The sequence below is a fragment of the Panthera tigris genome, chromosome B2 (genome assembly GCF_018350195.1).
Source record: "Panthera tigris isolate Pti1 chromosome B2, P.tigris_Pti1_mat1.1, whole genome shotgun sequence".
In the NCBI taxonomy this organism is placed as follows: domain Eukaryota; kingdom Metazoa; phylum Chordata; class Mammalia; order Carnivora; family Felidae; genus Panthera; species Panthera tigris.
In genome coordinates this window covers 14,436,202-14,508,290 of record NC_056664.1, presented here as the reverse complement: position 1 = coordinate 14,508,290, position 72,089 = coordinate 14,436,202, and the positions used below count along the sequence as shown (strand labels likewise).

At 46.1% G+C, this 72,089-nt stretch overlaps 2 long non-coding RNA genes across 2 annotated transcripts; one reads left to right on the top strand and one right to left on the bottom strand.

Annotated features, from left to right (window-relative positions):
* Nucleotides 1-28,532: 28,532 nt before the first annotated feature.
* Nucleotides 28,533-60,527, top strand: LOC122238347. The gene is made up of 3 exons (XR_006217256.1): nt 28,533-28,626; nt 59,721-59,871; nt 60,456-60,527. It is a non-coding gene; the product is annotated as an uncharacterized LOC122238347 (long non-coding RNA).
* LOC122238346 lies at nt 46,872-58,918 on the bottom strand. The gene is made up of 3 exons (XR_006217255.1): nt 58,789-58,918; nt 56,433-56,536; nt 46,872-46,969 (listed from the first exon to the last, which is right to left on the bottom strand). It is a non-coding gene; the product is annotated as an uncharacterized LOC122238346 (long non-coding RNA).
* Nucleotides 60,528-72,089: the final 11,562 nt, after the last annotated feature.

Here is a 72,089-nt window from a genome sequence, read left to right as displayed (position 1 = left end):
TCTGGGGTCAGCAAGCTAGGGCCCCCAAGCCAAATATGGACCATCGTCTGTCTTTATACAGCCTGTGAGTCAGGAATGATTTTTACACTTTTAAACTGTTGGGGAAAATTAAAAGAAGGGTAATATTTTGTGGCACATGAAAATGATATCAAATTCGCATTTGAATGTCCAAAAGTAAAGTTTTATTGGAGCACAGTCATACCGTATTGACTAAGGCTGCTTTTGTGCTAAACAGCCGCAGTAGAGACTATATGGCACGCAAAACAAAAAAGCAAAAAACCAAAACTCCAAACAACAACCACACCCCTACAGTCAGGCTCTTTTCGGAAAAAGTTTGCAGATTCCTGATAAAGTTCATTCTTAAATTCAACCTCGGTCCTCAAATAGATGCCTGAGGTCTTGCTCAAGCGCATGGATTATTTTTAGGGGATTTTCATGTGATCTACTGGCAAAGGAGCCATTAATTTTCATAAACTGGAGATGGTCTACAGGACAAGCATTTGGCCAACCTATTAGAGAAATGCAAATTAAGGCCACGACAAGATACTGTTTCGCACCTACCAACTTGTCAGAAAATTGTAAGCCTGATAATACGATGTGTTGTGAGCATACAGAGCAACGTGCATGCACCCTGCCGGCGGAAATGAAAACTGGCACAACCGCTTTGGAGAGCAGCTCGGCCAATTCCTAGTAAAATGGAAGGTTATGTTTATACGATGACCTGCAATGCCGTCTTCATGTTTAGCCTCTATTTTGAAGGAATTCTAGCAGATACGCAAGAGGAAACCTATAGAAGGAGGTCTATGTCGCCTGGTTTATGTGGTAGTCATTAATGCTGTTGGCCAGATGGTATGGTTTTCCCCCTGCCTCCCAAGGCACATGGTAGGTTGTGTTTTTAGCTCCCCTGTGGCTAGGTGGAACCCTGTAGCTAGTTCTGGCCATTGAGTTTTGAGCAGAGGTGACCCAATCATGGCTGGAACATTTACAAGGCCAGTGTCAGGCTCTTCCAAGTTATGATAACCCATAGGTCAAGGAAGAAACTACAATGAAAACCAGAAAATAATTCAGAGGAAATAATAATGCTGCCTGAAAAAACTTGTCATTATACTACAAATATGTATCATTAGAGTGCCAAATACTACACATTGAAGCTGTGACCTTGCTTAGAAAGAAATTTATAGCTTCAAATGCATATTAGGAGAGAAGAAAAGCTGAAACGTCAGTAAACTTTGAATCTTAGTTTTGATCCCACAGAAGCAGATCCCAAGCCAAAGATTCAAGGACACGCAGTTTATTGGGAATAAACTAGTTTGCTATGACTGCCCTAGCAAAATAGCACAGACGGAATGGGTTAAACAACAGAAATGTATTTCTTCACAGTTCTGGAAGCTGGAAGTTTGAGGTCAAATTGCTGGTGGGACTGCGTTCTCCGAGGCCTCTCTGCTTGGCTTGTAGACGGCCACCTTCTCCCTGTGTCTTCAAGGGGTCTTTCTTGCATGCACACACGCACACACATGTCCTAAAATCTCCCCTTCTTACTAAGGCTCACGCCAGTGACTTCATTTTAACTTAACCACCTCTTTAAAGGCCCTATCCCCAAATACAGTCACATTCTGAGGTGGGCTAGGACTTCAGCATATGGACCGGGGAGGAGTGGGGCACAGTTGAGCCCATAACAGGGAAGTTCTGGGAAAACAAGTAGAAAAACAAATAGAAAGTAAGCAGAGGAAGGAAGGCAGCCAATAAAGGGCATGGTATTAAGGCACCGTAACAACAGGTAACTAGAGCTTGATTGCCAAAGAAAATTCTAGAAAACTATGTAAAATACGTTTCAGAATTACGTTGGCCAAAAGGCAAGGAGCTGGGGTACTTATATTTGGTCTTTAGTTAAGGGTGTCCCCTGCGAGATGTTAGCTTCTGGGGACATCTGTTCCTCCAATGTCCACAGACTAAGTGGGTTCAGGCAGCTTGAGGGTAATGTCCCGATGAAGGATCCAGTGGTGGCCCTTGGAAGTCAGGTTAGCGTGCATGGCAATGGCAAGCGGTTCCATGGCCCACGCCAGCCTCGGCAGGGCCAGCTTAGCAGCCCTCTCCAGAAGTTGCAAAAAGTGCAGCAAACAAAGCCACAGGGAACACAATAATTAAAACAAATTTAAATGTATAAATAGATGAGATCCACAAAACCATAGACTGGTTCATTAAAATACTACTAAAATTTAAAAATTACTGTCCAGACTTGTCAGTTAAAATAGAGAAGAGGCACAGAGAAGAGGCACACATGTTTTAAAAATATCAGGAGTTTATTAATTTTTATTTATTTAATTTTTTTTTCTTCATATGAAATTTATTGTCAAATTGGTTTCCATACAACACCTCACAGCGGTCAGAGTGGCTACAGTGAACAAATCAGGAGGCTATAGATGCTGGCGAGGATGCGGAGAAACGGGAACCCTCTTGCACTGTTGGTGGGAATGCAAACTGGTGCAGCCGCTCTGCAAAACAGTGTGGAGGCTCCTCAAAAAATTACAAATAGACCTACCCTATGACCCAGCAATAGCACTGCTAGGAATTTACCCAAGGGATACAGGAGTGCTGATGCATAGGGCCACTTGTACCCCAATGTTTATAGCAGCACTTTCAACAATCGCCAATTTCTGGAAAGAGCCTAAATGTCCATCAGCTGATGAATGGAAAAAATATCAGGAATTTAAAAATAGGGCATCATTACAGATCCTGCAGACATAAGATTACTGAGAGAAGAAATAGAAATAAAAGAGAGCGATTCTACTCCTTCTGAAAAGAATTGAAAACAGATATTCAAACAAATACACACACTTACACACACACGCACGCGCGTGCAAACACACGTTCATAGCAGCACCATTCACAAAAGCCAAAGGTGGAAACAACCCAAATTTCCAACAAAGGACGAATGGACTAACAAGTGGTAGTATATCCATGGAATGGAATAGTCCTCAGCCATGAAGTACACAGACAAGGAAAAAAAAAATAAGAGACAAACAGAAAAACAGACTCTTAAATACAAGAACAAACTGGTGGTTGCCAGAGGGGAGGTGGGTGGGGGAGGGGTGAAATAGGTAAAGGGGATCAAGAGTACACTTACCTTGATGAGCCCAGAGAAATGTGCAGAAGTGTTCAATCACTACATCACTACATTATGCGTCTGAAACTCATATACACTGTATGTGAGTTACACTTGAATAAAATGGTTTTTTTTAAGGGATGAAGAACATGATGAAGAACATGTGTGAACCTCGAAAACAACGCGGAACGAAAGATGCCAGACACAAAAGACTAGTTTGAGTCCATGTGTGTGAAATACACAACATAGGTTAATCATGGAGACAGAAAGAAGGTTGGTGTTTGCAAGGGTCGGTGGGGTGGGCGGGGTTCGCGAGAATGGTGACTGACTGTTTAATGAGCGCGGGGTTTCCTTTGGGGATGAGAAAAATATTCTGGAACTAGATAAAAATGTAATCGCGCAGCCTTGTGAAGGCACTAAATGCCACTGAATTGTTCACTTTGAAACAGTTAAGTTGGCATTATGTGAATTTTACCTCAATAAAAAAAGAAAGAGAAAGAGAGAGAGGATGAGAAAGGAAGTCAAAATACCCGGCAGTATTTGAATATGGAGTACAGACGTGCTTCAGATCTACAGTTGTCACTCCCTGCCGGTTTTTAATATTTTGATGATCTCATTAAATATTCGCTCTTGTCCCAGAAGGGAGGGATTGCTAATAATATCGTTTTCACAGAGGAAAAAGGAACTGATGGGAAACAGCCTGATCGTTTCTCTGTCTCTGTGTCACTTTGTGTTTTGCAGAGTTGATCCAGAGTTCCTCTCTGGAGAAGAAGGACCAAGAAGCAGAGATAAGGTTACTTTAAGGCTTGGAGTTGTCTCGGCTCAAGGAAATGAGCCAGGGAGGAATGAGGTGCTCTGACGTTCCAAATACAGCCTGTGCTTGGCCACTTGGGAAGATGGATTTGTTGCTAGCAACGAGTACTAGGACGTGTGTGATTTGGCACGTCTCGATCTGTGAAGTAGATGCCACGCAGGCAAGAAATTGATGATGTTATGGGGAGGGGCTGTGCAGGGTGCTAATTGCCATTAGAAGTGCCTGGAGGTGGGGTGGAGAGGAGTGAAGAAACTCTTCCCGTTTAATAGATTTTCAGGATGGGAAAGTCATCTTGCAACCGCCAAGCGTTTGGGAACAATTGTACACAACACAGAAGGCACGCGTCACACGAGGCTGGAGAATCTGGACGCTCCCTGCACACCTTGCAGATCCCTGCACGAAAGACCAGTGGCCTCGTTACTCCTTCTGCTGCCTACTCCGAGCCCGGGAGACACAACAGAAAGCAGGATAGCAAGTACCAATGGCTGTGGGACTTCAAATCACCACCTAGGATTACTTCCATGACCTCTGGAAAAGTAGGCAAAAAGTGTTAGGTGAGATAGGAGCACAGTTAAGACTTAAGCCCGAACTGCAACTCTATGGGCATGTGGTGGAGTGAATTTGTTGGCACACTTCAGAATTTATGCTAGGAGCGGCATCCGTGAAATCTTTGTGGACCGCGTATGATGTTCCCTGCAATTATACCTGGAGAAGTAGATTAATGTTGAGTCTTTTTTTTAAATTTTTTTCATGTTTACTTATTTTTGAGAGAGAGAGAGAGAGAGAGACAGAGCATGAGCTGGGGAAGGGCAGAGAGAGAGAGAGAGAGAGAGAGAGAGAGACAGAATCCGAAGCAGGTTCCCGGCTCTGAGCTGTCAGCACAGAGCCCGACGCGGGGCTTGAATTTACCGACCGTGAGATCATGACCTGAGCTGAAGTCAGACGCTTAACCCACTGAGCCACTCAGGCGCCCCGATGTTGAGTCTTTATTTTAATTTTACCAAGGAGAAAACGATATTGCAAATGTTAAGGTCGAAGTGGAAATTAGCATAGAATCATAGGTCCAAAAGCTGCCAAGACTTTGACTAAGTCCAGAAAAAATAATCAAACTCTTCAAAGGGGAGGGAGCAGAGAAAGAAAGACTAAAATAAAATGAAAACCACAAAGCCTTCGACGCACACTTCATTTCTTAAAACTCTAAAAGTTTTGAATCTCTACTGTCATCTGGTCATCAAGCGGATCCGTGCTTTCTCATGACTTGAACTCCGAATTTAAGGCCTTTCTGTCCCTGTCCTGCCTTAATTCAGACCTGGGCTACTCTTTTCTTTTCTTTTTTCTTTCTCTGTACCTATATATTTTTCAGTGGGGTAAAATACAGGTAACGTAAAATTTACCATTTTAACCATTGTTAGGTGTGCAATTCGATGACATTAAGTATATTAACAAGGTTGTACAACCATCGCTTCTGGGGAGCATGATTCTAGGGGAGCAGAACTTTAAGGGTGAAATTTCTGAATTGGTTCTGGGAATTGACTCTCTCACCTGATTAGAATTTAAAATACCCGAGATTCTAGGGGCACCTGGGTGGCTCAGTTGGTTAAGCGTTGGACTTAGACTTAGGTCATGATCTCATGGTTCGTGGGTTTGAGTCCCATTTCAGGCTCTGTGCCGACAGCTCAGAACCTGGAACCTGCTTCGGGTTCTGTGTCTCCCCCTCTCTCCGCCCCTCCCCTGCTCACACTCTGTCTGTCTTTGCCCTGAAAGCTTCTATGTGTGCCCTCAAGGGGACTCTTATCTCCTGAGATTGCTGAAAATCAAACACGGGATCTCATCCTGTGACTGGCTGAACTATAGGGCCGTGTTGAACTCTACTGTTAAAGTAAGGGCATTTATTGGTAAGGAATGGGATCCTGAAAGTCTAAATGGGAACATGTGGGAAGGCCCTGATGAAGATGAGGACATTGAGTCCCTAAATTCTGATGAGCCTTCTTTGCCAGTGGAAGAGGGCTGTCCATCTCCAGGGGAAGTGGCTTTTTCCAACCTCTCCATCGCCCTGCATCGCCTGAGGAAACTATATTGGCCTTCCCAGAGGTAGTTGCCACACAAGACAATGGTGATTCTCCTCAGGATCCGCCCCTTCCACCACTTTTTGTTTCTAGACCTAGAATGAGACTCAAGGTCCAGCAGGCCCCTAAAGGTGTTGTCCAAGGTGTGACTCATGAGGACGTGTGCTATACTCTAAAGAACGACTTCAGTTTTCCAATTTACAAGACAGAAATCTAGGGCACGTACAAGGTAATGGCTTTTAAAGGTTAGGGAAAATGCTGGAAAGAACGTAAAGCTGGATCAGGCCAAATGTATTGACGTGAGCTCACTAAGCGGAGATCCTGCCGCAATCTAACGTTGTAATGTAATGTTGCAGCTCAGAGAGTTAGAAAGGGCTCTAATCATATGCTTGGTTGGTTGTTTGAAACATGGACCCAAAGGTGGCCCACGGTGAGTAAGTTATAAATGCCAGACCTGCCTTGGTTGGATGTAGAGGAAGGGAAGTTGGGGTGTTAGAGTGGATTTGTCATTTAGGACCTACCTACCCACTCTCGAAGGGTACAAAAGACATACCTTTCACTGTGATTGCGAGAAATAAATGCGCAAGGAGTGTTTCAGAATCCTTGAAAAGCTCTGTGATCCCTCTTCTCTGTAGGTCAGACCTTACCATAAAAATTATAGTCACTGAATTAAAAAAAAGTAAATGGAATGGAATGGAAGTAATTGGATACCGGGGTGGCAGGAACCAAGTGGTGGCACTCAACTGCCAAAAGCAAGGCGGAAATGATTACCATAATGAACAACAAAATCAAAACAGCAATATGAATAGGATGGTCTGACTTAGGCAGACCTATGGCATTAGCTAGTTGATCATGGTGTTTCTAGATGTGAGTTAGATAAGAACCCTACTAAATTATTACTTGATCTAGGTGGAATAATAAGAATTATATCTCATCTTTGTTCCTGGTTCCTGGCACAGAGTTTCTAAAACCCTAGAAACCTGGTAGGTCTTTCCTTCTTCAAAAGGAACCCCTGTGGAGCACACCTGAATTTATGCTAATAGGGTAACAAAGCGTGAGCCCTTAGGCAGCCTCAGGATGGGGCTGATCACTAGAAGGGCCAAGTGATTAGAGGGATGGAACTTTCAGCCCCAGTCGCTGACCCACAGGAAAGGGAGTGAGGTGGGCCAGAGATTAAACTCCATAAAACTTTTGAACTAAAAGATCCAAGGGGCTTCCAGGTTGATGAATGCATCCACGTGCTGAGAGGGTGGCATATCCTAGTCCCACAGGAACAGAAATTCCTGTGCTCAAGACCCATCTGGACCCTATGTACCTTCTTCATCTGGTTGCTCATCTCTATCTTTTGTTATAAATGTAAGTAGAGGTTGACTTGAGCTTTGTGAGCCATTCTAACAAGTGAGGAGAACCGGTGGTGGCAAACATCCCAGGACCTATACAGGCAGACAAATACTGGATTAAGTGAACCAAAGTCTAACGTGAATCATAAAGCAGAGAGTCATGGCCCCCCAGTCAGTTCCCAGAGTTGAGCCCGTTTACAGAATCAGAACCTCTTGAATGAAAGAGAGGCCAGGTCCTTTTGAAAAAGGACCTCACATGTTTATATTGTTCATCTTTCTCTCGACCTTCCCCAAAGTGATCCATGGCCTTTTACCAGGGTAAATGTGCTTTGTAGAAAAGGAAATAATAAGCCATTTTGGGGACACCGGCTCTGAACTAACACTCGCTCCAAGAGACCCAAAATGTCACTAGGGTCTACCGGTCAGAGTAGGGACCTATGGAGGTCAGGTGATCGATGGGATTTTAAGTCAGGCATGTCTCACAGTGGCCCCAGTGTGAATCCATCCAGTGGTTATTTTCCCCAGTTCCAAAATGCATAATTGGAATAGACATATGCAGCAGCTTGGTTCTTGGCCCTGTGGAGTGAGGGCTATCATGATGGAAAAGGTCAAGTTGAAAACATAGAAATGCCTCTACCTCAGTAAAGCAATACTGTGTTCCTGGAGGAATTACAGAGCTGAGTGCCACCCTTAAGCACTTAAAAGATGCAGGAGTGGTGATTCCCGGCATATTCCATTCACCTTGCCTATTTGACCTGAACAGAAGACCAATGAACCTTGAAAACTGATGGTGGGTTCTCATAAGCTTGACCAATTCCAGCTGATATCTAATGTGGTCTCTTTTAGACCTCACCTGGTCCCTGGTACACAGCTATTAATCTGGCAAGTGGACTTTTTATCCACGCCTCTTAATAGGGACTACCAGAAGCAGTTTGCTTTCCACTGACAAGGCTAGCAATGCATCTTCACTGTCCCGCCTCAGGGGGGGTACCAACTTTCTTGCCCTATATCATTAGTTGTTTCACAGGGATCTTGACCGCCTTTCCCTTCCACGAGATACCACGCTGGTTCATTACATGGATGGCACTGAGCCGATTGAAACTTTTGAGCATGAAGCAGCAACTACTCTAGACATTTTTGTGTCAGAAGTGGGAAATAAGTCTGACAAAAATGCGGTGAATCTTTACGTCAGTGGCATTGCTAGGGGCTCAGTATTGTGGGACATGTTGCAATATCACTTCCAAGGTGAAGATTCAATTGTTGCATCTGGCCTCCCCTACAACCGACAAAAAGGCACACCGCCTTGGGGTTCCTTGGATTTTGGAGGCAACGTATGTCTCATTTGGGTGTGTTACTCTGACCTGTTTAGAAAGTGATCCAAAAAGCCACTAGCACTGAGTGGGGCCCAGAATAGGAGAAGGTTCTGCAGCACATCTGATTGCTGTGCGAGCTGCCTTGCCACATGGCCATATGATCCAGTAAATTCAATGATGCCTCAAGTGTCAGTGGCAGATAAAAATGCTGTTTGGAGCTTTTGGCAGGCTCCTAGAAGGGAATCACAGTGCAGACTATTAGGATTTTAGGGCAAAGCCCTGCCAGCCTCTGCAGATAACTACTCTCCTTTTGAGAAACAGCGCTTAGCCTCTACTGGGCCTTAATGGAGAGTGAACAAGTTGCCATGTGAACTGAGCTGCCCATCATGAACCAGGTGCTATCTGACTCACCAAGCCATAAACTTGGATATGTACAGAAGCATTCTGTCATCGAATGGATATTTGATTAGGCCCAAGCAGGTCCTTAAAGCACAAGGAATTTACACGAAGAAGTGGCCAAAAAATACCCATGGTCCCCATTCCCGCTACACTGTCTTTTATCTCCTGGGGGAAGAGAAGACGGGGAGCCTGGTTAGCAGGCTGTTTCGCATGATATGCAGGCATCATGAGAAAGTGGATAGCCAAAGCACTATAGACCCTTTATGGGACATCCCTGAAGGGCAATGGGAAAAAGAAATCTTCCCACTGGGCAGAATTTTGAGCGGTGCTCCTAGCTATTCATTTGCTTGGAAGAAAAATGACCAAATGTGCAATTATATGATCATATACCAATCCACGGGCTGTGGCCAATAGTTTGGCTGGATGGTCGGGGACTTGCAAGGAACGTGATAAAAAAAAAATGGTGATGAGAAAACTTGGGGAAGAGGTATGTGGATAGACCTGTCTGAATGGGCAAGAAACTCGAAGCTATTTGTGTCCTACATAAATGCTTCCCTAAGGGTGACCTCAACAGAGGAGGATTTTAAAGGTGAGTGGGTAAGATATCCCATTCTGTGGATCAAAGTTGGCCTCTTTCTCCAGTTACCACCGTCTTCATCATGATAGGCTCATGAAGAAAGTAGTCATGATGGCAGGGATGGAGGTTCTCCCTGGGCTCAGAAACATGGCCTTTCACTCACTAAGACTTCCCTGGCTACAGCCACTGCTGAGCGCCTAATCTGCCGATAGCAGAGAGCACCATGGAGTCCCCAGTATGGCACAAGTACCGGTGGGGGCCAGCCAATCAACTGGGAGCAGGTTGATTACATTGAACCACTTCTATCATGGAAAGGGCAGCATTTGTTCTTACTAGAAGAGACACTCAGGTACAGATTTGCCTTCCCTGTATGTAGTGCGTCTGCCAAAACTACCATCCAGGGATGTACAGAATGCCTTACCCACTGTCATGATATTCCACATACCATTGTTTCTGATCAAGGAAATCACCTCACAGCAAATGAAGTACGACAGTGGGCCCATGCTGATGGAATTCATTAGTCTCACCATGTTCTCCATCATCCTGAAGCAATTGGTTTGAGAGAGTGGTGTAATGGCATCTTGAAGACTAGGTTTCAGCACCGTGTAACACCTCGCAGGCCTGGGGCCAAGTTCTCGAGAAGGCAGTGTGTGCTCTGAATCGGTGTCTAACGTATGATGATGTTTCTCCCAGAGTCAGGATTTATGGGCACAGGAATCAAAGACTGGAATTGGAGATGGCACCACTAACTATTACCCTTTGTGCCCAGCTAGTAAAATGTTTGCTTACTGTTCTCTCGACCTTAAGCTCTGTTGGCCTAACGGTCTTAGCTCCAAAGGGAGGAATGCTTCCACCAGAAGACACACCGGATGCTACTGAATCAGAAGTTAAGAGTACCGCCTGGCCCATCGGCACTTCCTGCCTCTGAAGCAAAAGACAAAGAAGGAAATTACTGTTGGCTGGGGCAACTGATCTTGAGTACTAAGGGGAAATTGGATGACGACTCCATGATAGAGATCAGTTAGCATATGTCTGGAACACAAGAAGTCCCTTAGGGAGTCTCTTACTATTATCATGGCCTATGATGAAGGTCAATGAAAAACTACAACAACCCAATCCAAGCAGAACCTCTAACGGCCCATATTTGTGAAGGACGGTTATACTCCACCAGGTAAAGAACCACAACCAGCTGAGGTACTTGCAAAAGGCCAAGAGAATTAGAATGGATGGTGGAAGAAGATCGTTATATATGCCAACTATGACCACATGACAGTTACACAAACTAAGTAAAGGTAACAGATTCAGGGGACAGAAACCTGGATCCATAAGGACATTTCTGAGTGGGTGACTCAACCCGCTTCGCAGTCTGCCCTACCTCTGGACCACTTACAAAGTGAAAGAAATAACCTTATTGCTTAGGTCGAAATTTTCTTATACGTAAAGCCAAAATCACCCAAAATGATACGGTGTGTGGGAGTGTGCAAAATCGTTGTTATTATGAGGACCTCAAATGCCAGGCCATGAACTAATTTCAGAAGTAGAAGTGAGGGGCGCCTGGGTGGCTCAGTCAGTGAAGTGTCTGACTCTTGATTTCGGCTCAGGTCGTGATCTCGCGGTTCGTGAGTTTGAGCCCCATGTAGGGATCTGTGCCGATAGCATAGAGCCTGCTTGAGGTTCTCTCTCTCCCTCTCTCTGCCCCTCCCCTGCTCACTCTCTCTCTCTCTCTCAAAATAAATAAATAAAACTCAAAAAAGAAATAGAAGTGAAAGACAGCCTTATATTATCACAACCCCTCAAATACCTCCCTTACCGGCCAGACTTCGGAAATTCCTTTACTAGGAGACAAAAATTTTTTTCCGTAATTGAATATCAACCTACTGATGGACAGTGGAAAATTGCTGTAGAAAAAAAAAATACCTCAGAAACTGATCAGCGTACAAAGTAATAAAGCATACAGATTCAAACCAGATGCATTTTGCACTACCAAATTAATTTTAAAAGATTCTGACACTCAACCCAGCCTAACACAGCCGGGCTGTGCAAAAATTTTTGAAAGCAAGAAAAATTTATCAACTTCTTTGATAAGTATCTTAGTTTTCTCTGGCTGCTATAAAAAAAGATCATTAGGCTGACTTAAGCAATCGACATTTATTTCTCATAGTTCTGGAGTTCTGGAGGCTGGAAGTCTGAGATCAGAGTGCTGACAGATTTGGTTCCTGGTGAAAGCTCTCTTTCTGGCTTATAGATGGCCACTGTCTGCTGTGTCCTCACATGGCTTTTCCTGGGTACTTGCACATGAAGAGAGTGAGAGCTCTGTCTTCTTCTTATAAAGGCATGAATCTCATCATAAGGAATTCCCTCATGACCCATCTACACCTAATTACTTCTTACAGGCTCCACCCCTAAATGCCATCACACTGGGGATTGAGGGTTCAACACATGAACTTGGGGGGATGGACACAAACATTCAGCTCATAATGATATGCAATGCTAAATATTTTTCTTGAAAGCCACAGACACGCTCATACCTCTTTGTCAATGTCCTTCAGTCAATGACCACCAGGGGCACACGACATACCTGTAATTGACAAAACTGGGTTTAATGCCCTTGGGGAGCCATGGGAAAGCTCAGTAAGAGTCTCAGATAGGACTTAGGATAGGATTTGGGCTTGTGTCGGGTGTTTTGGGTGAGATTTTAGAGAAGTGGAGCCTTGCTCTGGCTGGAATGCTGTCAGGAAATGAAGGTAATTCGAGAACGAATCTTACCGAGGAGAAAAGAGTAGGGTGAGGCTAAAGCTAAAATTGGTAAAGAAGCAGCGGTCACTCACAGTAGCCAGGAGAGAAAGAGGTCTGGTTATTGTTGTGGTTTGGACAAGGTTCATGTTTTATCTGGGTAGAGACACGGTTACAGAATGGTCCTGTGTTTGTCTTGATCATCATGGCCTCCTGGTGGCCTGGTTTCACGTTTTCTGTGAAGTTGTTTAAGTTCAACAAAGACTTACGAATGCTGGACCAGTTCCCGGATGTCGAGGGCTGCTGTTCGTTTTCTTTCGTTTCAGCCCGAACACGTTGTGTATCAGTCAGCTCGTGCCGCCGTAACAAAGTACCGTAGACTGGCTGGCTTAAACCGCGGGAATTTATGTCTCACCATTCTGGGGGCTGGGAGTTCAAGATGAAGGGCCCACCAGGACTGATTTCTGGTGAGACTTCTTTTCCTTAACTTGCAGAGAGCCACCTTCTTGCTGTGTCCTGACAAGGCCTTTCTTCTGTGCATGGAGAGCAAGAACAAGAGAGAGCCCTCTGGCGTCTCTTCCTCTTCTTGTAAGGACACCGATCTTAATCAGTTTAAGGCTTCCCCCTTATGATTTTATTTAACCTTAAGTATCTCCTTCAGGGCCCCATCTCCAAATACAGTCACGAAGGGGGTTAGGGCTTCAACGTACAAATTTTGGGAGGACATAATTCAGTTCATAACACGGTCCCTCAGAGGCCAAGATCAATAGAGAGATCTTTCACAGAAGGTCAAAGTAACGGACGTCTTCTGGAGGTTCTACCTTCACCAGTAGAACGTAGGACTAGCAAGTATCTAACGAAGCAAGGTAAAGAGGAGGCAGGTGATGTCTCAGAGGACAAAAGGGCCCAGCACTGGCTTGGATGTTGTTAGGGTGACGGGCCAACTGGCAACCGCTTTTAATTATTAATTTTTTCATGTTTCTATAACACTGCTTTTGCTGCAGTTAAGATACAAATACCTATGGTAGAGTTGATGACTAGGTTTAAACTCTTTCCCCCCACGGAGTAAGTGAAAGCTAGCGAGTGCTTGTCTGCACGCTTCGCTGCGCCGATGGGTAGATACGACAATCAGGAAGGAAGACCAGCAAAGCGGGACACCCCTGGAGCAGGGCGTTCGGGAAAAGTCCAAGGAAGGGCAGCTAGGGCCAAAGTGGATCATCTACCACCTTCCTGATGTGCCTGTCATCAGTCCCACTGCATCATCAGCCCATAACGACCCAAATCGCTTTCAGGCTGTGCCTGCAGAACTGATCCAGGCTCTTGTGTGTGGCTGCAACCTCCCACCCTCTCCCGACCCCCAGCAGATGAGGAGGAAGGACAACGGAAAGAATAATCCACAATCCCAAACCCCACTGCCTTCCCCTCTCCTCAGCTGAAATTCTAACTCCCACAAAACTACATTATGACGTCATTATACGTATAAGGTGATAGACGAGAGATTCTTTTTAGTCCCTTTTGGTTGTTCTTGTTTAGGTTTTTGTTGGTTTGTTTGTTTTACCTGAAAGAACGGCCCCCAACATAAGGAACAGGTGGGGTAGAGACCTTCACTTGCATTGGGGATCTTGACAAAGCGCTCCGGAGCCCGAAGCATGTGGACCACGCTTAGTCTGGGGAGGAGATGACACACTGTAACCTTCGTTCCCCAAGTCGAGTCCCAGGCTACTCTCGGGACCAAACCTATTTTTAGGATAAAGGCTCTACTCTCTCAGAACAACTGGTTTCCACTCAGCTTTTTTTAAAAAAAATTTTTTTTAATGTTTGTTTATTGTTGAGAGAGAGAGAAAGAGTGCAAGCAGGGGAGAGGCAGAGAGAGAGGGAGGCACAGAATCCGAAGCAGGCTCCAGGCCAGGAACTATCAGCACAGAGCCCAACGTGGGGCTCGAACTCACAAACCGCGAGATCGTGACGTGAGCCAAAGTCGGACGCCCATCCATCTGAACCACCCAGGCTCCCCTCCACTCATCTTTATTGGGTGCCCCAAGTGCCTCCCCACGAGCACAGCCCCGCCCCGCCCCCTCTCTGCCACTCGGGGGGCCCCTGGAGGTTAAATGAGTCCAGTTTGAAGTGAAAAACCTGTGGTTTCACATGGGGCAAACCTCATAAAGCATTTCTTTCTCCAGATGCGTGTTCACACCAGCGGCCTCGAATGCCCTCTCTGGCCAGTGTGTGGTTGATCTATCTCATGAAATGGATCTCTCTTCTTGATCTGATTTGGCCGCCCCCATGCCGCCTGCCTCCCCCCACCCCCCCACCGCCCCCGCCTTGGGTCCGCTTAAACCTTTCAGCCCGTTTGTTAACTTGAGTGACATTGAAAAAAAAAAAATCGCCACCCCGTTTACAGGGAGTCATGCAACCCACGATCTGGGCATCATTCATTTAATTGGGATGGCTTGGTTGCCTCCCAGATGTTCCCTTTCAGCAGATACCATTGTGTTTTAAAACTTTGGATAATTATAGCTCTGTAAAGCTAGAGTACAAGATTTGTTGGCTCAAGCCCGCTCCCGGCTCCTTATGTAATAGCTTCATTGTTTACTAATCGCCCTATTCACAGAGCGAAGGGATCCGTGTCAGCCAAGACATCTATTCAAAGCACTTCCCCCGTGCTGGATAAACAGTAGCTGAAGCAGTCTACCCGGAGAACCAAAACACTCACGGGAGACTTGGCCACAAGTCGGACCGAGCTGCTTTCCCTTTCTCAAACGGAGCCGTGCTTCAGAAATTGCTTCACCTTTTCTTTAGCGACAAATCAGCCTCCAGGCAGAGTCTCCCCCCGGGCTGGTGACAATCCCTGCTCAATGCGGGGAGCCCCTGAACCCTGAACGGCGTGCTCTGCGGCCCGGAAATAAAACGCGGGAGCTGGGATGAGACGCAGGGCACCAGGGACGGCACAGTGCAGGAAGCTTCTGTGGAAGATCTTCACGGGGGTGGGGGTGTCTGTACCTTGAGGGGGCCCAGGGAACGTCCAGCCCTGTTTCCTTCGTTCTGCTTCACACCTGCTGATGCGGGAGAAAGTGCCCTCCCCCAGATTGTCTCCTTCTGTGCTAATGTTTCTGAGACTCCCTGGGAGATCTTCTTGGAGGGTAATGATCTTGAGCCACGTGTAACCGGCTTCCTCTAAAATCCACATCAGACCTAAGAGCCCAGTGCTGCCAGCCTCCCCGGCAAGCCACCCTCCCGGCCCACGCCGATCTCCTATCTCCGCAGCTGTCTTCAGAGTCCTGGTCCTGCAGGCCCCAGGGGGCCAGAGAGGATCCTGGCGGGGGGGGGCAGGGGAGAATGAGAGGAAAAACAGAGGGAGATTTTTTAAAGTAATAACAAATAATGATACAGAGACCTGGAAGGAGCAGAAATGCTGTAAGCCACCCTCCAGAAATGGCACGCTCAGGATTGATTACTAGAAACATTTCCATCTACCTACCTATGTGTATGTATGTACACACACACACACACACACACACGTATATACATAAATGTAATTTCTATAGTATACCTTTTATATAAATGTATGTATATATGTGCGTGTCTGTATTAACGGCATCGTGGTTTTGTCATAAAGATCATGTTATTTTATTTTTTTAATGTTTATTTTTGAGAGGGAGCGTGAGTGGGGGAGGGGCAGAGAGAGAGAGGGACCCAGAGGATCCGAAGCAGGCTCTGTGCTGACAGGAGAGAACTCGACGTGGGGCTCGAACTCATGAATCACAAGATCATGACCTGAGCCGAAGTCGGACGCTTCACGGACTGAACCACCCGGGCGCCCTGCATAAAGATTATTTTAAAGCGCAAATATTTGAAATCTTATCTGAGCTTCCCTCATGTGACGACACCAGAGCCTTCGGAAAAATACAGCTGCCACCAAGCCCCCTGTGAAATGGCAGGGGCTTCCCGATGTCTGGGAAGAAGACAGAATGCCCGTTCCCATTAGCTTCCAGAAAAACCCTACAGAACCTTCCCAATGAAACCTTCCCTGCTTTCCCAATGAAACCCTAACCCCCCCCTCCCCCGACACACACACTTTTTATTAGGTTGGTATATAAACCTTTACCTATAAGTATTCGGTGAGTGACTCATTTCTGAGAACTCCCACATGCACAAGTAAACAAATCTCGTCTTTTCTCCTGTCCGTCTGTCCGTTGCCGGTTAATTTGCAGGGCCTGACCATCGAAACCTAAGTGGGCAGAGGAATAGTTTCCTCCCAACAGTTTACATATACAAACATGTACATATATATACGTACACACACTCAAATATATCTATACAAATTAATAGTGTATATATGTGTGTTTATACATATGTATGTGTTTACATGTACACACACACACGCACAGAGTTCTATATTTTGACAACTGACGGTTCCTGCAGCCCCTCTCAGATCTGAAGATACTCCGGCTACTTGTCCCACAAGGGCCCTTTGTCACCCCACCCTGACCCACACAATGGCACATGCACCACTTGAAGCGCATCTCCCCCCCCACCCCTGCCAAGGGCAGGCGTCAGCTGTGGCCCCGCCTCCTCCCCCTCCGGTCACTCACAGCCCCAGCCCCAGCTGAGGTCCTTGGCCCTCAGGACACCGGAGTCACGGAGTCTCCTATTGGGAGTCACGGAGTCTCCTACTGTCGCAGGATGAAGTGCGCGGGCGGGGGGGGAGGGATCTTCCTCTTTCTATCCTCTGTGTGATTTTCTGTTGGCGACTTTTTAAAAAAAACATTCAAGCTTGTGCTCTGTTGTCTTCCAGGGCTTTAAATGGGACATGGTACAGTCTTCTCTTTAAACCCTGCCTTCTTTGTCCCCCTGGGCGCACACCTGCACCGATGTGGCCCGGCTGGAGACCCTTCCTCCATTCAGGTCCCACCAGCACCAGCGGGGACCTGGTCTGTGGTCCTCGGAGCTGTTTCCCCAGAACATAGATACTGCCTGGCACTTGGCCCAGTTCACAGTCTCGTATCCGTAATTCTAAAATCCAAAAAGGCTTTGAAAACAGATTTTTTATAACCGCTTTGGCGGTAAAATGTGAAGTGATAGAAAGCCCCGCGTATCCCACTTAGTGTGAATATTCATATATTTTGCTGATACAGGACTGGAAATATTAGCGTGCTTGATTCACCTCCGACCCCTCTGGGGTGTTACATAATATTTGTTTTAGGCACCCTATTTTCCTCTAAACTCTGAAACACTGAATTCTGAAACACATCTGACCGCAGGGGCTTCAGATCTGTGATTGTGGCTTAGGCACGTTTCAGTAAATGAATGCTGAATGAGTGTCTGAATCGCTTCTTCCTCCCACACCTGGGCTTTGTTCCGGGTCAAGTTTCGAGCTCTTAGCTCCTTCCGCTGCGGCAGGGACTGCCCCCAGCCTCATGCAAACAGGTTTTTCGTTGGGTCTACACAGGGTCAGCATGCTCCGTGGGCAATGGTCCCACCGCTGGACCAGGGCTGGGCCCTGACCACACGTGGGAGTTTCATCACACAGTGACCGTCCTTAGCATCGTATTAAGAAATAAATAGACAGGCAGACAAAATAGTTTCAGATCTGAGAAGGTGTTTAGGTCTGGTCAGTTAGCTGGGGCCGGGGGGCGGGTGGTCAACGCGGGCATTTAATCTTGCTAGAGGTCGCTAACACTTCAATGTAGACGCTGATTGACGCTCCAGTCATACCAGGTCAGCTTCAGATGGAGGTTCTAGAATCCCTTTGTTATTATCTTAATCTCCCTCCTCTTTCCCTTCTCTGCCGACTGCCCAAGATCCTGGCTGTATTCTGGTGTCCCAAGTGGACTCGGTTGGGTTCATCAAGCCTTTTTCAAGGCCTTGACCTGCGTCTGTACTTGTATGTAGGATTTCAACACCTTCCGAAAGGCCCTCGAATCGATGACGTCAGGGCCCACAAAACACAGATGCTCTCCTGGAAGCCGAAGGCCATTCCTGGCCCCAGCTGGGCCACACTCTTGTTTTGCACATTCTTCATGGTGGGGCATCTATACAGCAGACCATTGTCATGTGAGTGACGATGGCTTCTCACCCCATAACTTGAAATAATCAAGTATTTCACGCTAACATACTCCCTCCCTTCCAGGAGTCACAGGCCTGAGGAAGTTAAGTGACTTGAAGGAAAGTCTGTGCATCGCTGAGTTGGGCTTTTTTTTTTTTTTTTTTTTTTTTTTTTTGCTTTCATTTACAGGTAAGAAAGATGTTGCATAAAGGGCTTAATAAGTCTTTACCTAAGATCAGAGACCCAGTCAGAATTCGAACCTAGGTCCTTAACTACCCAACTGGTGCTTCTCACATTATTCGTTATTCTTAATTCATTGGAGACAGTCATTGGAAGAAATAAACTGGGTTTTACTTTTCTTTCTTTCTTTCTTTCTTTCTTTTCTTTCTTTCTTTCTTTTCTTTCTTTCTATCCTTTTCTTTCCTTCCTTCTTTTTCTTTCTTTTTTTCTCTTTCTTTCCTTTTCTTTCTTTCCTTCTTTCTTTCTTTTCTTTCCTTCCTTCTTTCTTTCTTTTCTTTCTCTCCTTCTTTCTTTCTTTTCTTTCTTTCTTTCTTTCTTTCTTTCCTTTTCTTTCCTTCTTTCTTTCTTTCCTTTTCTTTCTTTCTTTCTTTCTTTCTTTCTTTCTTTCTTTCTTTCCTTTTCTTTCCTTCTTTCTTTCCTTCCTTTCTTTCTTTCTTTCTTTCTTTCTTTCTTTCTTTCTTTCTCTCACAATCTTCACACCCAACGTGGGCTTAAACTTACAACCTCGAGATCAATAGTAGCGAGCTCTACTGACGGAACCCGCCAGGTGCCTCCTGGGTTTTACTTTTCAGAGCCAGTTAACGTAAAAAGCACCCAGGTCTTAGGGAGTGACCTGGACCCAATATTGCCAGCATTTTCAACAAAGACAGAGATAACTTTTACTTCTTTTACACTAATGTATGTCTCAGTAGGAACGTGATCTCTGCATGGGGGATGCTAATACGCTTAAGGCACTTGACGATTGTGGGCTTCACTTTTGGCTACCCTGGTGTTTAACCAATGTTTGAAGGGTGCTGCCCTGTGGTTGGAGCCAGAACAGTCCCAGGGTGGCTGCGTCTGGCACGTGTTCATAGTGGCGCTGGTGTCAGGGGCAGGGGATCTAGGGGAGCCAAAGACATGAGGGCTGAGGGGCAGGACCGCCTTGTCACCCTACGTGACCTAGGAGTGTCCAGCAAGGTGGGCTTCCAGGTGACGATCCAGCGGTGTGTGTGGCGCAGAGGTGGCAAGGAATGACACTATTTATCTGGTAGGGCTGTTGTAGCAAAATGCTGCAAACGGGTGACTTAACAGAAGTGTATTGGCTCACCATTCTGGAGCACAGAAGCCTGAAATCGAGGCGTCAGAAGGGCCATGCTTTCTCTGAAGGCTCTAGAGAAGAATGGCCCATGAATGTCTCCTAGCTTCTAGTAGTTTCTTGGCTCGTGATGGTATGCCCCAGTTTTCACATGGTGCTCCCCTGTGTGTGTGTCTGTCCAAATTACTCCTTTTTATAAGAACTTAAGTCATATTGAATTAGGGGGCCACTTTCCTCCGGTATGAATTCATCTTAACTAATGATATTTCCAAACACAGTCACATTCTGAGGCTAGGGTTTCAACACATAAATGGGGTGTGCGTTTGCGGGGGAGGAGGGACGCATTTCAACTCATAACAGTCCACCCTCTTGCACCCCTCCCAAATTAACGTCCTTCTCTCATGCAAAATATATTCACCCCGTCCCAACAGCCCCCGAAATCTGAAGCTCTTCTAGCAGCAACTTTAAGTCCTAGATCCCATCCAAGTAAGGCAAGGGGGAGACTTGGAACATGATTCACCCGGGGGGGGGGGGGGGCAAAAATTCTTTTCCATCTGTGAACCTATAAAAGCAGACAAGTCATCTGCTCCAAAATATAATGGTGGTGCAGCAGGCCTAGGCTAGACATTCCCATTCTAAAAGGGAAAAATTGGAAGGAAAAAAAAAAAAAAAGGTGTCATGGGTCCTTAGCAAGTCTGAAACCTAGCAGAGTAAAATCCATTAAATCTTAAAGCTTGAGAATAATCCTTTTTGGCCCCGTGCTCTGTTCCCTGAGCCCATCCACGTGACGGACGGTAATCTGCTTCACTCAAAGTCTACTGATTTAAATGTTAATCGAACAAATGCCTGCACGGCAATGGCCGGGCTGATGTTTGACCAAAAAAACAGGGCACCACAGCCTAACCGAGTTGACACATGCAATTAGCCATCACAGACAATTTTTGGGCAAATACGATAATGTGTCCATGATAGGGAAAGTCAGGAAGTGGCAATAAGAAAAGAAGGCAGAGATGGGACACCGGGGTGGCTCAGTCTGTTAAGCGTCCAACTTCAGCTCACATCATGACCTTGCGGCTTGTAAGTTCGAGCCCCATGTGGGGCTCTGTGCTGACAGCTCGGAGCCTGGAGCCTGCTTGGGATTCTGTGTCTCCTTCTCTCTCTGCCCCTCCCCCACTCACGCTCTGTCTCTCTCTCTCTCTCAAAAATGAATAAACGTTAAAAAAATTTTTTTTAATAAATAAATAAACATTAAAGAAAATTTATGTATAGGGGGTGAATCATTGGAATCTACTCCTGAAATCATTATTGCACTATATGCTAACTTGGATGTAAATTAAAAAATAAAAATAAAAAATAAACACTGCTATCCAAAGTAAATAAATACATACAAACATATTTAAAAAAAAAAAAGAGAAGGCAGAGAAATCTTCTTGGCTGTTTGTCCTGGGCAATGCCCCAGTGGGGCAGGACTCGGAGAAGCCATCATTTAAGGATGATATAAAGAGTAGCTGTGGGGCCCCTGGGTGTTCAGTCAGTTGAGTGTCTGACTTCCGCTCAGGCCATGATCTCACCGTTCATGAGTTCCGGCCCCGCGTTGGGCTCTGCACTGGTGGTGTGGAGCCTGCTTGGGATTCTTTCTCTCTTCCTCTCTCTCTGTCCCTTCCCCACTTGCTCTCTCTCTCTGTCTCTCAAAACTTTAAAAAAAAAAAGTAGTTTAACCTGTCACAGTGGTTTGAACCAGGGGAAAGGACAGAAAGAACGTTGTGTTTTCAGCTATCGTGATGCAAGGGACTTTGCCCTGGCATAAAGGGTGGGAAATGGGGTGACTAGAAAGTCAGGGTGGATGGAATCTGGAGCAGAGATGGGGCCCCTGGGTGGCTGTTGGTGGTGGCCCCAAAAACTCATATGTGGAGCCCTAACCTCCACTACCTTTAGGAGATAATTAGGGTTAGATGAAGTCATGAGGCTGGAGCCCCCATGAATGGATCGGTGCCTTTGTAAGAAAAGGGAGGGACACCGGATCGTCCCCCCCTCTCTCATGTGAGCGGGAAGGCAGCCTGAAACTGAACCTCACCCAGAGACGAGTCTGTCAGCACCCTAATCTTGAACTTCCAGCCTCCAGAACTGTTAGCAATACGTGTGTGTTTAAGCCACCCAGCTTATGGTATTGTGACCCAGCTTACGGTATTGTGACCCAACAGACGCACGCAGAGGAAGACACTTGCGGCCTCCCGACCGTGACTCACCAGAACAACGTTCGACTGTATTGCACTTGCCCGCCTCTCTGTGTCCCCACAAGACTTCGAGTTCCACAAGCTGGTCTTTCGAGAGGATGCCTCCTCTACAGCCAGCACGGGACCTGGTTCCCAGCAGGTGCTCAAGCAAGAGTTATTGAGTGACAACACCACTGACTAACTTGATGAAATTTCAGAGTTTGGGGGGGGGGGGAGAGCCACTTAACTCGGGGGGCTGCAGTGAACCTGTCGCGAAGCTGTGTTTGCCAAATGACAAGATGGAGAGATTCACCCCCAAAGGAAGAACAGGCAAAAGAGCTACCAGCCAGGGATTTAGCCAATCCGGATATAAAGTAAGAGGTCTGAACTGGAATTTAAAGACCACGATTATAAAGATACTAGCTGGGTTTTTACCTAGATCGTGTGGTTGTTTGGGTCAGCTTGGGGAAGGCACACAGCTGAGAAGAGGGAGGCGGTGACATACCCCCAGCCACCCCCTGGAGGCCACAAGAGCCTGGTGGTCACATGAGCCAACGTCAAGATAAAGGACTTCAAGGCGACCAGCCCGCAAATGCCTTTCGGTCCTGAGTCTGTAACCAGAGATCTTAATCTCTACACAGAGTAGATGTTTGCCTCCAGACACGTTCTTTATTCTAAAGGGCAAGGAGGGAGAAGAAGGGGCACATTTTGAGGGGGAGAGAGAAGGTAAGTAAGAGCTTATGCTCCCAAAGAGAAATGCCTTCCCATTGGACGCGGGGAGCAGCGAGGCGCTCCTTTCCATCCTCCTTGGAGCCTTCTGGTTGTCCGTCTGTCTGGGGCCCATCTTGTGTCTGCGCAGGAGGGAGGGAGCTGAAGCGGGCAGCTGGGGTTTATGGTGATATTTCCATGTCAGCCTGTTCGGCACCCACACACTACCCAAAACATATGACATGTGGTATTTCGTTCCCCTGTATTGCTAACTCGCGATCCACATTACCCAGGGCCTTCTTCCTTTGAATGAGGCTTGAGAGAGCACCAGAAGCCAATCGGTGCCTCTAGCTTCCTTCCCATTGACCAGGAGGCAGCTGGAAACCCGGATTGCTGATTTCCTTTTCAAAACTGCGTTCAACTTAGTTGATTGGACCGCCTTGACTCTCCTCTGTGAACTAGCCGGGGCAGGTGAGCTCAGCCAGTGGCTCTTCGGAAGGCATAAACACGCTCCCTGCAGGGACAGGATGGGGCTCTGCCACCCATTGTTTTCCTAAAAAGAGCGTTTTATTTATGATTGTCGCTCAATTAGTCCAGACAGAGGACACAAATGACTTTCCATGGCAATATCCCAACGCTGGGAGTCACTCATGAAATGCCAAAGACCGCTCTAATAGCTGGCTAATAAAATCAAAATGTGCCCTTATTGACCCAAGTCCTCACCCTCTCTTCTGAAATCTCTTCCTAATCTAATGACATACAATATTTTCACTTTCGTAAAAGAACATTAACCTCAGCGATCAACAGTTCTGCTCTCAATGTGGGAGCAAGCGACCAAGTTTCTTCTGAATGTAAACTTTGGAGCCGAGTTTATTTTCTATAAACAAGCCGGCATATTTAGTCCCCTCCAGGTCAAAATATTATTGCCTGCAGGGTTTTTTTTTTTTTTTTCCGACAAACTTTTTTTTTCCCCCTAAAAAAATTGTACAATCTGTCATTTCGCAGACACCCACGGAAAGCCACTCCTAATCACTGGCAGAAGATAAGTTTCTCCCTGTTTATACTAAGTGCTGTGAAAATGCTATTATACGCAAATGTTTCATCGGTTTTGCAAACATATGCTTTCACGCACATGCTCCCGACAGAGGTAGTTGCCTGAAGTGGGAGAAGTCCTTCGAAAAGGACGGAAACGAGAGGCAGTGAGCCTGACAACATTTCCCCGTTTTCAAATCCGTGTTGGAAGCATGGGCGACTGATATTTAGAAATCACAGGCGCCATTGACCACACTAGATTCGCACTCTTGAGTGGAGAGAGATGCCTGCTCTCTGATTCATGCCTCTAATCTACGACCGGAGAGGTTGAGGGTCACAGAGGTGGCGATTGAAGGAAGGTGAGCAACGCCACAAATGGTAAGCCCAGGTGTTCCAGTCACACGCCCGGACTGCTGTGTGATCGAGGCACAGGATCCGAGAATTTGGGTGGTCAGGACCCCTCCTCTTAGTGGGGACCATGAGGGTCTGCTGTAGTTCAGGTGTCGTTGTTTAGCTGTGTGGCAGCCCCGTCCCCCGCGACAATTCCCCTACCCCCGTCCTTACCCCAACGCGCGCATGCACGCACACTTTGGTAATATAACATTTCTAAAGTTTCCATTTGAGTTTAGGGTTGGAAAACATCCAGGCCAAACATGAAATCTCCAATCCGGCATCTGCTGGCTCACGGCCGCTACCAAGCGCCCTCTGCTTTCAGGCCTAGACGGGGAATCGACGATACCTCATGGCTGGAAACGCCAGGTTTGGGCAGGCCTGGTCTCGCCCCCTCTCTGCTCTCTCCTTGGGGGAGCAGAAAGGGGATGATGTTGGCAGGGTGAAAGGAATTCCTCTTTCACCCACGGGCAGAGAAATGGCATTGTCCGGGGCCAAAGGCCAAAGGCAAGGAATCTCCCAAGCGCTTCTAACGGCAGAGGCAGGAGGCTGTGAATGAACTTGGAGTTGGGGGCTCAGGGTTCTCCCTGCCTGAGCAGAGCTTCCTGTTTGTTCCATCGGGCTGGGCTTCCACCATTCCATCAGAAGAATAGGAAGAATTAGGTCATCACCAAAGCAGCAGCACCTGGGGGTCATCAAGTGACCTTATCTTTGGTGCCCAGCAAAATGCCCCTGCCACTTAACTAGCTCTGAGCCTCTGGCATATGTCCTCCTGCCCTCTGTCTTCTGTTTTTTTTTTTTTATGCCCCACGTTTTCCTAATCATTTCTCTTTTTTTAATTTTTTAATTTTTATTTTTTTAATTTATTTTTGAGACAGAGAGAAACAGAGCATGAGCAGGGGAGGGGCAGAGAGAGAGGGAGACACAGAGTCTGAAGCAGGCTCCAGGCTCCGAGCTGTCAGCACAGAGCCCGACGCGGGGCTCGAACTCACAGACCGTGAGATCATGACTTGAGCCGAAGTCGGACGCTTCACCGACTGAGCCACCCAGGCGCCCCTAATCATTTCTATCCTCGCCTTCCCGGGTGGGCGTAGATCACTCTTTGAAAAGCACCCAATGTCCTCCCAATGCAAAAATCCTTATGTGACCCAGTCTCTTCCTTCCATGGAATGATGATACATTCCAAGAAGAGGTAAGAGATGTCCGATGTCTGATAAGTGAGTCAGAAAGTCTACCTCAGTGGGAACACCCGGCGTTAGTTTACTAGAGATATGCTGTTTACTCAGGGGTCATCCGCTGTGTGTATGCCTTTAAGAGGAAATACATTTCTCATCCTGCCAAGTTGGTGTCAGAGTCTCTCAGACTGGTGACAGTTGGTCAGTTTCTTTCCCACCTCCGCCTGCCCGCACAGGGTGAAATACCATCACCACCTAGGAGCTGCCAGCCAGCTAGCTGCCTCGCTGAGTGATGGGCTTCCTTCGTTTCCGCTGGCTAACGTTGCAACGGCATGGCTCTCTGGCTGCTAGAACTTTCCCCAGGAAGCCACACGAGTGACCCTCAACATGCAAGGGCTTTCTGGTGGTATTCACCCTGAAGTTTTAAGCTCTTGCCCTCTCTCCTCGGCTCTGGCCCTCTCTAGCCTCCTGAAACCACAAAGCAGTTAGAGATTCTAATCTCTCAACACAAAGTCACTCTGCCCCCCCCCCCCCCCCCCGATCAGATGTCACCTGAGGTCACAGTGGCTCGTCTGTGGTGGAAAGTTCCAAAGCAGTTACAGCTGCTTTTACGATCTGCCAGTTGACTCGCAGAGAGAGCCCTGAAACCCGACAGGAAGGTGGTTTTCTGAGGCATGTTAAAAATATATTTACATTTGTTTATACACGACTGATTATTTTTAGTCTGAGGAAGAGGCTTCACAAGGATCTGGAGGCTCCAGTGTGGCATGGCTCAAGTAGCAGGATTTGCACCTGCACAAAACCAGTCGTTGGGTGCTCTGCTTCCGGTCATTGCCTCACCTTTTATTCCCTGCCAGTCTCCCGAAGCGACAGGAAGGAGTAAAACTGGTCCCAGATCGGCCTTTCCATCTTATTTCTCTGTTCCCCTCCAGGCCGGCAGGTCACGCTCGAGAGGCCAACAGCTGAGCTTCAGGCTTCAAGAAGCTCGTTCTTGCCTCTTCCCGACAAGAACCGTGGCTTCAGAAGTCTGCCCACCATGCTGAGCTCCAGCGGGCTGGCTGGACATCTATAATCCAGATGATTCCTACATTGTTGTAGGAACTCCAGACTGAGGGACGGCCAAGGTTGAGAAAGATATGCTGGTTCTTTGGTATTGGGCTTTATCCATTTCCTTTCAGATGTGGGAAATAGAAGAGAACACAGAGATGGGTGTTGCTGCCCTCCAGCTCATGCAGCATCACCCCACCCCGAACACACACACATGTCTCCATGTGGTCATGTGGGGGACGTGTGAACCAGAACAAGTTAAGACAAGATGAAGGACACAACCCCAGGGGACCCTTGGCTGGCAGTAACTCCGGGATCAGTGGCAGAGTGTGGAGCACTCACAAATCATCAGTGACCATCTAGATCCTTCAGTACCCGTGCCACCATGGATTGCTTCAGTAGAGTTTCTCTTACAGATAATTGTGTCTACTCTGGATACCCCTGACTGCAAGTGGTGGCCTGCCAGCTCAGGGCTTTCAAGTCCAGACAAGACACAGCAATGTAGTCAGTGCTCGGCCCATACCCCTTGGGAACCCTTTATCATTTTCTTGCACACCAGCTCCAGGTGTGCCGAACAGCTCCTGCGTCTCTGCTGGAAGGTTCCCCTCAAGGTCCTGAAACTACTTTGCCTGCTGATAGGCAGCAATGATGAGAATTTGCATCTTCCCCGGGATGTCAGCCGTTAACCAGTGGATGACCGATGCGAGTGGAGTGTAAATATCCAGCTCCCCTGGTGTCTACTCAGGACCACAGCTTGGGGCACCGGAAAGCTCTGGAGAGAATGTAAGTCACCCCTCACCGCTTCCAGTCCTGGGGCTTTTCATGATGTTGTACTCTTACCTGGCTGGCATCCTTCCTTTCTTTGGCCCTTTCCCAAACCCCCTGCTGATTTTTCCTGGGAACATTCCTTAAATGAATCCCTCAGGGTCTGCTTCCAGGGAATCTAACCTAAGACACGAGACAAGGCACAAGAGGCAACGTTTGCTCTGAGACTCCAAATCAACCCAGCTTCCCCTCAGCTCAGATGGCTTCTTGTCCCTTTAAAGTCCAGTCTTCCTGGGCTGTCTCATTAAGACGCTTGGAGTGAAAGAATCTATCATCCTGCTGCACTAGTTTAACGGGCGACTGTTTTCCCACTCCACAGAATCTTCTGGAAGATCGCAACTCAAAGTCAGCACTAGGGCCCCAGGGGAAGTTCTGCTTCCTCAGTCTTAATTTCTAGTAACGTGGGCCCTGGCCAAAACTTGCAACCACACAACTACCTTGTGTTTCCCCCTCCCTCCAGCCCAGCAAAGAAATCAAAGCCAATGCGGGCCTTGTATGGCGTTTGCCAACTCTGGAAAACTTTTCAAAAATACTTTTAGTCCCTTTCTTATTATCTCCCCAGAGTCTAATAATTCCTGGAAGGAGAACTGTAGATTCATTGACACTTGGGAAGTCCAGCAGAAAATCAATCCTGTAGCTCAAGGAAGCTGTATGGAAACCCCACGGCTTGCCTACTGGGAGCTGTCAGCTCTGTTCTCTCTCTCAGCCCTGTGAGCCCTGGAATTAACTCTTACCGTTCCGCAGAGCAGACAGCGGGGGGGACCACCCCCGCGGAGAGGGCCGCAAATGGTGCCAATTAGGAGGACTACAGTCCCCCGATCTTGTTCTTCCTGCCTTTTATAAAAACCCCAAGAGTGCCTCATCGAGGAGAGGCATCGACATTTGCTTCAGTGTGATGTGTACCCCGGGAAACTTCCCACACCCCCCACCAAGTCTCCAAGCAGAGTTTGGGTCTGTCGTGATCGCGGTCTCTCTTGGCCCAACCATGGGCAAATTCTCCAGATCCAAGCTTGGCTGGGAAGCCTACAGGCAAATACTCTGAAGTCTTATGGGTTATCCCATCTCAGGGCACGGAACCTGTGGGGTGGGGGTGGGGGGGCACGAGAAACAGGAAGTGTCAAGAAAGCTCTCCAAATCCCAGTTGGTGCACTTGATTTTCGCTGGCAAGACCTGAGAGTCTTGTAATGGTGGACTGGGGGAGGTGGGCATGGCTGTCCGTGCAAAGATCTGTTCCCAGGGAGGATGCTTCCGGAATCTGTCAAGGGAAGCAAAGGCTCCACAGGACTGAGAGAGGTGGAGAGAGGGGGGTGGGAGAGGGCCCCAAACAGCAACAAAATTTGCCTTGTGTCTGTAGTAAATCATTCAGGGTGCACCGGGTGTGCCCTTCAGGGCCTGGCCTTTCCCCTCCACCCACAGCTCTGAGGAAGGCCCGGCGAGGCACATCCGTGCTCCACAGAAGTGTTCGTGCTGCGGGGAGGGATGGTCTCGAATCCCAACCTCAGCAAAACCCCTGAGGACTCTGCCAACCAGGTATGGCAAACAATGAAACGTGTGTTTCCTCTTCTCTTTCCTTTCTTGCCGATCGGAGTGAGTGAAATCTATGCTTGCTATGGCGTTTTAATTACTTTTTGATTAAAAAAAAAAAGGGAAGGGAGTTAAAATGAAAGCCTGCTACATAAAAGCAAAGCAATTTCTGGAAGGTCATGAACTGGCTGCTGGCAAGAGTGTCCAGGAGTCAGGAACAATGTACTTGCTGTGTCAGGAGCGAACCGGCAAAGCAAATCCAGGCCGGAGAGGGCATCTCGGCCCAGCTCAGGGTTGGGCTTGATTCTGGATTCACACAGACCTCCCTGAAAGCGATCGAGGGGGCTGAGCAGTGTGAGCCACGGCCCCCTGATGGTCCAAAGCGTGTTCTCCGATCTTGAGGCCCCAGCGCTCGCAGGGTGGCTCCCAGTGGGAAAAATGGCGGGTGGGCGGAAGTTGACTTAGCTCTCATCCACCTGTCACCTAGCACTGCGCTTGGCATGCCGTAGGTGCTCAGTGTGTGCTTGCCGGTGGAAAGGAAATTGATCAAAGCGGTCCTGTTGTCCGTAACTTTTCCTTGATTATTAATTTTTGTGATCGTCCGGGTTAACCAAGGTGCTAGGTACTGTACCTAGACCGTCTTGTGTCTCACTCACGCCATCTCTGTAAAAGAAACACGATCTTGTTTATTCTATAGTTGAGGAAACGGAATCTAAGAGAGACGGAATCGTTTGTGCACGATCAAGCATTGTGCACGCTGCTTTTGAGCCTGGATCTGTCTGCTCCCAAAGCCTGTGCTTTTTCTGTTAAGCTACACTCCAGGTGACGTGTCTGAAACCTCCTCAGCTTGCCATCCTGCCCGCATTCTCTCAACCACCAAAGCTTATGAAAACATGGCGCTGAAGTCAGCTTCCCGTGAACGCTGACAGATGAGTAATTGTACGTCTGCCAAAGAACGTTCTCAGCACCAATAATGGTGCTAGCTACTATGGAATACTTCAGAGGAAATAAATTTAGGAGTTCTTAGTTAGGCACCTCCTAAGATCTCCAGGGTTAGAAACACGAAGGAGGTAGAATAATTATTCTTCTACTCTGATTGGGGAGATCAAAATTCTCTTTATTTACCTCAGTTAAATGAAAGCTCCAGAACTCAGGAGTAGCCTTCTTGCATACACGAAGCTATTTCTGGATTTACTATCTTGTCCCGTTGGTCCATTTTTCTAGCCTGTGACCAATGCCACCCTGTTCAAATTGGTGCATTTTTATAGTGAGTCATGACATCCTCCCACTTTGTTTGTCTTCAAAATTGTCTCTACTATTCTTGAAACTTTGCATCTCCCTGTGCATTTTATAATCAATTTGACAATTTCCTCCAAACAACTTCCTGGGACAACTTGGATTGGTATTGCGTTGTCTCTACAGGTCAGTTTGGAGAGATTTTATTTATTTACCGTGATGAGCCTTCCAATTCATGAACGTGGTATATTATTAAACTTATTTAGGTCTTCTTTAATTTCTTTTAGCAATCTGTAGGTTTTCTGACTGAGATCTTGAATCTATCTGATAGGTGGCTTTCTAGGTGTTTTGGAGGCTAGTACAAATTTATGTCAGTACTGGCTTTTATGTTAAAAAAGAGAAAGAGAGAGAGAGAGAACGAACACCTGACTAGTCAGTCACTAAATACCATGCCCTCATGAAAATATTGTGGAAACCTAAAATGATATTCCACGTCTCAAGAAATAAAAAGATTTGCTTGGGAAAGGAAAATGCAAGGCTGACCCCCAGAATCACATGTAGCACGTGTATAAATGTATTCACTTCAGTGTCTCTTCTATGGGTTTTGAACGTCCACTGGTATTGACTCATGGGCTATGTGCTCTTAAGACTACATGCCAGCGTGAAAATAATGTTAGTCGAGCATCAAACCTTCTGAATCCTAAGCCTGATTCTTCACAAACTAGTTGGGAAACTTCAGGCAAGGTCCTACTTAAGCTCCCCGGACCTCAGTTTGTGTACCCCTAAAAAGTGAGTTGACTCTAACATTCTCTGACTTACGAGTGAGGAAGGGGAACCCTTTGGGTACTGGTGGCCGCAAAGACGCTGGGGACTCTGAATGTCAAGAGATTTCTTAAGGAAAGTTATCTTCCCACCGGTTTGTGAAGGTTTGGAATGCCTTTGATAGAGACAAAGCTTTTCCAAGAAATATCTCTGAGGGAGGAGGACTCTCCCCTGCCCCCGTCCCAAGGTAAAACAAGCAGATGCCTAACGAACGCAGAAGAAACCACAGGATCTGGGCACTGGCTCCTGAAAGGAAGTGGATTCCAAACAGAGGTAGAGAAGAATCAGGGGAAAAGCCCCAAGGCAGATGCGTAACGAAGCTGGTAGTGCCTGTGTGGGAACTTCCCTTTGAATCATGGGTTTCTCACGAGAGATGGATGAGGGTTCTGCTTTAGAAATCTTTAGAGAGAAAGTTACACTCAATGGACAAGGAAGGGCTGCCATTTTTCTTAGAGCCTAAGAGCGATGAAGACAAATGGGCAGAGCAGCCATGGCTGTTTGTCAACATTCACGTTCCTCTTTACTTAGGAAAATGTTGCTGCCAGGGTAGAGCTGACCCGTCAGAGACTCTATTTCTAGCACCCCGTTAGGTCTGGGTTGGACCAATAGAATATGCAGAGAAATAGTACTTGTCACTCAGAGCCGAGGTAATTAAGGGAAAGGGTTGGCTTCTCCACCCTTGCTTTCTCTTTCCATGGCGAGATACTCCCACTTCCTATGAGATAACAAAGCCACAAGATGCAAGGCAACTGGGTCCTTTAGTTATCTCCTGGAGCAAAATTGTGTTCCCCCGTCTCCCCTCCTCCAGGAATACCTGCCCTGCTGGCCTATTCTGCGGGTGAGAAACGGACTTCTGCGGTGCTACATGACCGAAGCTTGGGTGTATTTGTCACGGTCGCTGGTGTTGCCCCAACTCACGCAGTCAGTTTCTTAAATAATTCTCAGTCTGGACAGAAAGGACTAAAGAACATAATTACGTTACTGCCATTTCGTTTGAGAAAAGGTGAATGACAGAGAAGCGTGACTGGAAAGAAGTGTCCTCCAACTTTCTCGAGTCGTTGGAGAATATTCACAATCAGCGTAAAAGCGGGACAATAACGTCAGTGCACGATATCTGCGCCCAATAGATTTCCACTCCCCCGATTTGCATTTTAATTTTCGCGATTTGGCTCCCTGCGCGTTCTTATGGGGGATTCAACCTTTAGCAACCGATAAGCCTTCCTTCTTGTCCCCCACCCCCCCACATGCACATCCTCACTGCCTTTTCCTTCTCACAAAGCTCACGTTGGGCAAAAGGGTTTTCATCAACCACACGTTTTAATGAATTGAGGGCCGTTTTTGGCAAATGCGAGAAGGCCAATGATTCTGAGACACTGCACGTCCTCTGCGGAACTAAAAAATTCAGCTCTGTTTTTCTTTTGACAGCAGAGAAACTCGTTATGATCGCACCCCCGCATCGTGCCTCTCCTTACCCCTTTGCGTGGCAGCCTGGCAGGCTGGCTTCCGCCCCGCGGAAGAGGAGAGTTGAGGGGCTGGACAGCAGGGAGATTTTAGAGAGTTTCAAACAAGAAAAGGGCCGGAGAAGGCAGTTTTCAGCCTTCTTATCTTACCGCTGAGTTTGTCGTAGGTGGTTCAGATTGCCCGGTCATACAACGAGCCACTGGCTTCCAGAAAACTGAGCTGTGTTCCACGTTTTACAGTTCATGTCCCATGGAATTGCAAGCACACGACCTTCTTGCATCATCGCATCAGCCGCATGGCAGTGATGGAACCACCTTAGATGAAGGGACATCCCAGTGCTAAGAAGAGTGCCCGGTCTTAGGGTCTACCCCTCACCCCCAAATCCACGTCCTCAAGTCTCCCCAGTGTTTTCTTCGTTCTGTGGGGTGGCACCCCCTATGCGTGAGACACCTGCCCAGGGTCTGGAGTTACCTAGACAGAAGACATGACCTTGGAGCTCAAGGAGCACGCAGTTCCCCGAGGGCCCATACGTGAATGCACGATTCTAATCCTCTACAGAGGAGGCTCCGCGAATCTTCGGCTCCTGGCGCACAGTCGCGTCCCCAGCGACGCTTGCTTTTCCGGGGGAGGGGACAGCAGGGGACAGAGCAGCAGCCGCCAATCGCGAAAGCAAGCGAGGAGGCGCCAACAGCTTTCCTTCCCAACTGAGGAACATCGTACCCAACCTCCCTCCCGCCCACCATCACCACCTGTGGGGTTTGGAACCGAGAAAGGCTTTGGAAACCGAAGATCATGTGTTAATAGGATGTTAAAGCAAAACCACCCTCACCACCCGCCACCAAGGGGTAGTTTGTGTAAATGCGTTATTCGCGAGCCCGGCGCTTCGTTTCAGGACTCCCGGCGCCTGGCACTTCGCTGGCTTTCAGAGCGTCGCTTTATCCAGCGAGTTCCGAGTCGGCTTTTGGCAGGGGACTCAGAGCAGACGGATCCAACCTTCTCTCTGCCTCTCTCGTGTTGCCAAAACAGAAGAGTCTTGGGTTTATGAGAAACTCGTGTGAATCCTCCTTCCAGGGAATGTAACCTGAAAATTAGAATTGGAAACAGTAAGGAAGTAGAGGGAGCCTGGCAATCAGGAGACCTGGGATCTGGTCTTGAACGTACTGCTTATTCATTGCAACACGCTTGGGCAAGTCCATTTACCTCTAGGCGTTCGTCTTGTCATTTTTGATGCAGATTCGTTCTTTTATTTCATTTTATTTTATTTTATTTTATTTTATTTCAATTTCATTTTATTTTATTTTATTTCAATTTCATTTTATTTCAATTTTATTTTATTTCAAGTTTATTTCATTTTATTTCCATTTTATTTTATTTTATTTTAATTTTATTTCAATTTTATTTTATTTTATTTTAATTTCATTTAATTTCATTTTATTTCAATTTTATTTTATTTTATTTCCATTTTATTTTATTTCCATTTTATTTCATTTTATTTCCATTTTATTTTATTTTATTTCAATTTTATTTTATTTCAATTTTATTTTATTTCAATTTCATTTTATTTCATTTTATTTCAATTTCATTTTATTTTATTTCAATTTTATTTTATTTTATTTCAATTTTTTTTAACGTTTATTTATTTTTGAGACAGAGAGAGACAGAGCATGAACAGGGGAGGAGCAGAGAGAGAAGGAGACACAGAATCTGAAACAGGCTCCAGGCTCTGAGCTGTCAGCACAGAGCCCGACGCGGGGCTCAAACTCACGGACCGTGAGATCATGACCTGAGCCGAAGTCGGACGCTTCACCGACCAAGCCACCCAGGCGCCCCATCAATTTTATTTTATTATATTTTATTGTATTGTGTTTTATTTTATTGTATTTTATTGTACTGTGTTTTATTTTATTGTATTTTATTTTTTTCTCGCCCTACTTGGTTTTTCCATCTTTGAAATAAGAAGAGTGAACGAAATCCTCTCTCAGGCTTCTAACAATTCTGGCACCGAATACATTAAAATTCTGTTACTTCATTTTAGAGAATACCTACTGAGTCCGTATGACGTGCCCGTCACTGTGGCAGGCTCTGGGGTAAAGAGACAAAGCAGACAGGCTTGCTGAAGGGTCGAGCAGTTAGTTGAATGGTTGGAGTCCGGCAGGAGAGGTGGGATCGGAGAGGTGTGTGGGGATGCTGTGGGGCACGGAAGAAGGGCGCGGTGTCCTTCCAGATCTCCTGCCGGCACCTCCCCGCTGAAGACTATCGGAACGGGCTGCCCTGAGATATGTCACTTGGGCATGTTGACTGTTTTGAGCTGTTGAAAGCACTCGAGCAACAGAAAACGCAGGAAGCGCTCTCCTCTCCGATCTTCCCTCCCGGCCTTAAAAGTAAGACACTTTTCCCATGAGAAAAGATGCCTCTTGATACCAGAGAAAGGTGAATATCTTATCCCCTGACATGAGGAGCTGACATCGAGATGAATCCGTACGAACACACCTGCAAAAATGAGCCTTATCTTCCATTAGTTTCGCCCATATGCTTCCCAGTTCATTTTTCCATTATTTACCGCCCCAGCCCAGACCCCTTTTCCCTTCGTCTTGGCAAATCTCCACAACTTGTCGTCCTTTGCAGAAATAGTATAAAAGCTCTCAGGCCTAGCCACTTTTTTGGCTCCCCGTTTCTTTTCTACAAAGCCTCCTGTGTCATATAAAAATATTAGTATCAAATAAAATCTGTATGCTTTTCTCCCGTTAAGCTGTCTTTTGTCAGTTTCCTTCCCAGGCTCAGCCGCAGAACTTAAGAAGGTCGCGAAGTCTTTCCTCCCCTCTCCTACTCTTGGCTCTTTCTTGGAGGCTGGCCTCCACGGGCCACAGCACCAAGGCTCCCGGGTTCACTGGCTTCTTGTTGGCTTCCGTCGATGGGGACCATTTCAGGAGATCAGAGACAGAGAGAGAAGAAGGGAGCTCAGAGATGTTTCTGCCCCTTCCTGGGAGGATGACTCAATCAAAAGTCACAACTCGTCCTTAGCTGAACTGCTCTCTCTCTCTCTCTCTCACCCTTTCCTTCCTGACCTAGTGATTGTGGAAGCTCTACACTGTGGCCAGACCAGCTCTTGCGTCAGTTCCTGGGGCCCCATGGAACCCAACCCACAATTTTGTAGTCAGTCCCTTTTAACTAAATCTTCCTCAAATTTAGGTGGATCAAAGGGTGCCAGTTGTTTCCTGCTGGGACCCTGACTGATAGAGGCGTGAAATCCACTTTTGAGATGTGTACGCATTGAAAGGAGGCAGAAGAGACGAAGAGAGAGAGAAGGGGCAGGACCGGAGAACAACAAAGTGTCCCAGAGAAAAACAAAGCTCAATCTTGAAAGATGTCCTGTAGGTAGCCAGCTAAAGAAATGATAAGAAGGGAGAGATAACTTCAGAGAGCAAAATGTAGATGTTCAGAGGCACAAAAGCGTCCCGGGGGGGAAGGTGCAATGTTCAAGATGACCGGAGGGAAGAGGGGGTGGGGGGAGGAGATGACTGGAGGAAAGACTAGTGAAGAGAGAGGCTGGGAGCCAGTGGCGCTGGAAGGAAGGGAAAGAGGGAGTTCGTGAAGGGCTCTGTACGTCCTGTTAACGAGCTTGGATTTTATCTTGCAGAAAATAGGGAATAATTGAAAGACTTTTAAGCCAACGAGTAACATGATCAGGTTTATATTTTAGAGGATTACTCTGGTGGGCAGTATAGAAGAAAGCAGGAAGACCAGTTGGCAAGTTTATATAATGAGCGAAGCAAGAATGAGGGACAATTTGGAATTTTTCCACAGTGGAGGGGTAGAAGTGGGTGTATATGAGACCTCTGGAGACATAGCGAGAACTTGGTGGGGGACCATTTGCGATAGAACATCTAGAACGATTCCCAGGGCTCTGGGTGCGGTAAGTTGGTAAATGGTGGAATCATTTGCCAACAGAGGAAATCCGAAAGGGAGAGCTGATTCAATTCACTCTTCGTTTTTGTTTTTCAGTGTGCCAATGATTTTCCTCTGATTATTAGCTTTTCTCAAATATTCAGCAGGTATATTGCTCTCCCGTCAGTGGCTTCTGGGTATAATATCGGCTCCTACCTCACATTAATGATTAAGAAGTAAATACATCCATTGTTCCGGGCACAGAATAACTATTCAGTAAAGGTCATTCTCAAAACCAATGTATACACTCAACCCAAAACAGTCATAGAACTTTTGCTCATTCAACCCCTAGTTCTTGAGTGGCTAGTTTGTGCCTGCCATTGTTTATTCTTGATGTGGACAGCGGTCAAGAAGCTGTGAGAAAAGGCATATGCCATTAAAATAAGTTCCGCCTCCTTCTTTGTCTTCGTATCTTCTTTTCCACCTTTCCTTCTATCCAAGCCCCCCTTCTCTCTTCTAGCTTTCTTTCCTCCTTGTGTATATAGCTTCCATTTCCATGAGAAAAAAAGTCCAGAAAGCTAGGTTTTTAGAGAGGATAAAAAAACTAGCCTGAATTATTGATTCATAGCTTTATAATGCACCCAGGATAGTAAGGACATTTATAGATTTCATGAGCTGTTTAATATCTATTTGTGGAGCACCGCCATGTGCAATCATCTTGGACTCATTATGTTTCTTCGGCTACCCAATGAGTCATAATGAGCCTCTGAAAATGTGAAATAATGGGTTAGAACTAGAGGGAATGAAGTAACAGCCAAAGTCAGATATAAAATTATTATTACACGCAGTCTGTAAGAGCGATCAAGACGGGGAAGGGATAGAGGGCCTATTATTATACGCACACTCACGCACACAAACTTTCAAGAGAGCTTGCTGTTAAGGGGGAGGGACATGGGGAGCCCTGTGAACAAGATCCTTAAAAGTGATGGATTGCAGATCCATTTTCCATTAGGATTCAAGCAAGTGGGGGTGGGGAGCTCGAATTATGGGGAAGAAATAGAAAAGCCAATGGAGCCCCTTTTGAGAAGACGGAGGCCTGAACTGAAAGGATAAAAGAGACTTTATACTCCAGCACTTAGAATGAAGAGGAAGAGATCATTTCCAAACAGGCCCCAAGAAATAGCTTCATTTCTCCCTATTAACCTCTGTTCCCCCAAAGAAAGCCAGTTGAAGCGAGCAGGACAAAAGAATTCTGTGAGAACATAAAGAATACCTTCTGTGATGGAGGCCATATTTTGAAAAAAAAAATATTAATGTAATTTTCTCTTTCACTTTGCGAGTACAGGTCCTTCTTCCTAATTGGTTTCAGGGTTATCTACCGGGGGGGTGTGGGGGTAGGTCACATGTGGTATGCAAAGAGAAAGAAAGAATTGATATTCAGCTTTTGATATTCAAAAGCGGATTTGAAGCCAGATAATAGTCTTGCAAGGAGATGGCTCTTTTTTTTTTTTTTTTTTTTTATACCCATCCGAGCTCCTTTATCTTCTTCTTTGGCTCACTAAGCACCAACCCGAGGCATCCAGGATGTGAGAGTTCTCCTGCGGGTAGAAAAGTTTTTCCCCGGGAGGTACAAGGAGGCCTTGATGCTTGCTCCTCTGTGGGAGAAGGAGATGCCACAGGGGACCTGCCCTTCCTGTCCCAGGAGTTGAGAGAGGAAGAAGGACGAGAGTAGAGGGGAGGGTTTGATTTAGGAATGTCCAAAAGGAATTGATGGGAACGCCAGGGGCCCTGAGACAGAATAGAGGAGCCCGGCGTTGTTAAGCAGACAGGGTGGGGTTGGAGACAGGTCTGGTGCTTTTGTCAGCTTCTACGTGATGGGGAGAGGCAGAATATACACCTGGACAATGGCCAGACCATGCTTAGAAATAGAACCCTGACCCCAGATCTGCAGCAATCTGCCCGGGAAACCAATCCCTTATCTATAGTAATCAGCCCCAGGAAGGCAGCCTGCTCTAAGTCCGTCTTGTAGGAGGCCATTGCTATCTCTACTGATAGTCCAGGAAGCTGAAGGACGCCTATAACAATTGGTCGCGAATGGCCAGAACTTGATTAATTACTGACAGCTTCCCTGCTTCCAACTTTGAACCAAACAGAGAAAGCGAAGTATGCACCCTTGGCAATCACATGGGACACCTGCACAAGTTAGCTCGCCTACGGCTTCTCCATGCCAACAGCCTCCAATCAGGGCATAGGCGAAGCCTTCTATGTCTTTGTCTTTTTCCCACGACAAAGCTTTCCCACCCCTCTGCCTGCCTTTCAGTCTGTCAAAATGCAAGTGACAATGGCCGACTCCCGTGCTACAGCAAGTTCAGAATAAACAGGCTTCGCTTTTCTCATTTGGGTCGTCTTTGTTTCTTTGGACAGTGGGGAAGCTTAATACGGAGCCAGTGGATCTAAGCTGGGGGCCCCCATGGCAGGGCGGTGCTTTGGCTTGAATGCTGGCGTCTGCCAAAATTCACACGTTGAAGTCCCAATGCCCAATGTGAGGGTAGTAGAAGGTAGCACCTTTGGGAGGTGCTTAGGTCATGAGAGTGGAACGATTATAAATGGGATTGATGCGTGCATTTATAAAAAAGACCCCACAAAGATTCCTTGCCCCTTCCCCCATGTGAAGACGCAAGAAGTCAGCAGGCTGCAATCCAAGGGAGGCTTTTCACCAGAATGCAGCCATGCTTACACCCTGATCTTGGACTTCATTTTCCAGAATGGTGAGAGATGGATTTCTGTTGTTTAGAAGGCACCCAGCCTGTGATATTTCGTGATAGAAGCCCAGACACATTAACACACAGGATATAGCCCGCCTACCCTGGGGAATAGAATGGGGAACCAGAGTTTGAAGTGTTACAAAGGACTAATGTCATTGAAGATCAGTTGACCCAGAGAGAACCCCTAGTCCTGAACCAAGTGAGGATCATCAACCTTAGTTGCACCATCCGACAGGGTAGGTAGCGAGCAGGTGGCCAAGGGTCACTGTTCTGGGGACCACGAGAGCCAGAAAGCCACGAACTGTCCTCTTCCCCCTCTTCCAAGAAGACACACAAGTCACATGCCTACCTTTGTACATCTAGACATAATCTTGGGAAGGAGCTGGAGAGAGGAGAAGTAGGAGAAATTGCCGAGATTAGACATTTTTACTTAGGGAGGCTAAGTATTAGCTAAGGGGGCTGCTTCTCTGACTTTGTTATTATTTCCCCACTAACCAGCTCACCCTGAAGAGCAGATCAGTTATAGGCAAAATATTAAAACCATATTTCCGGTGCATGCTTCAATTGTAGTATAAACAAATTTTGCAAACCCATAAGAACCAAAACTAACGTATTTTCCCATTCGTGTGCTAAACAATTCTGGGATAAAGCACAGTTTCCTGCTTTTGAGGTGAACAATACCGGGCCCGGGCAAAAATAACCTAAGTTACTTGCTTCAGCAAATACTCAGTCCTGGAAAATTAGCCTGAGGAACACCTCAAACAGCTAACTTGTCAAGACGGAAATTGGAGTGTCTATGACCTGGATGTGCTCTTTTTTGTGAGAGTTTATAGAGTTGTACACTTACAATCCATGAACTTTTCAGTATGTATGTTAGCTTCTGTTTAGTAAAAAGTTTTTAAAAAGTGGACAGGTTCATCTCACGTTCGTGTTTCCTGTGGTGGAACTCTTGAGGGAGAACCCGGATGACATCTTCTTTGGGCAATCACGGGAGAGCCACACGTAGCACAGAAAGCCGGACAGCATTGCGGTTTCTTTGGACTTTATGATTCTGGTTTTTTCGGTTCTTCGTAAGATAGGGAATTAGCACAGCATGCGTTGCCCTCCCACCAAAACTCAGTCCTTGAGAAACAGCAGACACAAGAAGGAAAGACGGATTCTAGGAACCAAGGACAATAGTAACTGTGCAAAACCTTGCGTAGTCATCGGGTGACAGAAGCTCATCTTCTGGTGTGAATGTGAGGGAGAGGTGGCCGAGTTCTGGGGGCTGGGAAGCGAGTAGAAGTGCCAGTGGGAGAGGAGGCTGGAAGAAAGCTTTGTAAAGTTTGCTCTGGTCTTCCCACCCCCATGTCCATTCCTGGTGGCCTCGGGACAATCCTGATGACCCCAACATTACAGCAATGGCTCAGCCCCGGTGTCCATATGTCTAAGGGCTTAGGGGTGTGAGTAATGCTAACATCTGGGCAGAAGAAACCCTACCCTAATTGAAGGTGGATTTAGGTGCGAGCAGCTCCCTTGAGGCTGGTGGGTAACCACCCTGAAGAATGCTGTCTCCTCATGCAGATTCACTGTGAGGCATTAAAGTTAAGCCTTGCCAGAGAGCTTTCTGGTGGAAGGATGGACAGTGGTCCTAGGGCAACTGGGGCCCCCACTCAGGACTCATGCCCTGCCTTCTTCCTAAACTCACCACCCCTCTCTAAGACACAGCCCCCGAAAACTGTAGCAGGTGTCCCCAAAGGACTGTGAGCTTGCCCGAGTGCAACTAGACCCTTGAGGACCACTGCGGCCAAAAAGAGCTACAAAATGTACGACAAATACCGCCTGAGGCAGGAGGATTAGAAGACTTGGGGTTTAAACTGATCACGATACATGTAAGTGAAGAAACAGGGAAGGTATTATCAATATAAAATCTTCTGAAGACAAACAAAGAAGGTGGAGCACTAGGCACGGAAAGACCGTGGGTTCAAATGTGCCATTGACTTAAGTGCTCTACACAAGTTACTCATTTATGTATGTATTTATTTCTCACAAATGGGAGTGGTGCTATTATTAAACCCATTTTTAAGATGAGGACATCGAGACACTGAGAGGGTTAGTGACTTGCCTAGGATTACAGGCAGAGCTGGAATTGAACCCAGTCTACCTCCGAGTCCAGCCTCAAGCGTATCCCACTCTCATGCTTGACGAAAGGTTCCCGTGGAAGAAAATGGCGGCATGGATGCGGCCGAAGAAGGCGTGTATGGGTTGGCTAAGGAACCCTTCTTGAAAGCACGAGGAATATATAAAGTGATAGAAAATGTGAAAGGAAAGCTAAGGAACATAGAAGATAAAGTGGAAGTGTCAACATTCTGATTGCAAGAGACCTGGAAAGACGAAGGAGACCGAAAATAAGAGAACTGTATGATTCTAAACCAAATTGCTTGAGTGATGTCCTTGTACCACGCCTTAGCTGACAAGAGGAGGTGAGTTTCAGCACCTACATTGTCCACCTGTCCTATTCCTGCCGGTGGTGGGAATTTAACAAAGTCACGACACCCGAAGTCATAATCCCCATTGACTTTTGCCTTAGGAGACTGCCTCGTCGAGGTAAATGGCCAATTCCAGCGCTTGGGGTTTGTAATATGGCACACCAGGGTGGAGGAAGCACAGTCGCACAAAGGTTTGGGAGCAGGAAGGCACACTGGCCTCTTTCCAGGACCGTGGAAGGGGCAAAAGGCAAAGCACGTCCTCCAGATCAGGGGTCCAAAGCCTACAGCTCACAGGCCAAATCCAGCCTGCCACCTGTTGTTGTGAACCATCTTTTACTGGAATACGGTCATTTTCACTCGTTTTCCACTTGCCCATAGACGATTTGGCCCTACAAGGCAGAGCTGAGTTGCTGCGATAGAGACCGGATGGCTCACAAAGAGAACGAATTATTGACTATCTGGCCTCTTAACGGAAAACGTCTGCTGAGCCCTGAGCTAGGTTGGTGCTTCGCAGTCAGTCCCGACTTGTCCGCCGATCCCTTCATCCCACCACGTCGACACACAATTCTTCCATTCCCCTCTCCCCTGACCCCTTCCCACCTATCCCTGGGCCAGGTAACTAGGACTTCCTCACCAGTGGGCTCCCAGTGGGAAGTTCAGCTCGCCTGTTTGCACCTGGGCCATTCAAAAGGCGGTTTTAGTCCTCTGTGTTCTCAAGGTGTTGCCCCTCTATAAAAATCAGGGAGGGCTCAGCTGAGTTGACAATGGGTGGAGTGAAGGAAGGAAAAACCATGAGCAACCAGAGGGTAGATCGTTCAGCCCCAAGCAGTGCTCAGTAGCTCACCTAATTTACACGAAGAGAGAGAGAATTTGACCTACTGCTCAAGGGGGGGAAATACAGCTGGGGCTGGGAGGGGAAGAAGGGGCTCTCTTCTGGACAGTCCGTTGTTGGCATGGCAGGTAAGGCCTTGGCCCGGCCCTCCACCCCGCCCTGCTGAGACGACACTTCGCAAGGAGAAAAGAGGAGGTGACTCCCTCCTGCCGAGAGGTTCCTGACTTGGCTGGAGTGTTTCGCTGTGCTGACACATGTTTTCTTCTCTCTCTTCTCAGCTTAGCTGAGCACACAAATCACCCCGCGTTTATTTGCACAGTCCATATGTGAGATAGAGGCGGGACAGTTGGACTGAGGGCAGAAGGAGGGGGGTGAGGAGAAGGAAGAAAGGCAGAGGCTCGGGACTGGCCCGGCCGAGCCTTCCTCACGTTAGGTCACTGTTTATAGGAAGAGTTAAAATTAAACCGAGGACTATTTTCCAAGCTCTCCGACATCGGACACGGCTCCCTACACCATCCCTGGAATGCGGCACGATAAACATCACAGGGCACGTTGCATGATGTCGAGAGAAGCGGGAATCACAACACCACACCGAGGGCAAGGCAACGAATGCCAGCTGCCGCAAAATTACCTTGGGGATGGACGGCGTCCTTGCTCTCGCTGGCTTTTCCTGTCTTTCTAGTTCCCACCTTTTGATCCACAGGCAACCACATTCCCTGTGAGCTACGTACCCAGCTGTCCCCATCCTGATTTGGCCAACAGCACAAGCTCAAAGTCGGTCTCCTCTACAGAGCCTCGCCCTTCCTCCGCACCCTCCAGCAACCGATGTTGCCTCAGTGACTCACCACGACCCTGTACGGTGCATAGTCTTATCACCAATTTACAGGTGGGGAACAGAGAGATTCAGGGACCTGCCTATGGTCATAGAGTGAGCGAGCTATGGAGAGCACTCCAAGCCGGGTCTCCTGTGAGCCCGTGAGCCCCCCACCCCCACTGGAAGCTGTCCTTCTGAGCTCCCCTGTGCTCCACGGCCCTCCACGTGTTTGACCAACTAAATGGCGACTAGAATCGTTGTGTCCCACCCCCCCCACCCCCCCCCCCCGAGCAGGGAGTCTCAGTCGTTCTCCTCGTTGGCTCCCTGGACACCAGAGCAGTGCCTGTCACATCACGGGCGTCCAATAAATCGTGTTTGGTGAAGGTCTGGGCATCTGCCTATTGGCTGTCCGTTTGCCTTGTTTCCTGGTGGCCCCAAAGGTCTTTGAAGGGCTCGTGGGTTCTCTTTACTAGAGGACCGACACAATAGCCTCCACCTCGGCCTCCAAGGGGTTTAGGTAGAAATAAAATACCGAGGGGCGCCTGGGCGGCTCAGTCGGTGAAGCAGCCGACTTCGGCTCAGGTCACGATCTCGCGGTCCGTGGGTTCGAGCCCCGCGTCGGGCTCTGGGCTGACCGCTCGGAGCCTGGAGTCTGTTTCGGATTCTGTGTCTCCGCCTCTCTCTGACCCTTCCCCCGTTCGTGCTCTGTCTCTGTCTGTCTCGAAAATCAATAAACGTTAGAGAAAAAAAATTAAAAAAAATAAAAAAGAAAGAAAATACCGAGCACAAGGTGAACCCATCCAGGCCACCGAGCATCGCTCTCCCTGTGGCTTCCGTGCTGTCAAAATGCATCCTTTTATGACTCCAGTGCTGACATCCTGCCTCTCTCCGCAGCTCCATCTGGTAGTCAGATTCCTCCTCCCTGTTTGAATTCTGTATCTATGGGTTTCAATAAGCCAGCAAACACTCGCTTCGCCAGCTCCGAATTCGCTCTTCCTTTCCTGCCTTTTCCGTGTCCTGGCTGGGTGCCAGGATCCCCCTTCGTGAGAATTAGGACGTAGTGCTCGGAGTCAGATGTCTCCACCTAGTTAGGGCCCCTCTTCTGGGACGGTGTCTCTCCGGGGGGCTCCCGCACATGCCAGGCTTCTCTCCCAGTAATTCCCAGGGTGTTCGTGTCGGAGGCAGGGATGGGGACGCGTGAGCCCGCGCCCTGACTTTCGGCACAGGGTGTCGGGGAGCGGGTGGGGAGGGCGCATTGTGTTGTCACAGGAGGCGCTCTGTCACGGCGATTGAAGGAAACAGTTTCTTGGCCACACGTCCAGGATGTGCTTCAAGGAAGCCGGGCGGGATCGTTCATATCTTATGAGGAGTGGTGTTTGGAATCTTGAAATAAATGACCAAAGCTTGTAGCTTCCTCTTGTCTCCGGTTGTGCGGGGTTTTTGTTTTTGGTTTTTTTTTTTTTTTTTTTGATTTCTACTTTTTATCCTGAGGGTTATAAAGCTACCTGGAATCAGATTAGCCCAAGTCAGGGCTCCAGAGAAGTCACTAGCCAGCAAAATCTTTCCCCCAGGATCGCCCGTCCTTCCTTCCTTTCCATCCTCCCCAGGCTCTTGGTACTGCCCTTCAGGCACTTTCCACGCCACGCTCGGATTATCGGCTTCCTTGTGTCCCCTTCCCTCCCCATCCTCTCTGTTCACACAGAGGCTGGCTTGTAAGAGAAGGGCAACAAAATTTCGTGACATCACTGGTTTTTCTCAGACTCCAACAAAGCACTGTTGTAAAAATATCACGAAAGCAGAAATGACGCAAGGGAAATCTCATGTGATTGTTGAACTACTTTTTAGATTTTAAAACACATTCACCGCTTTTTAAAATAGCATGCATCACCCCCCCCCCCCCCCGTTTCAGTTGCATATTACTTTGTAACAACCACCTCCTGCGGTTTCTTGGGAGCCTGCAGTTGCCAGGGGTCAGTTCACCATTCTCCAGCACCAAGTACGGTAGCTGAGGTTACTCATGGGACCACACTCACCTGGGAGCTGAGGCTGGAAATTTCTGGATGGCCTCTTTTCCCTGGGGGTCTTTCTCCAATGGGATGCTCATCATTCGTTGCTTTCACCCAAGGCTTTTTACAGCATGACAGATGGGTGCGGAAAGGCGGCATCTCAAGAGGACAAGCCCCAACGTGCACGTGCTGATCGGGCTTTGCTATCACATTTGCCGCTGTCCTATTGGCCAGAGCAAGTCACGTGGCCAAATCCAGAACCAATGTGGAAGGGACCACACGAGGGCACGCAGCCTTCTACCACGCCGCCATCCTTCTTGAATATTCCTTGTCTCGTATGCTGATGGTTCAATGCACCTCGTAGATCTATTCCTTTACCCTGAGTTGGTCAACAGCATGTATTGAGTCCTTGCCTCAAGAACTATATGTTTTATTTGGGGACCTACATGATCTATCCCTGAAGATATTTTAAGCTACCTACCAGTGCTATTTACGCATAATAAAAATATTAGTAGCTAAAGCCACCGGAGTCAACACGGTAAAAACTTTCATTATCAGAGTTAATATATGATCCAGATGAACCCCCTTTTTTTTTTGTATGTGTCTGGAGAAGTTTGTTTTCCTTGGATGCCAAGTCTAAGCATGAGGACTCCGATAATTCCCTTAGGAAAAAAAATGCCCCACGAGTGAAACATGGTCGTAGCCCTTCATCATGATCATCACAATCCATATACTCGTTTTGCTGCTCAAATAGCAACCTCACTCTTTATCACTCACCTAAACGATCATCCAGAGCTGCCCTGAGGGGGGTGAATGACAGGTAACGTCATCTAAGACAGTGTTTGCACGGTGTGGCCCTTGGCCGGCGACACCTCGGAAGTTGTTAGCAATGCAGACGCCCAGGCCTCACCCACACCTACCGAATCAGCCACTCTGGAGGCAGGGGCCCAGCAATCTGTTTTAACAGCCCTCAGTGATTCTGATGCACACTCATGTCTGAGAACCGCTGCTTTAAGGACCACAAGGTCAGACCGTGGCTTTTAAGGTGGTGATGCCACAGGAAGACAATTTGTGTTTCCCCAGCGTTCATGCGTTGAAGACCAATCCCCAGGATGATGGTATTTGGAGGTGGGGCGTTTAGGAGGCCATGAGGTCCAAAGGGTGAAACCTTCATGAATGGGATTAGGGCCCTTAGAAAAGAGACCCCAGAGAACTCCCCTGTCCCTTCCACAGTGGGAGGTTACAGCGATAAGATCTATGAACCCGGAAGCAGGTTCCAAATCTGCCAACCCCTTAATCTGGAACTTCCCAGCCTCCAGAACTGAGAGAAGTCTATGATATTCTGTCACCGCAGCCCAAATGGGCTGAGCCAAGTGACTTAGCTACAGCCCTCCTTATCCATGGGGGATGCATTCCAAGATCCCCAGGGGATGCCTAGAATCACAGGTAGTACCAAACCCTCCATAGATCATGTTTTTTTTTCCTATACGTACATACCTATGATGAAGTTTAATTTATAACTTACGCATAGTAAGAGATCAACAAAAATAACCAGTAATAAAACAGAGTAATTATAACCAGATGCTGCTGTAACAAAGGTTACGTGAATGTGATCTTTATCTCGTGCATGCGAAGTGTCTTATTCTACTGTACTCCCCTTCTTCTTGAGATGATAAAAGGGACAGTGGGTGACCTCCGGTGTCCAAACCCACGGATAAGGTGGGGGCTACTGTGTAGAATGACTGCTCACATATCTGCCCTCTTGTGAATGTGCACGTGCATTATTTACCCTAACAAGCAATGGTGAAAATCCTAACGCTTTGGGTAGAATCATGCAATTTTTCAGAGAGAAGAAACTTCTCCAGAGAATACAGTGTAGATTGTGTGTACTAATTTAGATACACCTATCAAAAAGTTCTTTTTATTCCTCTTGTCTAAAAATTTCAAGCAGACGCCCAGAATTTCAAGTTTAAGTAACCGCGAGAGGAAATCTTCGGTGGCGTGTCTATTTTCTTTTCATTTTCCTGCTACATCCCAGGCAAGAATGGTCGATGAGAAATCTGAAAAACGAGTCAGAAAGTAATCACACTTCTTTGAAAAAAAGTTCATCCCCAGACCCAAGATGAATATTGTAAAGAATCTCATCTTTCCAGAATTGTCAAGCCATCTGGCAAAAGAGCTGACTGATACAATTTCTATTTTATTGACCAAATCCTCATATCCATTTCCTCTTGTCCTCATAAATGTAAATATTTTCCAGTTAAATTTGGGGGGTTGGCAGTAGTGGTGTGGGTGGTTCCTCCCACGGGCTGCTGGGTTTTTTTTTTCCTTTTGAAATGAAATGAAGGCGATTTAGAATTATGAATTAAATGCCTTCCACGTTCACATCTTTGATTCAACAATAGCGTATCTAGGAATTTCTGTCAATAAGTCATTGAGAATGTGTGCAAAAAATAGCCATACAGTATTCATTTCATCACCATTTCTAATAGGAATAAACCGAGAACAACCTAACTTTTCCACAATAGAGGATTATCTTTAAAAGTATGTGTGTAGGACGCCCGGGTGACTCAGTTGGTTAAGCATCAGACTCTTGGTTTGGCTCAGGTCATGATCTCGCGGCTTCGTGTGTTTGAGTCCCGCATCCGGCTCTGCCCGTCTTTAAGATGATAATTGATACGGATTATAGAAGAATAGTAACGCACATGGAAATATGTTCAGGCACGAAGCCTGCTTGACAATCAAGTGTTGACCATCTCACATAATTGACTGAATACTGTACTGAAAGTGAAAAACAGAATGGTTGTGTGGGACAGAGTGGTTATCAGCGTATCGGTTGTTCACCCTCTTGTTGTCTCGCTGACCTTGCCCTGCCTCACGGGAGAGGATCATACTGCACATCGCTAGCCTGGGAAAAAGGGCAAAACCAAGAATTCGCAGCGGTTTCTCCTGTGAACGTGTAGGGCTTTCACACAAAGGTAAAGTCGTAAAATCCCCAGTCAGGGACCTTCCGTATCATGGTGCACCTGCTGTGGGAAACAGTTCGGCAATTCCTCAAAAAGTCAAACAGAATTATCATGGGATCCAGCAATTCTACCCGAGGGATTGAGCTCCGAGGAACTGAAAACAGGGATTCACATAAATACCACGTACCCACGTTCATAGCCGCATAACTCACAATAGCCCCCCACATGGAAACAGCCCAAGTCTCCACCAACAGATAACCAAAATGTGGTATATGATTCGTTCAGCAAAAGGAATGAAATTCTGATACATGCTACAACATGGACAAACCTTGAAAACAGTATGCCATACGAAACAAGCCAGACACAAAAAGATACATATTGTATGATTCAACTTACATGCGGTATGATTCCACTTACGGAATCCATAGATCCACAGGCTAAGCCATAGACATAGCAAGTACAATAGTGGTTATCAGTCGCCAGCAGGGAGGGGAGAATGTGGAGTTATTACTTAATGGGTGGCCACTTTCTGTTTAGGATAATGACAAAGTTTAGGAAATAGACACTGATGGTTACACGACCTCGTGAATAGCCCTCATGCCACTGAGAAATGGTCAATTTAGTGTTATGTGTACTTCGTGAAAAGAAGAAAAAAGGGGAGAGGGGGCGGGAAAAACGGGTAAAGGTGTGAAAGAGAGAAATTTCTAGTTGCAAAATGTGCAAGTCATGGGGATGTGATGCACAGCGTGGGGGCTATAGCTAATAATACTGTATTGTATATTTGAAAGGAGCTGGGAGAATGGATCCTGAAGGTCCTCATCATAAGAAGAAGAAATTTGTAAATACGTATGGTGACAGACATTAACTGTAATTACTGTGATCATTTCAATATGAATTGAATCATTATACTTTACACCTGAAACTAATATAATGTTGTGTCGTTTATACCTCAACCTAAGAAAAGAAAACAAGGCTTAAAAAAAAAAAAAGAAAAAAGAGAAAATAGTACGTACAATATACTTTCTACAACTGTGTAATTCCCACATGCACTTTTGGTTTTAAGATGTCATCATTTGTAGAAGCGCCGGGGTGGCTCAGTCGGGGAAGCGTCCGACTTCAGCTCAGGTCGTGATCTCGCGGTTGACGAGTTCGAGCCCCGCGTCGGGCTCTGTGCTGACGGCTCAGAGGCTGGAGCTTCCTTTGGATTCTGGGTCTCCCTCGCTCTCTGCCCCTCCCCTGCTCATTCTCTCTCTCTCTCTCTCTCTCAAAAATAAATAAACATTAAAAAAAATTTTTAAATAGATGTCATCGTTTGTGGGTGGCAACATTAGCATACTAAAAGCCTTTTTGGAGCAGAGAGGAAGCCACAGTATGTGTACCCACAGTTCGCATTCAACTATTTCAGAAATACTGAACTTTGAGATACTTACATCGTATAGACGAGGAAATGTATACATAAGCATGGAAAAAAGTCTGGAAGATGCTCACAGCTAGTATTTTGGGTGAGGGAATCATGGGTATTTTTTATCATTCCATTTTTTCATGTACGTACTCTCAATTTTTTTCGGCAGGCAGTGCTATCTTTGTGAGAGTAATTTTGTATCTAGTTTTTTTTTTTCTTTTTTTCTTCACTGCTTTTTCTAGAATGATTTTTTGGAACTCACGGTCTTACCACTTCTCCCACAACAAACAGCATACACTCCCACTCTGGACATAATGCCAGAGAATTAAAGTCAGTGTGAAAAGACCTCGCTGTGTTCGGCCAGGGTGAGGGGGACTCACCTTCGCTCAGCTCCTTTTGGCTTCATCCAACTTCCCCGCGCCCGGCATCCACATCAATATTTACACACTCCATCATTCCTCGGGTTATTTATTTTCCTTGGTCCATTTTGCACAGTGACTAAGTTTTGCAGCATGGAAGTTGACAGAATTTGTCGCTGATATCAATCTTTATTACGTTTACTGCTGAGGGCTCAGAAAATGGCGGTCCTGGAGAGCAGCATCTGGCGATAAAGAAAAGCCATGCTTCCTTTTTCAAAAAACTGTTTGTCACTGTTACTCAGAACCTTGACTGACCCATGTTTACATTTCCCCGTGATGTGTTTTCAGTTTTTATGCAAACAACACCCTCAATCCTGCTCCCCAGCCGCCGCCACCCAGAGACGGGGTAGGGACATTCCTCAAGTTCCCTCATCCTCCTCAGGCCTGAGCACTGAATCCCGGGGGGCTTTCTTGTGTCGCACAGCCAACCTCTGACAAAGGGCTGGGTTCTGTTGAGACATCTGCACACTAGGACCTCCTCCTGGAGCTTCTGAAACTGAAGACGCCAACGTAGGAAGGCGGCTCCTCGTGTCTTGCGTGGTGTGTGCGTAAAGAGCAAAGGCTCTAGAAAGAACCCCACTCCCTGCCTCCCTGTTGCTAGCAGTGATCATTGACAGATTACTCAACTGCTCTATGCCTCAATGGCCACATGGGGCAGATAGTATTGCCTCCCCGTCTTACTTTAGGCTCTTTTAACAAAACACCGTAGACGAGGTGGCTTTTTTTCTCAAGGTTCTGGAGGCTGGACGTCCATGACCAGGATGCCAGTGTGGCATCCTCTCTGACACCTCTGTCTTCGTGGTGTGCATCCGGCTGCCTTCTTGTCGACCTCACGCGGCAGAGAGCAGAAAGGAAGCAAGCTGTCTCTCGTCACTTCCGAAAGGACGCGAATCCCATCACGAGGGCTCTGCCCTCATGACCAAACCATCTCGCAAAGGCCCCCACCTCCTAATGCCAACCCGGGGTGGGGGGGGTTAGGGTTTCAAAATAGGAAACAAACACGCAGCACATAACACTACCTCATGCGGTTGTTATCACAGCAAATAAGTTAGTACATTTCAAAGACTTGGACTAGTCACCCAGGGCACAGTTGCACACAACGAAGATTAGTTTGTGCTCCTATAACGTGGAACAGGCTCCCGTGAAAGGCAGACATTCTCCTGGTGACTCGCTTTTCACCTTCACCGGCAAGATCTGCGTTGAGGGTGGCAGCTCCTCCCCACTGTAGGTCCAGAAAGAAGTAGAACTTCCAAACTGGTCTTCATGCAGTACTTGATTCGTGTTGGTCGATGGCCTCAAGCAACGAGGCTAGGCAAAAGAATGCCAGGAACCAAAATTAATGCAAAAACTTGCTTAATGTGCAGCCAGGGGAGATGGAAAAAAGCAGTGTTGACAGAGCTATGAACAGCAACTAGGTTTTAACGCTCTCAGCCGCTGGCTCAGATTAGCATCGTCTTACATGCAGAGAAACACGGAATAGATAGTTGGGTCCTAGCAACCTCCTTAGCCATTCTGCCAAGCATGAAAATCACGTCCATAAGCAAAATACGTACCTGAATTAGCTTTCGAACTTTTTTTTTTTATTATTATTGTTACTATTGAATGAAGTTTTACAAAGTGCCCCTGCCCCTGGGTTCACCACCTAGATAAAGGCATAGAACATTATTAGCGTGCCAGAACCTTGTAATGACTCTTAGTTATTAACCCCCTTCCTCCTTATGGTAGGGATTCTTCGGACTTGAATCATCACAGACCTGTTTTTATTGTTTTTGAACTTTATATAGATGGTATCACACATAAATACTTCCCATGTCCAGTTTCCTTTGTTCAGTATTATGTCTGTGAGATTCATGTTGCATGAAGAGTTTGTGCTTTTTCTTTGTTGCATCATGTGAGTATTTTATTATAGTAAATATGCCACATGAATATACCCATCTACTCTTGATAAGCATTTGTTTTAAGTTTGGAATCATGACAAATCTTATTTTCCCATGTATACATTTAAATCTGCAAATCTCCATCTTAGAACTATTTTGGCAACATGCCTCAAGTTTTGAGATATAGTATTTTCTTTTTTTTTTTTAAAGATTTAATTTTTAAAAAATTTTTTGAGAGCGAGAGAGCACGTGTGCGAGAAAACTCAGAGGAGGGGCAGAGAGGAGAGAGAATGCCAAGCAGGCTCCACACTCAGGTGGGAGCTTGACGTGGGCTTGATCTCACGACCCCAGGATCATGACCTGAGTCAAAATCAAGAGTTGGACACTCAACCGGACGAGCCACCCAGACGCCGATATATAGTATTTTCATCTTTATTTCATTCAAAATACTTTCTAATTTCCAATATGATTTCTTTTTTGACTCTTGGATTACTTAGAAGTTCATTGCTTAGTTATCAAACATTTGAAGACGCTCTTAGACATGATTCTGTGATTGATCTCTCTAGCTTAATTCTACTGTGCTATGAGAATACACTCTGTGTGATTGCTGTTCTTTGAAATTTGTTACGACCTCCTTTGTGGCCCAGTATTTACTTAGATCTGGTGAAATATTCCTTGGACGCTTGTATATTCTACAGTTTGAAGGTGCAGTTTTCAATATGTGTCAATTAGATCAAGTTCGTCAGAAGTATCACTCGAATACTTTGTGTATCTACTTGTTTTATCAATTACTAGAAAAGTAGTAAATTCTTCCACTACACTTGTACATTTGCCCAATTCTCCTTTGGGTTCTACCAACTTTTGATTTATATGTTTTAAAGCAATGTGTTAGGTGCACACAAATTTAGGATTGTTACATCTTCCTGTTGAATTGGCCCTTTTTTCACTAACTGAATTTGTTTCCTTCATCAACAAAAAATTCATGTTTTTCTCTAGTACAATCTCTTGCCGTAACAAGTGTCTTTTTTCTACCAATACTAGAGCTTTACTTAGTGGTTGCATAGTATATACTTTCAAATTTACTTACATTTGAGTTATGTCTTTGTAAGCAGCATATAGGTGGGTTTTTTTAATACAGTCTGAATATTTTTGTTTTAATTGGAATGTTCTCTTTACATTTAACATAATTATTGATAAATGTAGATTTATACTTCCTACAACTACTTGTGTTCTGTTTGTCCCTTCTGTTCTTTGTTCTCATTTTCTCTCCTTTCTAGACTTCTTTGGCATTTACTGAGTATACGTCTTTCCATTTTCGATTTGATTTTTAGTTATACCCTTTTGTATCATTACTTTGGTGGTCACCCCAGAGATAACAATATGCGACCTTGATTTATGAATCAATCTCAACATGTGGTTTTGCCACTTTCTGGATTTAGAGTAGTCATTATATTTACTCCTTTATAGTCTTCTGTGCTGTCGTTTTCATGTTTTTTAATTCCACATATATTTTAAACACCACAAGACATTGTTATTTTTGTTTTAATCAAGCAATATGAATGTAGATTTACCCACACATTTATCCTTCCCAGGGCTCTCCACCCCTTATCTGTTTTACACTGTTTCCTTCTAGAATTATTTTGTTTCTTTTTTTTTTTAATACGAAATTTATTGTCAAATAGGTTTCCATAAAACACCCAGTACTCATCCCAACAGGTACCTTCCTCAATGCCCACCCCCACCATCCCCTCCCTCCCACCCCCCATCAAACCTCAGTTGATTCTCAGTTTTTAAGAGTCTCTTATGGTTTGCCTTCTTCCTTCTCTGTAACTTCCCCTCCCCTTCTCCTCCCCCATGGTCTTCTGTTAAGTTTCTCAGGATCCACATAAGAGTGAAAACATATGGTATCGGTCTTTCTCTGTATGACTTATTTCACTTAGCATAACACTCTCCAGTTCTACCCACATTGCTACAAAAGGTCATATTTCATTCTTTCTCATTGCCAAGTAGTATTCCATTGTATATATAAACCACAACTTCCTTACCCATTCACCAGTTGATGGACATTTAGGCTCTTTCTATAATTTGGCTATTGTTGAAAGTGCTGCTATAAACATTGGGGTACAAGTGCCCCTATGCATCAGCACTCCTGTATCCCTTGGGTAAATTCCTAGCAGTGCTATTGTGGGGTCATAGGGTAGATCTATTTGCAATTTTTTGAAGAACCTCCACACTGTTTCCCAGAGCGGCTGCACCCGTTTGCATTCCCACCAACAGTGCAAGAGGGTTCCCGTTTCTCCACATCCTCTCCAGCATCTATAGTCTCCTGATTTGTTCATTTTAGCTACTCTGACCGGCGTGAGGTGGTATCTCAGTGTGGTTTTGATTTGTAGTTCCCTGATGAGGACTGACATTGAGCATCTTTTCATGTGCCTGTTGGCCATCTGGATGTCTTCTTTAGAGAAGTGTCTATTCATGTCTTCTGCCCATTTCTTCACTGGATTATTTGTTTTTCAGGTGTGAAGTTTGGTGGGTTCTTTATAGATTTTGGATACTAGCCTTTTGTCCGATATGTAATTTGCAAGTATCTTTTCCCATTCCATTGGTTGCCTTTTAGTTTTATCGATAGTTTCCTTTGCAGTGCAGAAGCTTTTTATCTTTGCAAGATCCCAATAGTTCATTTGTGCTTTTAATTCCCTTGCCTTTGGAGATGTGTCAAGTAAGAAATTGCTGCGGCTGAGGTCAGAGAGGTTTTTTTCCTGCTTTCTCCTCTAGGGTTTTGATGGTTTCCTGTCTCGCATTCAGATCCTTCATCCATTTTGAGTTTATTTTTGTGAATGGTGTAAGAAAGTGGTCTGGTTTCATTCTTCTGCATGTTGCTGTCCAGTTCTCCCAGCACCCTTTGTTAAAGAATTATTTTCTTTCTATCTGAAGATCTCTCTTTGGTATTTTATTCTCAGGGTCCTGCCAAAAGTGAATTATCTGAAAAAGTTTTTATTATGCCTTCATTTTGAAAGATCTTGTGTTTGAGTACAGAATTCTACCGCTTCTAAGGGAGAAGTTATTTCCTTACTTATTTGTTTATGTTTAACACTTTAATAATGTCATTCTTCTGGTTTCGCAAGGTCTATTGTTAGTGCTGTTATTAGTCTCATAAATGTACCGCGCCTCTCTTCTCTTCTGCTGCTTTTAACATCTTTGTTTGATTGTCAACAGCTTCACCATGATATTCTAGTATAGTTGGTGGTGGTGGTGTAGGGTGGGGAGGGGTTGGTTTTGGTTTTTTTTTTTTTTTTCTTTTCTTTTCTTTTTCTGTTTTGTTTTTGTCTTTTGTTTTTATCCTGTCTTGAAAAATCCCTTTGAAGATTTTCCAGCCAGCCAAAATAAATATTGGGGTATGGAGCAACCTTGTATGGTGACAGATGGCAACTAGATTTATCATGGTGATCACTTCATAATGTATATACATGCTAAATCACTATGTTGTGCCCCCGAAACTAATATTGTATGTCAACTATACTTCAATAAAATAAGGATAAATAGTCTGAGATATCCTCAGAAAGAATAATGATATTTAAAATATCTTTATGATTACACACATATTAGGCTATGTAAAATTGTTCCACAGCTCACTGATGCTTTTACATTTGTTTGCATTATTTCTTCTGAGCTTCCTGCTAGTTTCCGTTCCTATCTTCAAGTTCACTAATCTTTATTTAGCCATGTCTAATACACTGCTCGTCCCATCTCATGTATCATTTTGTCTCAGACATTCCAGTTTTTACCTTCAGGAGTTTTATTTGGGTCTTTTAAAAATATCTTCCATATCTCTACTTTCCCATTTGAACATATATAATATAGCTCTGGCAACTATTTTAGTGACCTCCTCTGCTCATTCTAACATTTGTATCAGTTCTGGATTGATTTCAATCGATGATTCTCTCCCTCTGTTTTACTGTTCTTTGAATGCCTGGTAATCTCTGTTTGAATGCTAGACATTGTGCATTTTACCCTGTTGGGTTCCTGATATTTTTGTGTTTATAAAATCTTTACCTTTGTTCTGGGATGCAGTTATTTGGAAGCGATTTGAATCTTTCACATGTAACTTTTATGAGTTGTTAAGTAGGTCCATAGCCATGATCTATCTAAAGCTAATTATTCTCCTCTAGAGGAGAGACACCATTCCTGGGTATTCTCCCCAAATATCTCATGGATTAGGAGATTTTCCAGTGTGGCTGATGGGAACAGTTATGATTCCCAGCTTTCGCAAGTGCCAGGTGCCATTCTCTTGTTCTTTTGTCTCTTTCCCCCATTTTTGAATAGTTTTGGACATAGATCTATACTTCGCTATATACTTAGGGGGGACCTTTGTAGATCTCCAGGGTTTTCTCTCTGTGCAGCCCTCTCCTTTCTAGCATACTGTCGTGTGAGCTGTGGCCACAATAACCTTCCTAACCTCAGCTTCATGTCCTCGGTTCTGCCTGGGTTTCCCCTCCTGCACTGCAGCCTGGGAATTCTCTTGAGACAGTAAGCTAAGGCATTCATAGGACACCCCTTTGTCTCCTGTCTGTCCTTTATTGCCTGATGGGAAGTCTTGAAAATTGTTGTTTTGTGTATTTTGTATATTTTTGGTTGTTCTTTCAAAAGGAAAGTAGATCCAGACCCCTTACCTCCACCTTGGCAGAAGCAGAAATAAGTGTGCCCCATTTTAAGATTTTATTTGACTCCGGGACTCTTTCTTATGGTGCCTACTTTGGGAGATTGTAGGTTAAAGCATCCAATCCACATGAATAACAGAATCTGACAGACACTAGACACTTGGTAGTTTTTTTTTTTTTGAGCTAAGAAATGAAATTTACCTTTTAAACTCCAATTCCTTTGAGAGGTAACACTTCTCACACCATTAACATTCATTAACGCTGATTAGTTTATCTGAAGATTGGTTTTCCATTTATTTTCTTGTCTATCAGAAATCCAAAAAATGGGGGACATAAAATTATAGAATCAGAAAATTAGGTTGCGAGGAGAGAATGACGATAAGGAGCAAAGCTTGATAGTGTCAAAGGATCTTTGTTCTTAGAGCTTCTTTTTTTTTTAATGTTTATTTATTTATTTTGAGAGACAGAGACAGAGCATGAGTAGGGGAAGAGCAGAGAGAAAGACACAGAATCCGAAACAGGGTCCAGGCTCCGAGCTGTCAGCACAGAGCCCGACGCGGGGCTCAAACTCACAAACCGTGAGATCATGACCTGAGCCGAAGCCGGACGCTCAGCCGACTGAGCCACCCAGGCGCCCCAGAGCTTCTTTTTACAAGTGAGGCAATTCCTTCAGAGGTTAAATAACTTGCCTAATATCATACAGCTTGGAATGGAAAGGCTAGGGTTAGAACCCGAGTTTAAATTAGATAATGCACATAGATGTGGCCTGTCATATAGGAATGAACAAGAGAAGCCAGTTCTCTTTCCTTCTAAATCTAATGCTGGGGTAGGGGTACTGAATAAAGAAGGGAGTCTCGTCTGGGGCTCCTGGGTGGCTCAGTCGGCAAGTGTCCAACTTCAGTTCAGGTCATGATCTCAGGGTTCATGGGTTTGAGCCCTGTGTTGGGCTCTGTGCTGACAGCTCAGAGCCTGGAGCCTGCTTAGGATTCTGTTTCTCCCTCTCTCTCTGCTCCTCCCCTGTTCATGCTCCGTCTCTCTCAAAAATAAATAAACATTAAAAAAAAAAAAAAAGAAGTGAGTCTTGGGATATTCTTCAAAGGGTCCACAGTTAATAAGCTGGCCTCCTGAACTGGCCTGAGACATTGGAACAAGCATGCCAGGGGTAAGGGAGGAAAAAGAAGGAGACGTAGAGGCCACTTGAGGACAGTAAGCACAGAAGAGAATGGAAACAAGTAACATATATGTCAAATAAAAAAGCCACTGCCACCAACTAGAAAGACTTTCAAATTCACCTTCCTTCCTTCTTGCCTCTTGGAATCTTCTCATCCACTGGCTCCCCAAGGCCCATTAATCCATCGGCTTCCTATCTTGTTTCGGCTGCTCTGAGTTTCATAGACTGGCTTTGGTCTAGATACTCAGTTCTGCCTCACCAACTCCGTAAGATTCTGCTTCAGGCATCTGTCCAAAGTGCCTAGTGCCTCAACTCTTTCAGCCCAGCCCCCAGAACACTGCTGGCTCAGGCTACAATGGGGTAGAAGCGCCAGACCCGCATGGTCCAAAACTTGCCTCTGAGCCAGCACGGAATCTGAATGAGGATTGAGCTGTGTCCTGATTTCTGCTATAAGCTCAACACAATCACAAGGATTAGCCCAATCGCAGCCTCCTACCACATTATGCCTTGAAGAGAATGGTGAAATGAAGGAGTTTTCCATTCTGCAGGCGGAACACCTTCTGCTCCAGGGAAAAATGAACAGATTTTGTTTAAAGACTCTCGTCCTAAGGCTACAGAACTGGATTGCCCAGGAGGCCGTGGGCCCATTGGTGGAGAGAGAGAGAGACAGAGACAAACAGACAGAGAGACACTGACACTGGGTAGCTGGGTGGATAGAAGAGATGTTGTCCAGAGTTTTCTACGAGGACGTAACAGTCTTCTGGTGGGACTGACCTGTGGATTTCAAGGGACCGTATTCTGGGATCACAGCTCTAGGTGGGAATCCACCGGTACTGAGTCTGGCTGAGGCCAAACTTTGTAACATGCCCAGAGCACACACAGGTGCCCAACAGGTGGCAGAGGACCAGCATTGGATACAGCGTCCAAGGAACACAGGAGTTAAATGATAAGGGATGTCATAGTTATAGACTAAGTCATGCAACTGCCCCGTTTTGCTGGTATCACATAAGTTTTTCAACTTACGCAATTAATCATCAAAGTTATGATCATACCGACACTTTCTGGCCCCTTGATATGAAACAGGCACTTTTTCTAAGCACTTACACACACAGTGTCATTTCATCCTTCCACCACAACCTTCCATAAACAAGACAGCTACTAGCATTTGCATTTTACTAATGAGAAGACTGAGGCACAGAATGGTTACGTGACTTGCCAACATCAGGCAGTGACTGAGCAGTGGAGCCCCGAGCGCAGCAGGGCTGGTCCTGGACCTCCCTCCAGTCCGATGGTGGGGGCTTGGGGGCCAGGTATAATTGGATTTACAAAGAAAGAAGAAAAGAACGGCTGTGCTTCCCATTCCCAGATACCAAAGCAAAGTTTTACCTTCTGCACCAACCAGCCTTGAGGAGAGGCTGGCTTCTTTCGTAGAATTGGAGTATGCTTGAGGGCAGCCGGCACGTCGATAGAACGGTTCGCCCTCTGAAGTGTCTGTAGAAAAAAATATCTCCAAATTCTGCTTCCTTGCATGATATGAAGAAAGAGCAGAAGACACACGTTCAGTAGGCTCAAAGGTCTTAAGGAGAATTCCATGAGGAAAACAAGAAAACCAAAAAAACAAAGAACAGCAACCACATCAAAAACCCTTCAATTTTTAATTTTTATTTGGCCTTTCGTGCGTGTGCGTGTGTGTGCGCGGCATTTTGAGTTTCTCCTTTTGGATGGATGTAAATTCAACGGCTTTGCTAGTCGACTTTAAATTTAGGTAAGAACCTTAATATAAATGGCAGTTTTTCAACCAAGTATCCAGTCCAGTAGTCTCCCCTTATCCAAGGGGGATGAATTCTGAGACTCCCAGAAGGCGCTTAAAATTGCAGATAGAACCAACCCCTATATACGCCGTTCTCCTACATGGACATACCTACCACACAGATTTATTTATAAATTAGGCTCAGGAAGGGGCGCCTGGGTGGCTCAGTCAGTTAAGCGTCCGACTTCCACTCAGGTCATGATCTCACGGTTCATGGGTTCGAGCCCCGCGTCGGGCTCTGTGCTGACAGCTCGGAGCCTGGAGCCTGCTTCGGAATTTGTGTCTCCTTCTCTCTCTCTGCCCCTCTCCCCTTCACACACTGTCTCTCTCTCTCTCTCTCTCAAAAATAAATAAACATTAAATAAAAAATTTTAAATTAGGCTCAGGAAGAGGTTAATGGCAATAACTAATAATAAAGAACAATTATAACCACATACTAAAATAAGAGTTACATGAATGTGGTCTCTCTCAAAGTATCTTACTGTACTGTACTTCCTCTTCTTCTCAGGACGATGCAAGATGAGAAAATGCGTATGTGATGAGGTAAAGTGAGGTAAGCACCATGACGAACCATTAGGCTGCCACCCACCTTCCGACCATATGTTAGGAGGATCATCAGATCGTGGGTCATGGTTGACCTGGGGAAACTGAAACCACAGGTAAGGAGGCTGGAGGGATTACTGTGTTTCGGTAATTTATACTACTTGACCCAACGTAATTTTCCCCAAATATTTTGATCAGCATTTTGAAGAGGCAGAGCATCAGGTGCACGAGAGCACAAACTAAATGTAATTAGCAATTATGAAATAAATCTTAAAACTTGGGCTCTCAACCTCAAGAGGCTTAATCGGAGCAGAGACACCAGAAAAAAACACACATCAAAGGGCTTGACAAAATGCCCCCAGACAAATCGCTGGTGTGCGAAATAGGTGCATTCGTATGAATGAGAGCTAGTCTTGTCATAATACGTGGGCACGTCGGTACTCTACACGCACTATATGCTGTTGCGTTTAATCTTCGCTTCCAGATGAGGGAATGAAGACCAGAGGTGTTAGCTCGTCCCCAACCACACAGCTAGCAAGTGACAGAACCAGGTCTCGAGGCCCAGCCTCTCTGGCCCTATCACGCTTGCTCTTACCCCTCCCCTTCTTTCTTTTTTTACTTGCGGTCTTTTGTGTTTCCATACAAAGTTTAGGATTTTTTTTGTTCTCGCTCGGCGAAATCTTGCCTCCGCCCTTTCTAGAGAGACGCAGCGCGGTGAAGTCGGACATTCCGAGCAGAAGGGGTAACGGACAAATCCACAACAGAAATACAGGTACGATCGGCTTAGCGGAGGGGGGGGGGGGGGGGGACGGGACTCAGCATCAATTGGCAAGGTAGAGGGGAATTTGATAAGGTGAAAAATAAAATAGTGTCGAGGGGTACTATAATCAAGGGGAAAAAAAAAAGACCTTAAAATTTAAAATATAATAAAATTATAAAATATAAAATATAATAAAAGTATAATATAAATAAAATATAATAAATATAAACAATTATAATATAATATATAATATGATATATAATATAATATAATATATAAAAAACATAAAATAAAATATAAAATAATATAAAATATAAATATAAAATATAAAAATATAAAAAACAAAAAACAAAAAATAAAATAATGTAAAATATAAATATAAAATATAAATATAAAATATAAATATATAAACAACATAAAATATAAAAATATAAAAAACATAAAATGTAAAATATAAAAAACAATAACAATAACAATAATGAAGAAAAACCAGATAAGGAAGGATGAGGGTATGTTGACCCCTATTTCAACTTCCCTGATTCCTTCTTCACAAAATCATTTAGGGAATAGAGAGACAATAGGAGGGCAAAGGCACTTAATCAGAGATTTTACAAACCACTAAATCAAAAGAGACTGTGAAATCCCCGCCCGGGGAAGCTAACAGTGAGATTAAGTGGATTAGTCTACTGTACAGGAATCCGGGGAATGTGGCTCCGTGTGATTTTTTGTTGTGGGTTACCCGGCAGCAACCTTACGGTTTTACATCTCCCCGAAACATATGGGCTTGTGCCGCCCTTCTGCAAACTAGCAAGAAAAAGCAGCGCCTGGCTGGCCCGGGGCCTTCCCTGCACCGGGCTGGCTGATTTCTGGAGGGCGAAGGATACCGATATTTTACCAAGAGTTTGAGCCGGCAGCATGTTGAAAATGACAAGGCAATCGGGCTAAGCACACCCGTCATTTCCACGCCCAGAACCTGGTTCGTGATGGTGGCGGGGGTGGGGGGTGAGTGGCACAAGGGCACCAGAAGCTGGAATTAGGAGTCCTGGCATCAGCCCTCCCAAAGAAAGACGGAGAAGAAGGCCCTCTGGACTGTATGCCTCCTCCCAAACTTTGGGGGAAACTGCTACCTGACGACCATCTAGAAGAGTGCCTTCTAAGCTTCCTTCCTTCTGGTGGTAACGGCCCCGGCAGCAGCCGTGGAAATTAAACACACAGACCAACCACACAGGTTGCTGGTCTTCAGAAATCTGCGTCCAAACTCCAAAAACCTAGAGCCCTGGAAAGATACGTGCACGAACTATGACCTGCCAGAGTTAACAGTTTACATCAGCAGTCTATCATAAATAATTAATATAGCCCTAGGAGATATAAAGCCAATGACATGGTATCTCTCCCTTGGCTCTAAATGCAACTCCAGATAACCTACTTTGAACAGTAATGTGTTCACAGTATGTGGGAATTAACTGCTCAATATAATAAGTACTATTGAATTTCCCATCTCCGCACAGATAAAGGGCAACCGCCCCCCAAAACACAGTAATAACAGTAACGGAGTGATGGGGGGCGGGGAGAAGAATCTCGTTTTTTTTTATTACAACCTTAAAATGTTATAGGTTAAAATAATCTTAAAGGGTTTAAAAAACAGCAATTAAATCTTTCCATTTCTGTTTTCCAAGCCTGCCGCTGAGAAAATGAGGGCCTAAGAGCCATACGGTGCTATAGCCTTGCTAATAACGCTCGGTGCAAAATCTCATTAATTCAGTCTGGCTCTTCAGATCAGCCGCTAAATCCTTGTATTGTCACTTATCCTCTGGCCTTTTCAGGATTTCCATAGCCTAACTAGCAGTATCTCCATGGAAACCAAGCAGTCCTGCTTTGCACATCCCGGAACTTTTTGTTCCTGACAAAGCTTGACAAATCACATGCAGCATGGAGAGTTTAACATAGCGAACCAAACCCTGACCCATGCTTAGAAATGATAAACCCAAGCATACCCGCTTTATTATAAATGATTTCCTTACAAGATACTTAACCAAGCCGGTGAAATGTTGAACCAGACAAGTTTCAAGAACAAGGTGCTGGAGGGAGAAAGGGGGAAAAAAAAAAAAAAAAGGCAAATAAATAAATAAGTAGATAAATAAGAACCCCAGGCGTGTTCAGCTGTAGGTTTTGGGATCTCATTTTCTGTCTAATTGACTTAAACTGAAAGCAAGCAAAGGAGAAAACGAGCAAGAGGGAGGCCTATTTCTGAACCATTCTCCAGCCTGAGAAGTGGCCTTTCTTTTCCGCTGTGAGTCGGAGGGAAAAATCCTACATTCGTTCCCTTGTTTTCCCTGAGTCCTGCAGAGGATGGGCTTAGGAATCGAACAGGTCTCTATGCCTGGCAACTGCTTTTTGGCTGTTCAGCCTGGCTCTTTGGAGCCGAGGCTCTCAGCCCTGGGAAATGTGGAGGCATCTCTGGCCCTGGAAAATGAGGCTGACCTCGCTGTAGAGAGAGGTTGAACTGGCGTGCAAGGGCGACAAAATGGCAGAGAGAGGAGAGGGGTTTCCGGGGTCCTGTTTCCGGAGAAGTGGACAGGACCCGACAGAGAATACACATACACATTCTTGTTTTCAGCTCTCAGTTCCTCACAGAACGGGTGTCCTAGGCCTACCCAGAGGCCACATCATGACCTATGAACTACTCCTGCGTCTTAGCCAGGCTCGAAGGTGGTGTGGGGCAAAGTGAGAGAGCTGTACGTTCTGAAGGAGGAAAGACCCTTCATGGGCTCCTCTGTCTTACTGCTGTGTTACCTGCCATAGATGAGGCTTCCTATTGGTACACAGGGACAAGGGTGTCCAATGACTCTTCGAGGTGACACAGAGTCACCATTATGAGCCTCTCTCCCCGAGTCTCCTGTCTTTCTTCTGTCACCTGTGCCATACCACAGGCCGGTGAGAGAAAAAGGCACAGGTGTGGAAGAGGGAGGCCCGAGAAACACCACAAGACTTTGACTTGATTCTGCCTCTATGGTCTGGGCCTTGACCTCACTTAGAATCACACGAGGGATGTTTAAGGGACTTAGACAAGGTCTTCCTTCCTTGGGTCTTCTTGGGTTCGAGCCCGGCAGTGTTTTAGAGACGCCATGATATTTGCGGCCTTGGGCGTACTTCGCCTTGACAAAACAGACAGGACTAGACTGACCTCTGGGTTTGACGGCCGCACCCAGACTCTCATTACCCAAGAACTCGCCGGCACGGTGCTATCGGATGTTGGCAACAGTGACGAGTTCTGGACACACCGTGGACGTTCCACAAACATTTGCCGATGAACTGGATTGGTGCCTGTAAGATCCGAGAGTTCCGTCTGATTCTTCAGAGCAAGAGTAAATGAGGCTTAGTCTCATTTCAACCTTCAGTGAACTTTACTGCACTCTTTGCCTTTATACAATAATAATCACACAATAATAATAGCCACTAGCTCTTACCAAGTTCTTACTCTGTAATAGTAGGCATTCTTCTGAGCGGTTCACGTATATTAGCTGCTTTAATCCTTGTAACTACCATCTGGAAAAGATACTATTAATGAGCCCATATTATTAACTTCATTTTATCAATGAAGATACTGAGACACAGAGAGCTTAAGTGACTTGCTCAAGCTCTCAGAGCTGGTTAGTGGTAGAACCCGGCTTTGATGCCAGAAAATACATTTCACCCCTACCCTTTGCTGTCTTGTGATATTATCGGTGCTAAGTGTCTCCGATCAGAACAATCAGTTAATTATCGTAGCTAACAGTTACTAAATGTTCGCTGTGTGCCAGGCGCCATTCTAAATTTACGTGCATAACCCTATCTACCTTTACGACAACATGTCAGGCTCGTTCTATGAGGTAGACCCTATTATAAGCATCATTTGACAGATGAGGAAACTGAAACACAGAGAGCTTAAATAACTCACTCCAAGTCATATAACCAGTAGATGACAAAACGGATTCAAACCCAAGCCACATGGTTCCAGAGGCTTCTGTCAGCCAGAACTCCTATTTCTCTGATCAGTCCAGGCAAAATGGAGAATCATATTGGAGAGCCTGGGTGGCTCAGTTGGTTAAGCATCCAACTCTTGACTTCAGCTTGGGTCATGATCTCACGCTTCGTGCGTTCGAGCCCCACGTCGGGCTCTGTGTTGACAGCATGGAGCCTGCTTGGGATTCTGTCTCCCTCTCTCTCTCTCTGCCCTTCCCCTGCTTGCTCTCTCTCTCAATAAAAAAATTAAAAAATAAATAAATAAATAAATAAACAAACAAACATTTTAAAAATGGTGAACATCATATTCCATGGAACCATTATCCCAGGCAAACATTATCTTCCTGAATGTTCCCACTCTGCCCACCACACAAGGCTGGTATTACCATAGCCTTCTTTCCAAGACTCCTTTTCAGAGGTGTTCAAAGCAATGTGAGGCCCACAAGTAGGCCAGTGAAAAAGGTTGTCCTTTCCCCTGGTCCTAAGAGGTCACACCTGAGCAGACACGGCCTCTTGCCCCTTCCTGGGGAGCCCGGGCTCACAAAGGTGCTGTCCTACCGCTCACACAGGACCTCCAGTGAGTTCAGCTGAGTCTGGCTACACTGCCAATGCTTAGGGACCTAAAATTAGACCAACCAGCTGTGTTTGGGTTCTGCAGGCACGTGAATGTCTGTTCCATTCTTGAGCATGCTGGGTGTGGAAATGTACATGAAACCTGCTTTCTGAAGCACAGGGAAAGCACGAAATTCTTATACCTGTTCTTTAATTTATTGTTTCTCTTCGAAGGCCCTGACTGCTTTACTTCACAGGGACTGACATTTCCTCCCCACGCATTTCCCCCTATGGGATACTGCCCCTGTAGAACACGTCGATGCTCACCCTTAAGACACCCAACCAGTCTCCTTGGAGACTGAACATGGGTATCTGACTCCCACCCTTGGCCCAGGTGCTCTGTTTCCTGGGTCACAGCCTCTCCTGGAATCGGCAGACTGCTAGGCTTAGCCAATGGGGCCCAAGACCAAGCCAAATGTGGCCCAAGAGTTGGTTCTTGGCCTGAGAGTGGATAGGGCTCTGGTGTGTGGCCATGGGACATGGAGTAAAGAGGACCTGGGGTCCACATACCAGGTGAGGGCAAGTCAGACACGAAGGATGGTCCAGGGTGGTCGGTCTAAGAGCAGGCAGGGCACCTGTCTGGGTCTGTTCATGCTGGTATAACAAACATACCGTGGACTGGGGAGCCTGGATGGCTCGGTCGGTTAAATGTCTAACTCTTGAGTTTGGTTCAGGTCAGGATCTCACGGATCATGAGATTAAGCCCCACATTGGGCTCTGGGCTGACAGCACAGAGCTTGCTTGGGATTCTCTCTCTCCCTCTCTCTCCCTCTCTCTCCCTCTCTCTCTGCCCTTCCCCCACTCATCTTCACTCTCTCTCTCAAAATAAATAAATAGGCTTTTAAAAAAATACCATGGACCGAGTGACTTATAAGCAACAGGGATTTGTTTCTTACAGTTCTGGAGGCTAGCAGTTCACGATCAAGGCCCTGGCAAGTTGGTATCTGGTGACATCCCACTTTCTGGTTCATAGACGGCTATCTTCTCACCGTCCTCTTAGGGCAGAAGGGGTAAGGGAGCTCTATGGGGTCTCTGATAAAAGCACAGATCTCATTTATGAGGGCTCTACCTTCATGACCTAATCACTCCCCAAATGCCCCACCTCCTAATACCATCATCACAGGGGAAAGGATTTTAACATGCAATTTGGGGGTCTGGGGGCAGGGGATCGTCCTAGTACCCAAACCAAAAGGGTCAGCAACAGAGAACTGGCAAGATGAAACTGAGATTAGCGGGCAGTGCCTAGAAATATTCCCAGAGGTATTTAATCTAAGGGAGTGAGAACTTTCTATAACAGGGCTGTCCAATAGAACTGTCCGTGAAAAAATGTTCTATAACTATGATAACCAACAAAGTAGCCATTAGCCGCAGGTGGTACTTGAAGGGCTTGAAATGTGGCTGGTGTAGCTGAAGAACTGAATTTTACATTTAAGGTAATAATTTTTGATTTAGATTTAAATGGCCACATATGGCTAGCGGCTACAATCCGGGCAACACGGCGGGAAGAGGAAGGAGCTGGCTCAGTGCACACACCGAATAGCACAGATCGGAGTCCGTGCCCGGAGCAAGTTCGGGTTTCCTAGTCCAACCCCCTGTCTTCGCACAGGGCCTTCCTCCATCATTCAACATGTGGCTGCTTTTTCAGCCCCTTTCCTGGGATATCCCCGTTTTTTCCCCTGCTACTCTTTTCAGAACAAAGTAGCCCTTGCTGTAAGGAGATCCTTCATAGCCTGAACTAAATTTGACACGTTAGGCTGTAAGCCTGTTTCCATTAGCTACAGTTTTGCTCTTTTCCAAGCAGTCCTTCCCCTCCTCTGTGGGCAATATTCTCATTTAGGCACCAGAGCCGTTCTCCTCTCTCCACACCCCCTTCTCAAACCGACCACCTCGACCGCCCTCTTCCCAGACTTTGTCACGTCTCACCTGGACCACTGCAGCCTCTCAGTTCATTCCTCTGCTCAACATCGACCTCACGTAATCCTTTGTCCGCACCGAGGTCCAAATTTTAATCCTTTAAAAATATGAATTGGAGCCTCTCACTCTTACGTGTTAAATCGTCCTGGGCCTTTGGATAACGTGATTCGGCTGCTCACCTTTTCATTTCCCTCCATGCTGTTCTCCCTGCCGCCTCCCTCCGTTGCTCCCTGTGATGTCACCCTGGGCACCTAACGCTCTATAAATCCCTGAGCGCGGGGGCTTGTCTGTTGTGTTGATGGCTGGGGACACGGTGCCTGGTATATAGCAGGTACTTAATAAAAATGTATGAAATGAATGAGGGAATACTGGATTGGTACACCAGGGCCATGACAGGTGCATACCATTATGAATATTTCACTGCTGCTAATAGGAATACTAGAGCCTATTCTTTCAAAGTAGTCAATGGGCTTGAGAGACGTTGTTACGTCGATCCTGAAATTAAAATGAAATATGTGTATCTGAAGGGCTGAGCCATAAACCGGGAACAAGACTGCATATCTTAAGCCTGTGACTTCCTCTCCCCCAAAACAATATCTTGGGCTTGGGTCTCAAAATGTACCATGCGGGTCTAACCCGGCCAAAGCTACGCACGAGCGCGTGCCATTTCAAAACTGAAGTCTTGGTAGAGAAAACAGAGCTTAGAGTTTGGGCAGAAAGGTCTCATGTGGACCTATTAAACTTGATAGAGTGCTTTTAGTAAAATAGAACAATAAAGATAGAACAATAAATCAATAGGTTGTAGGTGACATTTATCAGTTCTTAAATGAGAATATGGTCCAGGTACCATTTTCATTTGCCATTCCTTGATTATTCCAAACCCTATAGAATTTTCACGTCCCATGGCTTTAATAATACTGTCACCATAAAGAAGTTTGCATATTCTGTATCTTCCCAAACACTTTGTGTCTTTTCATCTTGAGTCTTGAGACTCTGAATGTCTCCCAGCCTGTTCCTATCCTTCAGGGCTCCCTGTGGTCACAAAGAGAGTCATCTGTTTGATCAAGGAACATAGAGCTTTGGGATACCCTTAATTAATAAAAGTTCAAGGCTCCATGGGGGATTTCCCAAACCCTTCTTTGGAACACAGAGTCATACACCTTTAGTTCTGCCCATAGTAACGTAGCAGTCGGTCATAGTGAAGGATGTCAGACACTCCACCAAGCTCAGCTAGCCTCTTGACCCACAGAGACTCGCTCAGCCCAGTAGACCTAGGGGGTCTCACATAAAGGCTCTGCTTCACCGTGCTCACCTTCCTTTGACTCCCCCAAGGCCAGTGTTATGGGCTGAATTGTGTTCTTCCAAATTCATATGTTTGAGTTACAACCCCCAGTCCCTCAGCATACGACAATATTTGAAGATAAGACCTTTAAAGCGGTGATTAAGTCAAAATGGGGTCATATGGCTTTGCCCCATTCCAATGTAACTGGTGTCCTTATAAGACAAGGAGATTAGGAGACAGACACATAATGGGGGGAAGGACCCAGACAGAACATGGCCATCTACAAGCCAAGGAAAGAGGCCTCAGGAGAAGCCAACTCTGCTGACACCTTGATCTTGGACTTCCAGCCTCCAGAGCTGTGGGACAGTAAATGTCTGTTACTTAACACCCCTGGTCTGTGGTATCTGTTATGGCAGCCCCAGATGACTAATGTAACCACAGTGCAAAGGCCCTGCTCTTCCCTCCCCCATCTCACCCTTCCCCACCACCAGCTCCTTCTTCTAATTGATTTTATCAGATACAGTCAGCCATTTGCAAATAATCCAATTAAAACTTGCCGGCATGATAAAGGTATGCTGGAAAAAAATGTCTAGAACCTATTAGAATTTTCCATAAGGGGATTTGCTGCCGGGGCAGAGTCCGGCCAACTTAAAAAACTCCTAGGCACATCCAAACTACTTTCTCTCTGAATTTAGCCAGGGTTTCCAGGTGAGCCTGGAACGAGATCGAAATCATCCTGTGGGATGGTCTCATGGCCACTAGACTGTGAGAGTCTTTGTGCTAGATTGCCTTGAAGGAAAGGGTACCCATGCACAAGAGGATTTGTGCCTGGAAAAGAGAGAAAAAACACAGGAAAGGCAAATGGGGTCTGACACCAGACTCATTGGGGCCCTTGAAGAAAGAGGGACTGGCAGAGGGGGATGTCTCCCCGAGGGACTCAGCTTCAGAGCTCCAGTGACAAAATGGCAGACAGAACAAGGGAGGGAGATTTTTGCCTGTCTCTACTGTGGTAGGACCGAAAGGAACACTGTCTTGCATTAACAGCACACAAGTTTGTAGCCTTAAGGATACAGGGAGCTATTACCCTGGACGAGGAGTCTAGGAGGACTTGTTCCTAGGTCTGTATGTGAGGTTTCGAGGGCCGCTCGGCGAGGCTGGAGGTCTTGAGGACATCACCCAGGCAGTCATGACGCACCAGTGGAATTGCAGGTGCTGTTGCTTAAGGAACCTCATTCGCGGTGTTGCTGAATCCTGCGGAGATGGGGGCCCTCAGTTCGGCTCATGTTGAGTGTCCGGGTCAATACTAACTCTCATCAGTTAGGAAGTCCCTAGGTCAGTCTCCTGATGACATCTTCAAAAGCTCGTAGCAACAAATAGAAACCTGTTTATGACTTAAGGACACTGTGTGTTGATTACTCAGAAAGGCAGAGAAAAATCAGAGAACTGCTTTCTGCTTGGGGACTGGATTATATCTTTGGTTCTGCTCAAATCAGTTCTAACGAACCCTAGCAGGTATGGGGGAAAAAAGCTCTTTATGGAGGGGGGTCCCCAAATCTGACCATGCTCAGGATTTCACGTACAGACCTCAAAATATATACCCTATGAGGTTTTCATTGAGGCCATAAGGTTCCCTTCATAGCTTTTACTCATTTCCTGTCAACCCAGGATCTAAAGTCCAGATGTATCATGACCCTACGTGTCCCCACACCAGTCTGACTTGGGGCACAAGGCCTGGAACTGAATGAATTTCAGTGAAGTTCATGTTCAGCCTGGAGGGGATTCGAATACTCTAGACTTAGCTGCTTTGGGAGAGCGTGTTAAAGAAAGTAGGTTAGTATAGTTCCACTTTGAACTGGAATGTGTTTGGGTATGTATGTGTGTGTGTGTGTGTGTGTGTGTGTGTGTGTGCGTGCACATGCGGGTGAGTTTGTGTATTGAGGGGAAATGGACCATATTTAATTTAATCAAAATTATCCCCTATGGAGTGGAGGAAGAGGCATTGGAACAAATGATCAAGAACGCGTGTCCTGCCCTCCAGCAAGCCAGAGCAAGCAGCGAGGCCCAAAGCAGGGGTCCAGCTCCCTGCTCCCTCTCTGGAACTCCACCGGGAGACTGTTGATGGAATGAGCCTGTGACAATGCAAGCCTGCTGAACAAAAGCTAAAAAGATGGGGTGGCATGGTCAGAGTGAACGTCTGAGGTAGCACTCCTGAGCCTCCCTTGGTGCACGTGGGTCATGGAAGGATCCAGAAGTGTCTCCGACCCTGTGAGAAACAAGAAAGGTAGCCGCGTCAGCTGACCGACCATCTGCCACGAAGGTTCTTGCCACCATAGCCGTGGGGCCAGTAACCTCTGGTGCTGCAGAACTTCTGGGCCAGGGATTGACTGGGAATGACAAGCTGAGCCCAAGGAGGGCTCTGCAGCACTGGCAGGAGCTAAGCGGGCTGGCCCAGCCTTGGCAAACCACCAACCGTGCAGAGAACGGATCACAAAAATCATTTATAGAGTCTTTGGCAGCAGAGACCAGATCCAACCAGCATCCCCTCCGTGCCTGGATCATCCATCCAATGTGGAGCACCCTCAGGATACCACACAGACCCAGGAGCCCTCTCCGTCACCCCTGCAGTCACACAACCTCCTGACTCGACGCCCCAACACTGTCATTCTCTCCGTTCCAAACCTGTGTCTCAAGCCAGACAAGGGGGGGGAGAGGTAGGAGTGTCCCACGTGATACATTAGTTATCTATTGCTGCGTAACAAATGACTCCAAACTTGAGAGGCTTAAAAATCTATACATTTGGGGAGGCTCCTGGGTGGCTCAGTCCGTTGAGCATCCCACTTTGGCTCAAGTCATATCTCATGGTTTGTGAGTTTGAGCCCCACATCGGGCTCTGTGCTGGTGGTTCAGAGAGCCTCTCTCTCCCTCTCTCTCTCTGCCCCTCCCCCACTTCCTCTCTCTCTCTCTCTCAAAATAAACGAATACACTTAAAAAAATAAAAGTAAAAAGCTGTAAGTTCTTGCTGTCTCGCACCGTTGCTACAAATCAGGAATTCGAGAGTGGCTTCGCAGATGGTTCTGGCTTGGGCTCTCTCGTGTGGATGCAGTCAAGATGTTGGCCAGAATGGCAGTCATCTGGGAGCTTGACTAGAGTTGGAGAAATCCACTTGGAAGATGGCCCCTCCGCTCGTCCGGCAAGTTGCTGCCGGTTGTTGAGAGGAAGTCACAGTTTCTTGCGCTGCTGAGGTATCTTCCTGACATGGCAGCTGGCGTCCTCCAGAGAAAGTGATCTCAAACACCAAAGTGGAAACGGTCATGTTTTAAGTGGCTTAGTCTCAAGTCACACACCAGGACTTCTGCCACATTCTTTTGGTCGCAAGAACAACCCTGATGTGATGTGGAAGGGACTACATAAGAGTGCGAATACCAGGAGCTGGGGGTCCTTGGGCGCCATCTTGAAGGCTGAGCGACAAGTTTATTTTGGAATCGATTCGATAATCACCAAAAAAGGGATTGACTGAACCACAAGAGACTGGAAAGTTCCTGGAGGGAGCTGACGTTCGTATGAAGAAACTATTGTATTTTAACTAGGAAATTTTCCATTTTCGTTGGTCTGTCCGTAACGAATGGTCTTGAGGAGCAAAGCTGATGTCAGTCATTTGGAAAATACACAAAATTATGTCTGTCCGGTGCGGAGTTTTGATTATTTAAGCAAACCTGTTGCAAGTGTTTACTGAAGGTAAGACGATACGTTTCACAAAGGAGCGT